The sequence below is a fragment of the Dermacentor silvarum genome, unplaced genomic scaffold, assembly GCF_013339745.2.
Source record: "Dermacentor silvarum isolate Dsil-2018 unplaced genomic scaffold, BIME_Dsil_1.4 Seq405, whole genome shotgun sequence".
NCBI classification, from domain to species: Eukaryota; Metazoa; Arthropoda; class Arachnida; order Ixodida; family Ixodidae; genus Dermacentor; species Dermacentor silvarum.
This window is the reverse complement of record NW_023606183.1, coordinates 4,650-76,738: the sequence shown is the minus strand read 5'-3', so window position 1 is coordinate 76,738 and position 72,089 is coordinate 4,650. Positions and strand designations below refer to the sequence as shown.

Sequence of the window (72,089 nt, the reverse complement as noted above, 5' to 3'; positions counted from 1 at the left end):
AGGCGGTGTCAAGGTACCAAGCCCGGAGACAGACGTCGTAGCCGCTCCGTGCATTGCCATCCTGCAGATGGAAGGCTGAACGCAGTTTGCATGGTTATGCAAGAGAAACAAAGCAAAAGTAAATGTGAGGCCGAAGAAAGGGGTGAAAAGGGAAGGATGAGGCATGCCGTTACTGCCATACAACATGGGGCAGACCCCGCCTTTGTCGACATAAACAGTGCATGCAGATGGCGAGGAAAAGAACATGCAAGAAGAACATGAAAATGGTGACAATAGAAAGACAAACGAGATGAAAGAAGGTAGTATAAAATTAATGGGGAGCAATTCAATGAGCATCCGGGAGAGGGGAAAGTTGTGATGCGGGTGGTACAGACGGAACGATTGCGTGCGCCAGCGGCAAAAGTAGGGCCCGAGCGCGTCGAGAGACTAAGAGCCAATGGGAACGTGGTCGGAGTCACGGCTGCAACTCCGCAGACCGTTCGCAGCTGGGCCGCAATGTGCGCAGTGCGCGGGCATGAAGTAAGGTAATGGATTCCCTGCCTCTCTGTGGAACGTTTCTGGATCGGCGGGTGGCGTCTGATGCCTGCTTGCTCTCTATTCGGAAGGCTTTCAATGGCGGCGCGCCTGTGGCGGTCCATATGGTGACTTTTTATGTGCGAAGTTAAGCGCATGTGGATCAAATTCACTCTCGCAAAAACACTTATTAAAAAATTCACCAACCCTTCCACTGTCGAGAAAATGGGAGTAAGCGAAGCTTGTCGTGTGTGTATCTGACCTTCGTCAGATAACGTAATGTTCACGACGTGTCACGGTAATAAAACATAAACGTTTATTAAATGTATAAATCGAGGGAAGGAAACGTACAAAGCAACGAAAGGAAAAGTTGCGCGAAAGGGAAACAAAAGTAGAAGGAAAGGGAGCGAAAAGTTCTAGGAAGGCGAATAGAAAGTAGTAGGTCAAGTACACACAGGACAACCTTCGCGTACCCCCATTTTCTCGACAGGGAAAGGGCTGGTGATTTTCTCTCTCTCTGTCTTTCTTTCTCTCTCTTTCTCTCTCTTTATTTCTTCTGCTCTTTCACTCCTTTTCTTTTTTGTCCCTGGTATGTGCCATTGAGCTTGGACCCATTCTGAACTATCACCAGGATCGGCCCACTTTTCAGCGTGACGCCACCACCACCGCCGCCGCCGCCGCCGAAACTTGTGAGCCTATAAAGCTTCGCTTAAAAGTGCTCGAAAGCGTTATATGGCCTTTTTAACATATATGTTTAACATTTCTGACTCAAGAATGTTACAGCAAGTTATTTGCCCTTCATTTTTTTTTTCAGTTTTTGCATGTGTTATATGAGCTTCTCCCGGTGTACTCGGTGAAATAAACGAGGCACCTTGTTTATGTTTGGTGAACGTAAGGACCAGATAATGAATGGGTGATGCACCGGCAAAGTTCAAGGTGAGCAAATTAATTTTCACATTTCGCAATACATTACGTTTGCAAGGGCTCCGGAGTGTTATGTATGCTCCTTACGAGCGGTGCAGAATTTAGCTTGCTTCCTGCCAGTACTACAAATGCCACGGAGATCAAGCTTAGCCAAAATCAGTGGAACGCTGCGGCAAATGTATGTTAATATCAAATACACGTGGATGAACTGCAGCCTTTAAAAAAAAGTCTTAATGACGTATTCAAAGTGTCACACAGCCGTTTTCAGCCAATGTCTTGACGTATCGTTACACCAATTTTATATTTTATGGATAGGGTGATCAAGTTAAGTGCTTTGTGTGGCGAAACTTAAGCGCTCCTGGCCTAATTAGAAGCGCTGCAACTAACTATGAACTCTCGTTTCCCTGTGTTTCATGTGTTACGCGAGGTTCCTAGTAGGTTTCCCAGTGTCATCAATAAAGTCAGCAAGGTATCTTGTTTATATTTCTTGAAAATTAGGAGTACACTATGGGTGATGTTTAGGTGAAGTTAAAAGTATGCGGACTAATATAGGCTTGTGTAAATTACGTATGCACGCGACCCGAGCGTTGTAGGTCTGTTTTACGAACAATGCAGATTATATCCCGCTGCGCTGGAAGAACTGTGAACGCAATCGAGATCAAATTTAGGCGATACTGAGGAGGGAAGGGGGAACTTTACAGCCAATGTTCTGGCGAAGTAAAATGTGCATGGATAAATTACTGCCTTTGTAAAGATTCCTGGATAGCCTTATATGCGGCCAAGGATTCGAATCGACCAGTCATTGGTTGTATGAGGGCAACATTTAAGTATGCCATTTATTACAGACAACTGATATTCTTATTGTAACTGCTCAAGCAACAACACGCCGATGACAAAAAAAAAAAAAAAAAACTTCGCTTGAAATTGGGTTGTGATTCTGCAAGGCGCGCAGGCCTGCTGCATTTTTAATTCAAGATTGACCTTCTTATGCAATGATGATACTTTCTATCCCCGTTTGCAATACTGTGTGCCCGGCACTCCATTGCTTTTCCAGAGAGACGCATAATTAGTCTTGTGGCATTAAATTTTAAACCCTTGTTAGCTTATTTGGAGGCTTATGCAACAAATGTACATTCATAAAAAGGAAAGTGCACAATCACACTCGCGATAATGAAGGGCAAGATCACCGGATATAACAGTTTTGTTAATATTGCAGATGTGCTCGGCCAATCTATCATTCAGACATTTGCCACACTGTCCTGCGAGTCCCTTTCCACGTGACAATGGCGAGCGAGTGGACATTCTGTTACTCTTGAAGTTGAAAGTCAGGGCTGCATGCACGTGTGTGCCTCACTCCGTCCCATTGTCGTTCGCTGCAAGTTATTCATCATGATAACGGCAAAGAACACTTCAACAGTTTCCTCGCTGCCACGTTGGTCACACGCAGCGCTATCTTCCTTTTTGAAGCGGAAGCCAAATGATTTTGTAAAAGCGACGTCAAGCCACAGCCAGCAAAGTACTGTTGTCTCGAGTCGGGATAGTCCAGGCGGAGGGCGAAGTCGAAGACAGGAGTCAAGTTGGGGCAGACGTTGTGCGGAAAATTAGTGTGCTCCAGAAGATTGTGTGGCATCATTCACTGTTTGCCGTGGTCCGCCGATACAGCGCACACAGATAGTCCTATTGCGACCGTACCGGCTTATCTTGATGAACTACAACTTTCGGAGCAGACAGTCCTGGAAAGCCGGCCTATACAATCGTCGCACCCCAAGTCAATGAAGACACAAATTTTGCGCTCGAGTGGGCGATTAGAGAAATATAGCTCTCACAGACTTTCGCGCTTTCCCGATTTTTTTTTCTATCACACCACCTTGCTTGACCTCTCAGCAATTCTTTCCGTCTTTAATTTCCCGTTACCCTTCCACAATGAAGGGTAGCAAACCAGAAGCTATTCCGGTTAACATATCTGCCTTTCTGATCCAATTCCTCTGCCTCTGTCTCTAGTCATCATGAACCAGCTAACCCGACACTCTACTCTTGTGAACACCATTTAGATGGTTCGAATTTTGTACTTTGCCTGCAGATCTGTTAATAAGGATAAGTGCGGCGGGAAACCTTCTTTTAAAAAAGAAAAAAAATAATAAATGAAGACAGAGATGTTGGCTACGTTAGTATATTTCGCCGCACATTTTCAGGATGGGTACCTCAGAAGTGGTGCTTGTCTAAGGCTTCGTACTACATGTAAATGGAGTTTAGCTGGGCGTTCATTATCTCTTGTTCAACAACTTCAACAACCTAAAACATTAAAGAACGAGCTAAAAAGAGTCGCAAATCAGGAGGTTACATATTGCTGTTGGCACTGTTCGCCAATTCGTAATCACAATGTTGAAACTAATCACCCGCGCCGTTAGTGTGATGATAATAATGTTCCCGTAATCGCAGTGCTCGTATGCGCTAAGGCATAACAATAGGTTAAAGAATATAGTCCTTAAAGAAGAAAAAGAATACAACGAAAACGAATAAAGAAAGGCAACTCTGTATGAAGAATTTATGATTTTCTTATTTATGCAAGGCTGTCCGCTCTATTACACATTCCACAATTGGATCTATGACCGTTTTTTTATGTATTTTCATACTTCGTTTTCATCTCGTAATACTACCCGATTCTAGGTCACCCCCCTCCCCCTCCTTTGTGGTCTTGTGCCATTTTTGAAGGAAATTATCCGCATCACCACCAAGTCCAGGGCGAGTATTCACTAAAAACTAGCTTACGCAGGAATGTTTCTTTATTGACTGGCTTTCGGGCGCCCGCGATTCGGTACAGCGATTGATGGGACAACCAGACCATCGCTGTGCAAATGACCAATCGCTGGAAGCAGTTTCTAAGATAGATATTATGAGCATGGGCTCAACACGGAAGACACGAGCTCGCTCTACCTTATTCTTCATTTGTGACTGCTTTAGGCATGATAAAATATGATCATAACTGATAACCTTATAGAGAAGGTAGTGAAATAGACTTTGAAACAGATTCCCGAAAGCAAATGAATTGAATTGGAGAACATTCCCGAAGTTTCTTAATAAAGGCGGCGAAGAATTTATACATACTATAGCCACATGATGGGCGATTTCAGAAAAAACATACAACACACGCACATTACCGCCAGACATAAAAATAAACTAAACAAACGTCAACAATTCTGCGATTCCTTCTACCCGGTACACTAGCTCCCAACTAAAAATGCTTAGTATCAGTAAAAATGTTACCAGTAAGAGAGAGAGAGAAAAGTCATAAGGGAAAGGCAGGTAGGTTAACCAGGCTTAGCTCAGTAGGCCACCCTGCACTGGGGAAGGGGGAAAAGGGATTGAAAGAGAAGGAACAGAGAAGTTGACACTGTGCATATTTACATATCGCTGAGTTTCGTCCCAGGCGGTCATACAGGCCAGTGCACATCAAAAAACGCAGCGGCGCCTTTGTAGCCCTACACATAGCAGATGCACGAGGCCACGGGCCCAAGATCTCCTCCGTAAAAGGCCTGTCGTCTAAGTGCCCCAAAGCAGTCCAAAGAGCAATCCTCTCTTCTTTTATCTGGGGTAGTCACATAAGGGATGTCTGGTGGTTTCTTCAACACCACATGTGCTGCAGTTGGCACTGTCCGCCATTCCAATTAGGAATGAATAGGAGTGTGTAAAAGAAACCTATTCGCAGGCGGCACAGTAATGTTTCTTATGGACGTTTAAAACCCGGTAAAAGTTGTAACCCGGTATAAGTAGTAAAAGGCGTCGGTTGCTAAACTCTGGTTTTTTCATTTCATTTTATTTCCTTAAAGACCTCGTAGTAGGGGTATTACATAAGGGGTGGGAATACAACATATACAAACAAGTGTTACAATGCTTTCAGTTCGTTATATAAAAAAGTTGTTACATCTTGAACGAATTGTGATGAACAGGTGACCGCAGCGACTTGATGAGGAAGGGCATTCCAGTCTTTAGATGCTCGGTAGAAAAACGAGGCTGAAATGTATTTGTGCGTGAGTTTGGTTGTGCTACCTGCAGGGGATGGCCAATGCGCTGTGACCGGCGTGATGGGGGGACAATGTATGGTGGACGATTAAACGTCGGATAGTAGAACCTATGGAAGAGGGAGAGGGTGGAAATGCGGCGACGAAAAGATAGAAGCGATAAGAAGAAGAAGAAGAACAACGTAAACTTTATTATCAAATCAATCAGATTTGAGTCCGGCGTATTTTTAGTGGGTCTGGGCACCCGCCGCGGACGCGGTTCCGAGACAAGGAAGATTTTTTTCAAGTATGAAATACTGACGTCGTAGGAGCACCCCCCGGAAAGTAAAGCTAGTTTCGGTTTCAAGGAACATGCGCACTCCTAGCGGTTGCCGGACATCCTAAGTAATTTTTTTTATTCCTTTTGTGAATTTATATCGGGCGAAGCGCGGGAAGTGGTCGCCAACGTGCATCCATCGAGCTTGCCTCCGCTCACCTTTGCCACTCGCTCAGCGATATCACAAGTCATATCGCGCTTGGTCGTCTGCTTTGGTTGTCGTCCGAAGTGTGAAGATGGGAAAGATAAGACAGTTAAGCTTGATCAGGCATGCAACGAGCGGAAGACGCAGGAAATCAGGTCGACCAAGCATTAGACGAAGATGGCTAAATCAGGGCATCACATGTGTGGCGCGGCTCTGTGGTGTTCGAACACCGGGAATTCCAGTTCCGCGAAGTTTTTCAGGTCTCCTAATGACCACGGATAAGCACCAGTATTTCACTCTATTTTCCGAGCAGGTATTCATTTTGTATGAGTGAACCAGTTCAGTGCAGGCCTAAGTGGACCGACATAAAAGCAGTGTCGCTCGACTCATTCGTCATGACGGCAGCCCATCTGTTGCCGGTGAAATACTTGTGATGAACGGCGTGAGTGCGTGTTTTTGGGCTTTGTTCACTCTTTGTCTACATGCATGCACAGCCAAGGTGGTGGTTAATTCAAGTCCGACACCAACTTATTCGTCGCCAGTAGTTGGCTCTTAATATCTTCATTTCTGTAATTATTTCCTTTTGGCCGGTTGTTAATTTTTGCAGGTTATATGGTCAGCACTACGGGGACCCGGGTTTGATTCGATGTCTCTTGATAAGAGAAGCAAAGAACGAACTGCAAAAACACACTCAACAGCAATAGTGATACTGCACCGGGGGCTCGGCAGCTGCACCAGAAGGTAATTGCTAGATCTTTTTGCAAAAAGAGAATACTTGGTACCAACCTGCGTGGCGAAGAGCAACGGGTTAGTTGTCTGCATTGTGGTACAGCAACCGAGCCCACAGAGCGCTGTCGACAGTCGCGGCTGCTTTATATTTGGCGGGATCACGAATGTCGGTGCCGATGGGATTTCCCACAGTGAATTCAGCATCCAGATGTCGAATGGTGGCATTGATCCCGATGAAGTTGCGCAGTCGATCCCTGCCAGAACGCGTACATGGTGAGTACGCGCCGGCTTCGTCGTTGTGGGGCAGCAGCGCACATTCCAGTGACGTGTCGATAGCAGGATCTATCCGAGAAGACAGCAGATCATGGGTGATGATAGCCACGAACACCTGCGTGGCGAAGAGCAACGGGTTGTCTGCATTGTGGTACAGCAACCGAGCCCACCTGTTGTGTTATAATATAGGCAAGACTGCTGAGGTGCCGCGCTGCATCCGTTTCTTGACAATTGTATTGGGATTCTTTCATATTCGTCATGTGCTTCACGGGCAGCTTTGTCGGCACATTCATGCCAGTGATGTTGCAGTGCCCAGGTAGCCATTGAAATACAATGTAGTGGCCTCTGACCACCACTTGATGGTAGCGTAACCGTATCTCTGCTACTAATTGTTCATATGAGCTGCGGGGCAGAGCTGATAAGAGTGACTGTAGGGCTGCCTTTGAGTCACAGAATATAGCCCATTGATTTGGTGATTTTTCGTGCAAATAAAGCACTGCGCTACGGAGGGCGGCAAGTTCAGACCTTGTTGATGTTGTGACGTGGCTGATCTTGAACTTCTTACAGAATGATGCCGACGGAATAACTACAGCACCAGTAGAGCTGGTATGAGTCGAAGGGCCATGTGTATAATGTGAATTCGATCCGAGTAGGAATCATGCAGCAGACGTATAATGTTGCCTGTAAATGTCATAAGTAAACATGGAAAACAAAATTGCCTCTGCACAAGCAAGTTTTTGAGGAAGGCATGATAAGGAGACCGAATTGCTTACGTTAGATGAATGATGAGAATTAGCAAAGAAGGAAACAACAACAACAACAACACAACAACAACAACAACAACAACAACACAACAACAACAACAACAACAACAACAACAACAACAACAACAACAACAACAACAACAACAACAACAACAACAACAACAACACAACAACAACAACAACAACAACAACAACAACTCTATATTCATCAGACAGGCACAGAAAAGAAGGGTAGGACTTTAGTCAATGACAGCAAATAGATATCTTTATTTGCTTTACAAAAACTTCGAAGTTCCATAATATTGTCGTGTTCCCAAGCACAATCCTGTAATTCCGCTATGCATATTGTGAAATATGACTGCGGACTTCTGCCTCTATATTTCTATACATTCACCATAATAAATGAATTTATTAAGTTGAATAACCGAAGCTCTGAGTATGCCTTAAGAATGCGAGTCCCCACCTCTATTTCTTTCACTCCCCCACCCCCCTCCCCACGTGTAGCGTAGCAAACTGGACTAAGTCTGGTTAACCTCCCTGCCTTTCCTTCCTCCCTTCTCTCTCTCTCTCTGAAATCTAGTTACTCCCTTACGGAAACCTGTACACAGGAGAAGAAGCAAGTCTTAAAATAAATGGCGACGATAGCCGTCTAGTTTTTCGCAATCTGTGTTCGTTCAACGCTCACCGTAATTCAAGGGGACAATTGTCTCGCAGTTCTGCCCTTATCAGAATGCCGCCGCGCCTGCCTCACGACATAGCGCTCAGCGGCATAAAGTCCGCATAACTTGTGACTGCACGGCCGCGCACCCACGAAGGTTGTAACCGGAGGTTACACGGATAATTTCTTCCTTGCAATTTATTCTGTAGTATACTGGGCGATTGGGGCACTCATATTTTTCTTCTTTAATGTCCTTACATCGACTGCTACGGGTTCGTGGAAGGCGTACGGAAGGGGATGCGATGGCAACATCATGAGTCAGAGAGCGAAAAAAAAAAAAAGAAAGAAAAAAAGAAAGAGAGAAAGAGAAGAAACTGCCATCTTGCTCTCGTTTTGCATACAAGCTTTGCACCCACGAGTGCTGTGCGACCGCTGCTGTTAGAGAGGTGGCGGAAAACGACGCATTCCGCGTTGTGTACTTGCACTTGGCCAAGTCGAGGAGGAGGCCGGGGTGTTCTTCGCTCCCCTTCCTCTGGCTCGCACTGGTCTTCGCCGAGACACTCGAACGGCCTCGCCGTCGGACTCAGCTGGCTTTTCGGCTCCTCGGTGACCTTGACGGGAGCTCTCCCATGTTCCAATTTGTTGGACAACGCCTCCCTCGGCCGCGTACGCCCTCAGCGCCCTTTTATTGTTGCCTGCGGCTTTTTGCAGCGAGGTTTCCTTTTACAACCTTCTCGCGGGCCTTTTTTAACGAATTCTCCGCGTTTTCTTTTTCTCTATTGCTGTTTTGTTTTCGGCCTTGGTGGATCGCTCAGCACGAGCTTTTCACCGGCCTTCCTTGCCATTTTCAGCTTGCGTTTCTTTGCTTAGTTTGTTCGCACTCTCCTGTTCCCGTGTAGAACTGCGCGTTGCTTTCGGCATTTTGGGCTTCGGCAGGCAACAGAAATTTGTCAAGACCTTTTCTTGCATTGCCACCCCACCTTCCACCCCCGCAGCTTCTACCACGCGCTGGTTCCTCCTCACCCTGAACAATCACGCACAGAAAAGTCTTGCCGCCACCGTTGAATGCGGTTCGCGCGTCGAAAAGCCCGCCTTTTTGGCCGAGAGACCAGGCCGGCCCTCGAGGCGAAGTGTTCTGCGGTGTTCTTGAGTGGTGGCAGTTGCCTTCTTTCTTTCTTTCTTTTTTTTTTCAGCTGGCTTCCACCGATTCTCGCAGCCTCCCCTTAGCCTTAATTTTTTTTTGCTAAGCACCTAAGCAGGGCTCGTGATCGTTTTAAGGTCCATTTTTGGTTGGACTATCAGCGTTGCTTAGGACTCACGGCTCCGTTTAAATGCGAGAGATGCATTTGTGAAGTTTCTATGACAATAGTTATCAACCTCGGGCGTGATTTTCTTGTAGATCCAGTGGTTTAGGTGGCAGAAAACAGCAGTATCATTATGTAATATCTTATAAGACACCTTGTACATTCGATTTAACGTACATTGGATTCATGTTTCTTTTCAAAACGAAGTCGAAAGCAATTACGTAAAATATTATTATTATTATTTGATTTGTAAACATATACACAGGAAAGAGAAAACGTAAATAATAATCCCGGACATGATGTTAGATACGCAGCAGAACTGCATGAAAGTTCTTTAATCATGTTTTTTGCAGTCGGCGTTCGAGAAATTTGCTCTAGACCTTGCAATTGTGTCGTCACAAGTGACGAAAAGCCCCCGTAAAGTTCGAAAATAATACCGCGAGATGGCATGAAAGCCCAGGATGGAGCGTCAACGTACCGTACTCGGCAAACTATGTTTAGGTAAGTAGGTCTTTAATAACAATATTCCTTAATTGGGCAAGTTGGCTCATCTTGCTGACAGCGTTCATAACAGCGCAAAGAACAAGAAGGAAAAGGACACATCCGACACAATGGGCGCTAAATAATAAGAAGTAATAACAAACAAGAGGCGTCGGTTAAAAACTTGCCCGCCTACATATGGAGAATTCTTCAGCAGACAACCGTGGTACGTACATAAAAAATTGTTGCTTCGACATTCCTAGCATGTCATTAGGTAATAGGAGCCTACTTAGAAAGCGATTTTACTCCTGAGCTGACTTTGCGATTTGAAGGAGGGTAAAGCTTCAACACCAGGGGATGTCTTTGTCCACGCATATTCCGCTAGGCTTTACTGCCTGCACGTATTTGAGGATGCGTGAGGCTAAAGCTTCTGACGGCTGATTGGGGCTGCATTGAATTTTGGGATGGTAGCTGAAAGCTGCTGCAACGCAGAACAAGCTAGTCGGTGTGACGCGACGCAGAAAATACGCCGGAAATTTGTTCCATGTAGTTTTCGATTTACTAGTCGTGGAAGTCGGATATTAAGGACAACCTATAGCGAGAACGCAATATTGGGCATGGAGGGCGTTAGGAAATGGCAGATAATCGCCGAGACGCTGCTTATTGTTACCGTTATTATGACTAACGTTATTAACTAACGCTAGAGCGCATATTGTAACTGAAATTGAAGCCTGTGAATGCAGAAATCGTGTCTATATTAAGTACAAATTTGGAGATTATTGCAACAGTTAAGCAATATTTCTGCCCCGAACCTCGGAAATACATTGGTGGTACACGATGTTTTGTCCGCAAAAGGTAAGGAAGGTTTGCGCGATGGTCCGGGAATCGGAAAAGCATCATACTGCTTTGGAAATGTCGAAGTAGGCGGATACTGATTTGGGAGTTGTTTAGCCCATGAAAACGCCAATAACTCACTGCGCACGTCAATGGGGCAAAGAGGAAGACGCACACGTGTACATACAACATTGCATACTGTTTCCATTCGCTGCCAGTCATTGATCATGAAACAACTAGCCCGACAGTCTATTCCGGCGAAATCGTTATGTTCGTGCCTATATACTCAGCATATTGCATTCGCATGACGCGCGTTCTTAGGTTTTCGTAACAATTAGTATACTACTGTTATCATATAGATTTTGTAGTGACAATTAAGCAAATGTATTGCTCAGTGATCTTGTGCGTGACGTGAAATCTGTGTCGCTGTGAGATCATGGTGCACTTGTTTTTGAATCATTAATAGCAAGTGAATAAAGTCAAATATTGCTAGCAACAACTCGCTAATTGATTACTCGGAACTGACTCAGGCTCTCCTCTTGCGGACGTTTCGTTGATGTGTTGCTATCCAGAAGCGACACCAAATCACCTTTTTATTTATTGTAATATACATTTGCTGTACATAAATATTAAGGAGGAAACGATGTGAAAAAGAACAACTTTCTGCACAAACACGCCCTGTGTAGAAATAGTTGGGTCACTGTCAGCACTCTAAACAATTTGGCTGGTTGGTAAATTTACAGTTTTTTTTTTTTTCGTGCCTGACACCTGTAATTTACTTCGCGCTGACACTCGTATTGACAACTATACGTAGACATATAGCTGCTGTTTTCTTCTAAAAAGCCCAGCTTCTCTTTTCACATACTTGAGATGTACAGCCTTTGTCAAATATTCACGGGATACTTTGGCTGTGACCGCGAGGCCTTGGTATGCCATTACTTCCTGCGCCTTTGGTTATGAAAGTGCCCGGGTTCTCACCATCCAGAGGTCTGGTATGTCAAGAGAGCCATGGAAACCGCACCACAGAGCCGAACGGCATTTATACGGAGTAGCCCGCATTCTTTTGACAAAGGCTGTACATGGTAGAATAAAACAGGAGTACTGAGGACAAGACAAGAAGAATTAAGACTACGGGAATAGGAACACGCACTGCCTTTTCCAATCTTCTTGCATATTTGGTGTTAATTATTCATTATGGACTTTACTAAATTGCACATTGTTAAACTAAGCTCCTGGTTACTTTTCGTAAGAAATCAATGTCAAATCAAATTGTAAAGTTTAACGCCCAGCGTTAACACATTGGATCCGGCGGACGCCGTAGTGGGCGGCAACAGATAAACTATACCGTCCCCTGGGGTGCTTTGACGTGCACCTAAATCAAAGTACATACGAGCATTTCTGCATTTCGCCCCCATCCGAATGCAGCCGCGATTCTCATCGACGCCCCTGAGGTAAAGCATAAATGTCTGCATACTATTTTTTGCGCAAACATAATCACTCATGATCATCATCGTTTATGTCCTCTTTGCCGAACGAAGGCCTCTCCCGGTATTCTTCAACCACCGCTTGACTTGTGTCGACCGACTCCATCCTATTCCGTGCAAAAAGCTATATAATTCACGTTGACGATTAACCGCCGTTGTTCCAAATTATTCCGGAGCCCTCCACTACGGCGTGCCTCATAATCAGAACTGGTTACGACGCTCGCCTAGGGACTGCGGGTACGCGGGTTCGAATCCCGCCTCGGCAGGAAAGTTTATCTTTTGTATTTTTTGATAGTTTCTTGATACGAACTCAAACCCCAAATTACGGCTGGCTTAAACAACTTCGCTGTTAAAAAAAGAAAGCAAGGTCTGTGCAGGTTTCATTATTACGAGTATGTATAAAAAGTTATACGTGTACAGACGTAAGTGGCTGACTGCCTAAAAAGGCTACTGTGTTGAGCACGAGGTCTCGGGTTTGCTTTCTGACCTAGATGGCCACAATTCAATGGGGTAAAGTGTAAAAAAAAAAGAAATGCAAAAGAGACTCTAACGATTTTGTGCGCTGCGCGTTAACGGACAACCAGTGGCCGGAAGTGATCCGAAACCGTTGACTACAGCGGTAATCACAACTCGGCTGCTGCGCTAAGTTTGGCACAACTCAACAATAAATCAGGAAGCCGGCTCATTTTTTTTCTTTTTTAAGTGTAGAACATACTTCACGTTGATATATTTGAATGTCTTTGGTTTTCTGGCTACAACGCATTTTAAGATATTTCTTTCACTTATATTAAGATATTGTAGTAGCGGTGCGCAACAAAGACGGATTATTGCGACCGCGAATGAGCATATCGAGGGACAGTATATATGAATAATAGAACTGTAGGCAGCATATTTGACATCTTTGTCGGATGGATGTTCTGTGGACGTCAATAACGGAATGAAAAACAGGGTGTTGTCTGAGGGCAATATTTAAGCGCACATCAAACGAATTGCAGACTTCTTACAGACCGCTAAAAATGTTTTGGAATTTTCTGCTGAACACATAGTCGCTGATTTGATTCCCTACAGAGCCAGCCGCATACCGATGGGTGCAAATTGCCAAACCGCTCGTGTACGAAAATTCCGGTGCACATTCTGGGCAGGGGACTCCTGTGCATTTCAGTTTCAGATCACCAGGAATAAAGAACTACATGTGGTCGAGATTAATCAGAGACCACACACTACGATGCTGCTCTTACAAAGAACTGTTATTTTGACACGTCAAACGTCATCAATTATTACAAAAAAAAACACCGCTTATGGCTGCGCAAGTAAACACACGTGTTAACAGGTCACCCGTGCTGTGTTTCACTTTTTATCTCCTCGATCATTGGCCGCTTTCCGCAGGTTCTGAGAATCCAGCTTGAAGGCGGTTACGCAAGACAAATTGCTCGCGACTGAACGATGCGAGGAAAAGCCGCATCAGTCGCGTAACAATTGATCTCAAAGTGTGCCCAACTCAGAAGTCGCTCCGAGACGCCACGTGCACGGAGACATGTCCGTCGAGCGGAACGAAAGAAGCGCCCACTCCTGGAGACACGCTCTGTCTCCGTCCAGCCGGCTGGACCTTCGGGGATAGCCGCAGCTTGGACGCCCGCCGCGGGCCCTCACAAAACCTCAAACCCTAACAAGGGCCTGTGTGCAGTACAAGGCGACTACGTGGGAACGGGAGCATAGCATCGTGACGCAGACCAAGGGAAGCAGAGGCGCAGAAAAACCGTAAAAGAGGAGGAGGCAGCGAAAAAAGAAGAAGAAATTGTGGAACATTTTTGAAAGATGCCACAGATCGCGAACAAGGCTTGCACAAACGTCAATGAGAAAGGGCGGAGCCAAGGAGGGTTTTGCAGCGAAGGACCACACGAGCGGCGTCTCCCTGTGCGACTCCTGCGAGGCGCTGCTCCCGCCGAACTAGACCGTCGCCGTCGCGCTGGTCGGGAGACGCTGGGGACAGGGTGAAAAAAGATAAAACTGCGTGGCAGCTTTCTTTCTTTTCTTTTTTTTTTGTCCCCTCAAGGTCCCGTCTAAAAGAAACCAATTAGTGTGGTTTCGGGACTGAAGGAACGTAGGGCGGAAGAAACGACTTTCTCGTACCGTTTGCACCCTGAGCTGTGGTGCGGGGGGGAGGGGGGGGGGGGAAGGGTACCGAGAGGTGGGGCTGGAGGTGCACTCAGAGGGGTGCCGCTTTCCAAAGAGAGGAGACGACAATTATTGGGCAATTCGGAAGCGGCCCCCCGGGGCCACTTGAGACCCCCGGTGCGTGTTGTTGACGATTGTTCCGTCGATGGGTGCCGACGACGCCGGTGACGGCTTTCTTTTTCGGCGCCGCCGAAGCGGGTCGGCTCTCTCGTCCCCTTTCTCCTCGCTGGCACAGGCTCGATTGGGGAGCTCGTCGGGTAACGCGGCTCGCTGACATTTCTTTCTTCTTTTTATTCATTTTCTTTGCTGGTTTTTAGTGTACAGCACTGGTTGTGGCTACTGTTTAGTTTCTTTACTGAACAATATTCTGGCTGGTGCTGATCGCTCACCGCTGGCATCGGAAGAAATATTAGATTTTGTGAACTTCCGACGCGGTATTCGGCTTCAGAGTTCGCCTCTTTACCTTCTTATTCAGTGTTCTGTGTCATTGCAATGTTTCAGATATGTTAAGCTATTATTCGTATTGACTTATGCTCCAGCTCAGTGCGACTGTCTCGTGGCAGTCGTTCTACGCTGCCGGACTGTCCAATATTTAAATTAACTTCGGTGAGCGAGACACAGAAGGACAGATGTCGATTTAAGTTGTAGATGGCAGCCCTGATACAGGCACGACTTGCTAGTTTAAAAGGGAGGTGATTGAAATGATAAAAGAGGTCCTAAAAATGTAAGAAAAAAAAGAAAAAAATAATAATTTTAGGCTCTTTCAAGGTGCCCGTAGTGGATTTCACATTAGTCGTTTCCATTTTTATTGAGAGAAAATTAGTGAATGAAATATAGATTTTAGGAGGTATAGACACAGAGCCTTCGGTCACTCTTTGCGCCCATAATTCAGAGTTATTTTGCTCATTCGATAACAAACTGGCTGAACGCGTACGTCAGGTTCTTTAACAGCGATTTCGTTCATTGCTTTAGATGTAGGGGAAAAAATAGAAAGGTGCCGGCAATTTCAAAATGCAAGAAAACTCAGGAAAAAATGAAGAAAAAGAAACCGAGAAGAACATGTCTAGAAGTGCTGCATACGCAAAGACAAGTCACAAGTACGAAAATTTTGCAATTGAATACAACAAGAACAATAACAAGATAGTAAAGAAAACTAAACAAGGAGCCATGTTTGCAAGTTCATAGTGCTTTTTTGATACTTGCTTCTTTCCTTTTCTTTTTGATCGTTGCTTGAGTTACGCATGCGGGATTTTGGTATGGTCAGATCTTACACAGTTGTGCTTGTAAAAAAAAAAAAAAAAAAAAAAAAGACTCGCCCATAGTGGCATGGCGCTATGAGACCACAGCACCTAGAACGCTCCTGATTCCGGAGGAGACACCATGCTCCACGTCCCACTGTATAGTGGAGTTGAGACGGGGCGAATGAACTGCGCTAATTGAGCGGGGAATATGGGATAATGGAAAACGCATTAAGCAGCGGTACGGTGCGTTGAGCGAAAACGGGAGTCGAAGACGAGGCGACGAAGCGGGGACCCAACCAGTTACTGCTGTGGCGTTAAAGGGTGAATGGGAGGAAAGTAAGAGAGTCGGTGATGTTCAAAAAACCGAAAAAAAAAGTGGGGGAGAAGAAAAGTTCTAGGGGCTGGGAAGGTTGACAGCGAGGGGATATTTAAAAAAAAAAGTAAAGAGATAGAGAGACAGGAAGAGAGGCGGGTGGGAAATAAGTGAGAAACTGGAAAGCAAAGACGGGAAAAGTGGAGAAAACTGCGACAGACTGACAGCGCAGCGGCCGCTGTCACACTTGAATGTTGGATCTCTTAATCAAAGAAGTCGGCAGGAGCAGTAGCAGAGTCTATTTACGCGGGGGACGGGGGTGGCCACTGAGTTCCACTGAAAGGACGGAAGGGACAGCAGCGTAGCGTTTCTCGTCTCAAAGCAAGTAGTTCATATATTGGCGGGAGTGTTTTCTTTACGAAAGGCTTGCAGCTTTCCTGGACTTCTCCCGCTCGCAGTATGCGGCGTATGTGAGAAGAACATGGTTCGAGTAAGAACTTGACCGACATTGAAGGTGTATCCTGCGAAAAGTAGCAGTTTCTTAAAACATACAAACAAGTGTTCTCACGAAATTTTAAATACTTGTAGAATAAAATAGGACTAAGTCAATATGATCTGCAAGACATTTCGAGCCTCTTTACTGTGAATTCTTTTTAACTGCTAGAAAAGTGGACATTCCCCAGAGAACATGACACACACGAGCGTCACTACCAATTTTTAATGGAGAGGAGGCGTCAGAGGAACGAATTCTTTTTGCGCATGTGCAATACATCGACCGTATTAACATCGTGTCATGTTTTTCTTTGCTACTTGCTATGTTCATAAGGCGTCCGCGTAAAAAAAAAAAAAAAGACTATATTTGTAAGATGCAAGGAGACTGACGTGTTGGCTAACACAGGCACACGCTTTCTTTATTATGTAGAGTGCTTGTAAGAGCTCTCGAACGGGTGTTTGCTGTTGGCGCGGTTAAAAAGAATGTAAAGTAAATCGTACCAACTTGCCCAGCAACAAGTCCATTTGTCAATGTCGTTTACGTTGACTTGACAAAACTAACGCATTTTTTTTTTGTTAGAGTAAGAAGGCTCTGGCGGTTAGGTCAATTAAAGAGAGACGATGCTCGAGCACTCGACTACGCTTGTACCATGATATGTCGTCGAGGGCAAGCTGGTGACGTCATTCTGAATGCCGCGAAGCATGTGGACCAACAACGCATCGATTGCGAGGCAGCAAAGTGGCGCTCACTTTTCATCCCCGAAGTTTTATCCTGGCGTTTTTTTCTTATTCTTCTTTTTTTTTTAACTTCGAAAGCTTAAAGTTGGTTTGCTGGGTACGCCGCTCTTCTCGTTAAGCCGCTGTCGCCATCACGGTGTCGTGTCGATCTCGTCATCAATCAATCAATGAATCTGTTTTTATCAGTTTTTATAAACAGACAGAGGAGTGGCGGATTTTGATGCTATGCTATTCTATGCTTTCCTGAATCTAAACACCCGTTGGTGCTTTCCACGTCTCGCTTCTCCTCGTCTCATATAGCTCTGCTCGTTCCTTTCTAAACAAGGAATCGTTGTCAGACACCTTAATCTTTCTTTAATTTCGAGTTTAAAGTCACACCATTCATCGATAGCTGTACAACTGGTGGATCTTACGGGAGCATTGCTGGAGAAATCATCAGCTGGTGTTCCAAAAGGGTGCGGAGTGCGCTGAGAGCTTCGAGAGCGCTGTGTACTCACCGCTGCGTTCGCCTTGAACTTACGGGCAGCACGAAAGTAGCTCGCTGGCTGGTGCGGGCTCTATCTTGAAAGCGATCATCTTGCGTGACGGATGGATTCGTTTCCTGGTTGGGTAAGCATAGAATTGCTTACGCATCTAAAGAAACACGATTTAATGGCACATTTGGCGTGGTCGATGTTTCGCCTATCACCCAAAATCCTCCGCTCAAGAAAGGGACGGGAGCTCAGGTGGTCAACGGTAGCAGGTTGTGCCTTCTGCTCGGAGGCATACAAAGGAAACACGCAAAGTATACGAGATAGTGTTTCAGTATATGGCGGGGCAGGTGCAGCCGTCAGAGTTTTCTGCGCGCACGTCTATTGGTGTGAAGTATCCGTAAGTTCAGGCAACACCAAAGCGTAGCCGAGGAAGTATACTGTTTCCTCGTCTTTACGGTACGGAGCCAAATGAAAACCAGAAGCGCTATTCAGCGTCGTCTAAAAAGGCGCTCTCACCGGTGGTTGCGGTAATTTCACAGATGTTACACAGATATCTTAATTGTACCGAACAACGAGGTAATTACGTCATAGTGATGAGAATGTTAATTGTTCAAACGTTGTCGTTATTGTGTACTATATTCGCATCTGCGTCAGTCTGCTCGTTGACAGTTATGCTGTTGCGTCCTGGAATGCACTTTAGTTAATGTGCCGAGAGCGACAGGGCTCAGCAAGCAGCGCTATATTATTGCGATAACAATTATATGGACACTCAAGGCGAATTTTTGCCATCCGCGTTGCCATGACGCTTCGCGTATATTTATAGTATATGTATGCTATATATTTATGCAAGCCATATATGCAAGGTAGATGCGGTGCCATTCTGCCGCAAGGTTGCTAAAACCTGCCGTGGGTGGCATGGTGGCTTGCATTCAATTGAATTGAATTCTGGGTTTTACGGGCCAAAACTACGATATGATTATCAGGCACGCTGTAGTGGGGGACTCCGGAATAACTTTGACCACCAGGGGATGTTTAACGTACCTCCAATGCACGGGACACGGGTGTTCTCGCGTTTTGCCCCCATCGAAATGAGGCTGCCACTGCCGGGATTTGATCCCGCGACCTTGTGCTGAGCCGCTCAACACCATAGCCGCTAAGTCACCACGGCGAGTACGTAGTGGCTTTGGTAATGCACTGCTAAACGCGAGGGCGCGGCATCAAATACCGGCTGCAGCAGCCGCATTTCGATGCAAAAAGTGCGAAAATTGCAAAAAACGCTTGTGTATCGCGCATTGGGATTATGTTAAGGAACCTCAGGTGTTGAAAGTTGTTCCTGAGGCTCTTGCGGTGTGCCTCATAATATTATCGTGATTTTGACAGGTTAAACCCTAGAATTTCATTTTTTAAGGTTGCTCAAACCGGGTCTTACGTTCTTGACTGAATATTCCTCAGATGTTTAACGGGAAAGCCTTAAATCTCTATGTTTCAGGGTCGTTGTGATGTATAGAAAAAATTGCTATGGTTAACTCCGGTTGATAGCGAAAGCTTCACTGCCCTGGCTAGGCCCATTGTCGAGCTGTGGCCGAGGTGTGGTTTCGCAATGATATACAGATATGTTTGCAATGAATACAGTGTTTATTCATCGTTTTCTTTTATGCCTTTGAAGACACCGCGGTGATCAGTAAAGTAGTGAGACTTGGTTGCAACTCGCAGCCGGGCCCAACTCTACTCGGGCAACAGCGGCATTGTCTCCTTTCAGGGCTCCATAAAGGCCTAAGTATAGTCCGACAGAGTGCGAACGCGCTAACACGTTAGGTCACGTTGGCGAGAACAACAGCGGCTATAGTTCGACCGATGGTTCGACGTACTGGCGCCGCCAAGGTAAGAGGACGCGCGGCCAATGCGCTCCGACGCACCCGGCGTCTGACGCCGCTCACCCGCGTGCCGATGGACAAAACGCGCCTTAATGCTCTCCTGTGGTTTGACTTCGGAGGTAGCGTAATGAAGCTTTCGGTTCAAAAGTGAGCGAGCTCGCCTCGAACCTCGCGCTTGCCTCGCGCGTTCGTCTTCATTCACAGTTGGCTCCGATGCCGAGCATCATAAAATAAAGGGGAAGCGGAATGCAGTAATAATGCAACATAGCCGACTTTGGGGCTACAGTAAATATCAGGCGGTGCGTGGAATCTGGAAAGGAGTAATGGGGCCAGCGCTAACGTTGGCTAATGCAATTCTGTGCTACCGTTCCTGTACTGCCCCTCGCGCTCGTTGAGGGAAAGGCCAACAGCGGCGCTGGGGAGAAGGAGGGAAATGTCAGCGGTGCATGGCGCCCGTAGAACGTTCTGGAAATGACGGCAGCACGCTCGCTCGCCTTGCATACGTCGCCGCGTGAGCTCAGAACTTCATTCCACATCGCTATGGGTCCAACTAGGCTTTCGCCTTCACATTCTCTGAAAGTCCTAAGCCTCCCCCGTAATGTTTTGAGAATGACAGCATGCAAACAAATGCCATGAAACATAACATTAACAGCGCATGGATTTTATCCTAAATCCATTAAGACTATTCAATAATAAATGTGGAAATCAATATTAGCGCTCAAACTTGAAAGTGATGTAATTTTACTAGCATGGCTCTTTACGGGCTGCCTGTGCAATGTCATTGCAAGCCCTACATGGCCTGTTAAAGTATGTAAGGGTGCAAGTAATGTCGGCGCATCCGCGCAGGTCGCCGCCGCGTTGAAGCGCAACGGTTAACATTGCTATCACAGCCAATGCATGCTTCGCCTTTTTATCATAAACCAGTGGGCCAAGCGCTTTTCTTACTCAGTACCATTCATCAGCTGGAAAGGCCCCTGCGTAGTACTCACAAAATATTCACGAGAATCACGCAATAGCTCATTGAAGTATATAGAGTTTGTTACATATGTAGCGGGCAGCCTCCTGCACTGATAAACTCAAACTCAAGGTGTTTTACGTGCCAAAACCACAATATGATTATGAGGCACACCTTAGTGGGGGACTCGGGAATAATTTGAACCACCTGGGGTTCTTTAACGTGCACCTTAATCTAAGTACACGGGTGTTTTCGCATTTCGCCCCCATCGAAATGCGGCCAGTACTTTGCACTGACAAACTCAGCTACAGTGTTAGTGATCCCGAAATTCTGAGTGATGCCTATTCCAGATGCGCTGGTGAAAGCTGTCGCCCAAGGGGTCTGCATACCAGAGCCACCTGCAAGAACATGTTCCATATGCCTGTACATTTAAGCAATTAATTAATTAATTTAATTATGGGGTTTTACGTGCCAAAACCAGTTCTGATTATGAGGCACGCCGTAGTGGGGGACTCCGGAAATTTAGACCACCTGGGGTTCTTTAACGTGCACCTAAATCTAAGTACACGGGTGTTTTCGCATTTCGCCCCCATCGAAATGCGGCCGCCGTGGCCGGGATTCGATCCCGCGACCTCGTGCTCAGCAGCAATGCCGGATACCTTGAACTGGAGCGGTCCGGCAGAGGCAGTGTGTGCCATTTATTAAGGCGAAAACCTTATATGCCTCATCGAACAATGACCTTCAAACAGCCTTAAAAAAAAGACCCGTGTCGATAGCTCAAGCGGTGACTCTGAGATTGCTACAGACAAGAACTTATCCGAGTCCAAACTTTATTAACAAACTATATACAGAAAGAGAGGTACCAATCAATTGCGAGAAGTGTAATGGCGTCAATACACGGGATCATATGAGTTGGCAATGTCCTGCGGCTTTCACAGACTGCGACAAGGAAAGAGACTGGAGGCGGCGAGTGCTTCACAGTGGAGTTCTTTTAGATCAAGTACAGGCCAATCAGAAGGCCCGCGGCACGGCGGTAATTGGTTAAACCTTACTGTCCCGACGTGGGAGCCGCCTGCGTCATCCTAAGCATTGATCTTCAGGACCTGAATAAAGTTTATCATACCATACCCGTGTCGATGCTTCTGTAAGTAAAAAAATAAGTCGCGTGGTCACATAGACGTGCTCGTGCCACTGCTCGCGCGTTCGTCGTCGTCTTCTTCCCCAGCAGGCTTCGATGCCGCTCATCATGCCAGCGTTCCCACACTGCCCCTCCCTATGCGAAGCCACTGATGGCACTGGCCCACTACCAGTTGGTGCGGCGACAGGCTTTCGCATTCACGTTTTAGAGGCGTGTAACACTTGATTAATTCATTTGTTACTCCTTGGAAGGAAAAGTTGCACCATCGCTCATACCACCATCTATACAGGGGAACTTCCCTGGTGTATTGCGGTATACATATAGTGCGACGGTGGCTGCGCTGGGCGCGACATAACGACTTCATAGGCTATTAATAAATGCTGGCCTCATTTCGCACTATACTTCCTGAGCACTGTTGAATATACAGCAATTTATACCACCGAACGCTTTCATGTATGTTTCCATCTAGACTGAAAACACGTTCCTCTCATTAACGATACAATTTCAGTTATATTTGCTGAACCACCTTCTTTTTTCTTATCTTTTTTTTTTTTGATGGGATTGGAGAGGGAGGTGGGGTTATGCTGCAAGGAGCTTTTTTGCAGTGAGCGTCGGGAATTGGGAGCGCTTTGATACAGGTCATCCATCCATCGTAGGGCGCCTCGATACGCTTTCGATCCCCCGCCGGGGAGAAGGAGCGCCATGAGGCATGTTCTTTCCCGGACAGGAACGGCTTATCTCGCACGCTTATACGTATGGGACCGAAACAATAATTTTAACACGAAAGTGTTTTATGCCGGGGTCCACCAAGACTTCACTGACGTATTTCCGTCACGGAAATACGTCAGCTTACAATGTACACGAACATAATACAAAGAAAAAACCAGAAGAAAAAGTTCCACAAACATGCAAAATTTGGAAATCGAACCCACGACCTCTCGGTTCGCGACGATATATCGCCGAGCGTTTAACCCATTGCGCCACAAACGCATTTGCAGAGAGCTACACAGACGCGCCTTATATATCTAACACTCCTCCGTGTACCCGCGCTCTTGCTCGGGGCGGTGCCGCCGCCTACGAGCAGAAAAGAGAAGTACTGCATTATGACACTAACGCGCACCGACAGTGAACGCTTCGGTGGTCTCAGCACTACGACGCCTCGATGCCAGCATTCGAAGGGACGCTGGCATCAAGAAGCACTACCGACGCCACCTAGGTGGCGTTCACCGTACTCAGCACAGCGGAGCGTGGCCTCCGCAATTAGCTCTGAAAATGTTTCTGAAGTTGATCGCGGAGGCTGCAATTACGACGCGCTGTACGCGCTGATTTGACTCGGTGACGATTCAGTTACGTGCTTTGTCTTGCGCGTTGTATTAGTGTGTCAGTTACGTGCTTCGTCTTTCGCGTTGTGCTAGCGTGTGCAGCGTAGTGCAGCTTCCATATGCACGACGGTTGCTCATGGTCATCGACGTTGGTAGTCGTGATGGAGGAGACGTGCCACCAGGCGTCAGCGTGGGTGCATCAACGCCTAAGGGCGCTTTAGCCACAAAACACCAATAGACATTATATATCAATGTGCAATAAACATTACACTACTTCTGTGAAGACACGTTTCACTTTCGTGTTCTATACCGATTCCTATATAAGAGGGATCAACCACATTTTTTTTCTCGTCAGCCACATTTGATCAATTTATTGCATTTAAAATAAAAAAGTAAATGTCTAAGTGACTGAACGAATAAATTATTAATTTATGCCATCAATTATTACAAGAAACATTTTGAATGATGATTATTATTGAACTTTATTAAGAGCAGTCGAGGTTGTTTGGTCGCCTTCCTTTCAGGTGGCCTCCTCAGTCCAGGAAGTCATGTCACCTGGCCCCATACGCCTGGGTCTGTTTGCCAGCTCCGGCTGGTCAGCAGGGTTGAGGCTGGCGAGCTAGCTGGGTCTCCCACTGCTCCGGTGTAGGGGTGGGGAAAAGGGCGGTGTAGCTGTTTCGGTCACACTCCCATACCATGTGGTGTGCAGGGTGTTCGGCGTGTGACATAATTTGCAGTCGTATTCCTATAACTACAAGAAAAAGAAACAATAAACATTGAATTTACAACTGAGAAGAACGAAATAATAAATTAAACTCAAAACGAAGATATCACAATTCTGTAAACTCCATATATTTATAAATCTATAGTGCACAAAATTGATGCGATGCTTTTACATACACCACTAGTTTTGAGCAGGACTTAAAAAAAATCTCGTAAATATCGTAAAAATTGCAGCTAAGCTTTAAATTCAAATCTAAAGTTTGCCCATTTTAGATGCTTTAACCGATGCAGTTTACATAACTGCGATGGTCTGTTTTTAACGCGGTGTTACGGATTTGTAAACTTCATACTTGAATATTGTAGTCAGTCACTTTTCAGGAATTCTCTCAAAAAACTCCGGGACCCAAATAAAGTTTCGGCGTTTGTAGTCACTAGTATACAACTTTCGCTATCTTATTCAACAAAACTTAATTCAAATCGTTGAAGGGATTGTATCATAAAATATTGTCTGCGTTTTACATGTATTTGAAGAGAGAAATCTGGGTCGGTGCCAGGCAAACGCTTATTCTTAACAGTTGTCGCTGTAAAACAGCACCAGTGCATGCGGTCGCATTGCCGGTGGGCTGATCATTTAATTCCTATACACGCTAAGACTACTTCACTGGCTCTTTTTAACTTCATGAATCAGGCGTTCCAGAGCCAGTTTCTAGAAATTGCGCAAGTTTGAACCAATTACTTGGTTTGCAATAAACTTCAGTTGTGAGTCAGTGCTTGTGATGTCCGCTCTTTTGTCAACTTTGTTTTATTGTGATAGCAACTATATGGACACTCCAAAGCGGATTTCTGCCGTCGGCGTCGTCGTCGCCGTGAGGTTCCGTATGACGTCAACAGCGATGAAATCGTCGCCGCGCTCCGGACTCTGTATGTGCGAGTGAAAAAGCGCGAGGGTCGCGCGCTTTAACGGGGTGGGAACGCACGTCGGACAGCAAACGCGTGTTCCGCGCCGCGCTCCTTGAAGGGCTGCAGCGTCTCTTTCCTCCTTTACAATCCCCATATAAAGAGAGCAACCGCGACTTTTTCCGTCGCGCGAAAGGCCGTGGGGAAACGGGAGGGAGGGGAGGCGACGTTTAGCTGCGGCACCAAATGCGTATTTCTATAAAAAAATTACACCATCTTCCCGTAGGGGAACCCTGAGTAGTATGCGAAGCAGCCATGGGGTCGACTCAAGGTAGTTTTATGAGCTGTATAAACTTGGACATGCAGCAGCACCAGCAACGCGCAGAACTGTTGTCGACGTCATCGGCGTTTTGCCCGCGTTCGCACCGAACGCGCGTGGCGTTGGTGAGTGTTGCCGGTGCCTCTGGGGCGCCTACCGTCGCGTCTCTAACCTAAGCTGCTTCGCATTATCGCGCGCGGAGCCGCAGGTGTTGCCATTCGTTGCGCAATCCGGAGAGGAGAGGAGCGTCGGAGAGGAGAGGAGAAATGCCGAGAGGAGAGCATATGAGACAAGGAGAGGAGAGGAGGGGGAGGAGGATGCGCATGCGCAGTAGGGGTGTGGACGCGCGGTGGTTGGATGGATGGAGGGAGGTAGGGAGGGAGGGAGTGACATAGCCCCGAGCATAAGATGCTTCGCATCTAAAACGTTGCGAGACGAGAAGGTGGGTAAGATTTCCGACGCAGCTCGACGAGTGTCCCATTCTGATCTCGTCGAAGGCACCGGCAACAGTCACCAACGCCGTGCGCGTTCGGTGCGAACGCGGGTAAAACGCCGACGGCGTCGACAACTGTTCTGCGCGTTGCTGGTGCTGCTGCATGTCCAATTTATACAGCTGATAAAACTGCTAGCTCACTACTAATTTGCTATCGCAATTGATGCTTCGCCTTTCGGGTGAAACTGCGACAATATTTTTCGCACTGTATACAATTGAGCATGTAAATTTGAGCTATATTTGGCAACCGATCTTGACAACCAGGGCAGGGATAATGAGGCACACGTAAAAGACGCGCTTTCACGGATGTTTTAAGTGGCAGGACAAACTTTCGTACGAAAAAAGAAATTGGCCGCCATCCCGCCCTGCGAACGTTTAAATCTCCAGCGAAGCTTTATCAAACACAACACATGGTCGAGTATTGTATTCACCCTGTTCTTCTGGTGTTAATAATTTCCGTATAATTTACCCATGGCAGTCTTAGAATGAACGAAATGAGTTGCTAGACGGGTCTCCCTTTTATATATGAAAGCGTGGTGACGCGTCACTAAGTATAATACTGTATGCCTGATTGCAAAGAAAGATATGTCGTTTGCCTTCAATTGTTAACCTGACGTTTTGTGTTTACGCCACGAAATTTTCCGACCAGCGAGAGGCATACAGCTTCGATGTAAAAATTATGCGTGGCAAACACCAGAGACCAGCGGAGCTGGGGAAAGCCTAGTAAAGTAGTGGCAAACCCCACACTTAGTTTCCCGGCGCTCAGGATTTCTTCGCGATGTTCTGCGTAGTATCGCAATAAATTCAACCAGCGCCGTTGGCCAGCCTCCGGATCTTCATTTCTTCGCCTCCGCGAACTCTCGGCTTCCCTCAATCTGAACTCGGGATGTTCTCTTCTGCGACGCTTGGTTTCAGCTTCCCTAGCTCTCGCTTCAGTCTTTCGGAAGCAACTAGTGTCCAGTTGTCTGGTCGAAACCTGTCGAGCCGCCGCCAGAGGCATCGGCTGCAGTCACGGACACCAGGCGCGTTCGGCGCGAACGCGGGGAAACGCGATCGGCGTCGGCAGCAGCTCCCACTACCACATGCCTTCACTCCTCCTCTCCACTCGCATCCGCTATGCTGCGCGATGCTATTTTTATACTCTGCTTTCACTCTCTCTCAGCTCTCTCTCCCCCAGCTCGGCGAAGCTATCGCACAGCTGGTATGGGGTATGGACTTCTGTGTTTACGCCACGAAATTTTCCGACCAACGAGAGGTATACAGCTTTTCTGTAAAAATAAAAGTTGTCATGGAGCTTATGTATACGGTCGCAGGCGCTGGTTGTCCATGGGACGCTCGCGCTGTTAAGAGCACAGTAGAGGTGTGGGATGCAAACATGACTGTTGACGTTCCGGTTTGTTTTGGTGGAACGGTGGGCATGAGCGCATACAATTTCTGTCGGCTGCATAGCTTTTTGTATATGATTTATTTTTTGTTATAGTTTCTTTGGCTAGAGACATTGTCACATTGCCGACACGGCACAGAAAATGTTCAGCCACACTTCATCCCCTTCGTCGCCATGATGACGCTTCGTTCGATTGAAGAAGGCTGATAGAACGCGCCGCACGAGGAGAAGAAGCAGAAGAAGAAGAGCATCAGGTGTACACCGGCGATGTACGAACACCGAGTCTACTCCTTGGCGCCACCGGCCTCGCGAACCCGCAGCCTCCAGGGGACCGACGACCCGAGGGCCGCAGCCCAGAGGCCGTCGTCCTGCGCCGACCCGCGGTCCGGGAGCGATGAGACGTGTGCTCTGACACTGTTCAGCCCCGGCGGAGGCGTCCCTCGCAGGCCCAGCGCATGTGCCATCGGCTTGAAGGAGCTCAGCGAGGCGGACACCTTGGTGAGTGCACTGATGCGACGCTTTTTTCGTCGTAGAGAGCTTTAGCTGAACGGTTATGGTCTGCTCCCCCTCAGACAGGTACGCCCTACCAATCCGCACGGAGTCGCCTCAGAGGTTTCCCCGAGTTTCCACTGAGCGACTCTGAGTCACACTAGTTTACACTGAGCCGTCATGTCCCGTTCAGTGTAAACGCTAGTTTCCACGGAGCCTAAAGAGTTCTTCACCAGAAGAGTGGGAGATGAAGACGAAAACTTACAACCCAGAAGGCCAGATACGGGTGGCGGAATTGTCTGATAGCGTCGCGGCGAAACAGACGCCGCACTAGCCCACTCCGCTGGGAAAGAAAACTTCACTCAACCTCGATAATAAAAGTTTATTCTCTCTCTCCACTGAGCGACTGTTTCCAACGCTCGTGCCAGTAGCGGAACATGACCCTCATTCCGCTGCAGAGCCGATTGAGTGGAGCGGGACGATGTGTCCACAGAGTCGTTTTACAGCGAAGCAGACTGTGTGTCACTCGCGTATCGGAGAGATGCGTTTATCAGAAATGCGAAATGAAAGCAGGGCTATACAGTGCCTGTGCGCTTGAAGCGTGGGTGGACCGGACCGTAAGCATGCAACGCTTTGCTAAATATGCCTATTAACACTATACTAGAAGAAAATGTATACGTGGCTTTGCAGTCATCCAACCGTCTTGCAAATCGCGGGCATATGTACAGGACTCTGTCCACTCTTTACCTCCCGAGGCCAACTTCGATTTCCCTATCCAAATAAATGTAAAACAAAGAGAGGTTCGTAATAGAAAACCGCTCAAATGTTATATGAATGCAATTTGTTGCATTTAAGACAGAAATTAGCTTAATTCAGTGACACAGACTATAAAAATCATAATTCGAAAATCAATGCGGTCAAAAAAAATATTGCCGGTCCTTTCACTCCCTGAAGTGGTTAACCAGGCAACCTGAAACGTGCGGCCCCGGTGTTTATCACTGGGTTAATTCCGAGCGTGAATAAAAGTTACACACACAATCGGCTGCGACAGAGAGAATGACGTCACTGATGGCATGCTCGCAGCCCGCCGTTGTCCCTTGCATTCGATGTCTCGAGTTTTGATCAGGCCCTAATTGCAGAGGTCAACCCGCGTTTAAAAATCCGCCTCACTTAGGTCTTGTTGAAGGTAAACACGATAGAGATGGAACTTATGCTTTCTTAGCACATTTGCGACTGTTACAACGCAGCGACCCCACTGATCGGCAATCTGTGGGATGCTGGGTTCTGGCATCGACGTTACGCACGCGACAACGTCGATTTCAAAGTCTTCATCAATGATTGTCGTCCTGGTCTGTCTCGGACGATGGATTTACCCTGTTGTGCGAAAGTGCCGAAACACGTTTATGAAGGTAGGCCTGGTTGGAAAGGGGTTGGTGTGGGTGGCGAGCCACGTACAGCCGCATTGCCAGTGAAGCGTTGCCATTAATCTCCGCCATTGCAAGCACCACGTCTATTTTTTCTTCGGTAGAATACCTCGCCGCGCCAGAAGCAGCCTTATTAGCTCGAAGGGACTCCACCTGGATATTCTTGGTTATCCTTCCGTACAGAGGCGCCGCTATTCCAGAAGCACTCTAGTAGATGACAGTGAAGCTAACGCATTCACAAGATGATGTGCCGGTGCGATATCAAGTAGTAAAAAAATGTGCCGAAAAATTATCTCCTGTTATCGCGTTTAACAGTGTCATGCGTACTGCGTACGGCACATCGCGCTGTCATATCTCTATTTCGCCAGCCGAGAGGGGAAGGTCAACAATTATGAACTTTGCCTATGCCTCCGCCCCGTTGTCAGACTAAACGCCGCACGCAACAGCCGCGTCACACCAGGGAGATGCTTTGTGCCGATGCTCTCTTGCATGCGTAATCATGCGAACGACAATTAAAATTTGGAGTCTGATAACTCGAACCACCGATACGCTAGAAGAATTCTTCAACTGATACTGTGTAGAAACACGACTGCCTCTGACTTTTCAATACAAACATACCCACTTACTGGGGTCCACAAAAAGTTGTCGCAGTTTCACCTGAAAGGTGAAGCATCGATTGCGATAGCAAATTTGTAGAGAGCTATACGGAGTAATGATATTAGCTTTATGAGCTGTATAAACTTGGACATGCAGCAGCACCGGCAACGCGCAGAACTGTTGTCGACGCCGTCGGCGTTTTGCCCGCGTTCGCTCAAAATGCGTGCGGCGTTGGTGACTGTTGCCGGAGCCTCTGATATAAATAGGCACTTGGTGCCGCAGCTAAACGTCGCCTCCCTTCCCTCCCCCTTCCTTCCCTCCCCTACGGCCTCTCGCGCATCGGAAGAAGGCGCGATGCTCCACATATATGGTGATTGTAAAGGAGGAAAGAGACGCCTACTTCTGCAGCCCTTAAGCAAGCACGGCGTGGAACGCGCGTTTGTTCTCCGCCGTGCGTTCACTCCCGTGAAAGAGCGCGTCCCTCGCGCCCTTTCACTCGCACATACAGCGTTCGGCGGCGCGCGGTCACGATTTCATCTCCATTGATGTCATACGGAACCTCACGGCGACGGCGACGGCGACGCCGACGGCAGAAATCTGCTTTTGAGTGTCCATATAATTGCTATCGCAATAAAAGCCGGCAGATCCCGCGCCCTGTGGGAATCGATGTTAAGCGAAGCAGTGTGCGGGGAGCCTACCATGTTAACGAAACGACCATGAGAGCACCAAGACGTAGGCGGCTCTTTCATGACCTACATGACATGGAGGCCATGACATTCATGACCTATCATTTATGTCCGAACCCATCATGACCTATCATTTATGTCAGAACCCATTTGACTGGTTTTTGAGTCATTGTCATTTTTGCTGAGTCAGGCTCAGGACTATGACTTCTATCATCATTCTTTAGGGTTTTAACGCGAAAGCGTTAAGGGCCCCGTGTCGCAGAAAATCCGGCGTCGGCAATCGGCGTGCGATGTCGGCGGGTGGCGGGGAAAATCATCCCCAATCATGCAGGCCCTCCGAATATATTTTGGTATATGCATATGCCACGCATTCATATATGACCTGCCGTATATGCGGGTTATATTGCCACACCATTCTACCACTAATGTTGCTCATACCTTGTCTCATATTCTTGACAAAGCTGTTCCTCGAAATTTTGATAATGACAATCCACAAACAAATGTCATGAAACAAAACACCCACAGCGCATGCCTTTTATGTTAAATCTACTCAGACTGAAATATTAAAAGTGCGAAACAAACACGGGAATCAGAAAAAAATGATGTAATTTTTTCGCGCGGTTGTGCACTATCTCTGGGATCGGCCCACGCAAGAGGCTGCGTTTCTACCAGAAAGCTCGCCTATGTGCATAGCGTTCGCCGCCAGTGTTTGCCAGTAACCATTATGGTTGCTTAAGCTGCAGTCATTGGGAACCGTGAGAAGCAGCCAGATATCTTTGAATGTTATCGCGTTCCACTCTTAAAAGGGAAGCTTAAGCGTCCTCACAGTTTTCTTCACTTAGTGCCCACATCCGAACCCATTCCAGTGGTTTTTGAGTGTTAATCATTTTCGCTCAGTCATTGCCATTTTTGCTGAGTCATGCTCATGACTATGACTTCTCCCATCATCCCTTAGCATTTACTTCACTCAGTGCCCACGTCGGAACCCATTCCTGTGGTTTTTGAGTGTTATCTTTTTGCTGAGTCATTGTCATTCTCGCTGAATTATGCTCATGACTATGACTTCTACCATAATCCTTTAGTGTTTCCTTGAGTTAGTACCCATGTCCGAACCCATTCTAGTTGTATACACACTATCGAAACCACTATGAGATCACCAAGACGTAGGCGGCTGTTTCATGACCTACATGACACACATGTCATGATATTCATGTCATGACCTATCGTTTATGTTCGTCATACAATCTTGTCATACTATGCCAATTTTGGTACCTACCAAGTTAACGAACCGGCCATGAGAGCACCAAGACGTAGGCCTGTTTCATGACCTACATGACACACACGTCACGATATTCATACATGTCAAGATATTCATGCCAATTTTGGTACCTACCAAGTTAACGAAATGACCATGAGAGCACCAAGACGTAGGTGGCTAGATAGATGTTGTCAAAGTGGCAAATGTTCGCCAAGAAATGCTTCGCATTTAAAAGTTAATTATGCAATTTTAGTTAATTGGGCTGCTGACAGCGATAATTATCATCTCACTTTGTGCTCCCCTGGCCACATAAGTTATTTGCGCAGGTGGTCTTTACGTGCCTCCGAGTGCCTAATTTTAAGAAAACCATAAAGCTTCATTTTGAACACCCGGTATGTCCAGTTGAATAAACACCACGATGGCATCACGACCCAGGAGGCTAGATAGATAGATAGATAGATAGATAGATAGATAGATAGATAGATAGATAGATGGCTACAAATTCCTGAAGAACATTATGAGACTCAAAACGTATGTCATTGATGACGAATTACCACGTATCCCCCGTTACTCCGTGGTCGCCACCACAAACGGCACGTTTCCGAAGTAACCGTCCTTTTAATTCAGAACGGCTATATTGAAGAATAATATGCGCAGCAAGCGTTGGTAGCGTTTCATGCGGTATCTGTTAAACACTCATAGATGCGCGCGAGCAATCTCCTTAAGCGCAGGATAAAAATTTAGTCAAGCCCCATAGAGTTAATATAACGAACTCTAGCACTGAAATCGCCATGTTGAAATTGCCATGTTGCTACTCTGTGCAGGCGCGCAGGCTCAGGTGATGACATGCGACTCGGACTACACGCGCATTCAACGCGATCCCGAGCCTCCCTCAGAATGGTGGCGCCATCTAGTTCAGGCACCTGCAAGCGCATCCTTTCACGCGCTGCATATCTTTCATCAAAATTTTATCACATTCCATCCGATCTTTCTGAAAAATATACGGAAGAAACTTTGCACAGTCTCTAAGCGTACGTTCTGCGTGTAAATGCTTGTTGTCGCATCACATTTTGAATATTTTTAGTGTTACAAAATTAAGAGGTAGCAACATGGTAGCGCCTTTGCGGTGGCCACAATTTTCGCTCAACGTATCCTCTAGAGACAGTAAACTAACTAGAGTTATGGAGTGGCAACTCCGGAGTTGCAATGATTCCTGAATCATTACACATTTTTAAACCCATGAAATGGAATGGGAATATGAATTGATTGGAAGCCCGAAATTACGGAGTAGAGTTCGAACGGAGCGGGCCACTGATCTCTACTATGGACACCTAGTACTGGAGCGCTAAATGTAGATTATAAGCGAGAGTACAAAACTGCCGAGCACGTAAATTTGTCATTTACACTAAACCAGACTTGACCAATATATTGCATTTCTCTTACCGTTACTGTCAGTGTTCTCCTATAGGTGACCATTTCTGGTGTGGTAATTATAACTTCCACATTTCTAAAGACCCGGAAGCCTTTCTGCACTACAAGGTTGAAGTGCCTTTCAAGAGAACAAGATATAGTTGTCAAAAATTATGCGGTTTAAGAAGAACCCGCATGACCAACGATACAAGGATGCAGGACAAGACGCCGCCGCAAATGATTGCACCCTGCTTGAGTCCGCCGTAATTTGGAACGCGCGTCATGGGGTATTTTTCGCACGCTGTCGCGAGCTTCCATAACGTACGAGAACAGGTGGTCAGAGATGTCTCGGAAAAAAAAATGGTGGCCATTAATATGTGAGTAGATGCGAAGCAAAAAAATATCGCCCCGCAACACATATCAATGTGTTTAGGTTTTGTGTTATTTATCAAATTGACAGAATAACTTAACTGGACGCATGACATGCACAACAGTGAAATATTATTTTGTTGCTTGCTTTAAGTCCGTTTCACATGGTGCGATTTTGCAGCGCGATTTTCGCACCGGAAGTGCGATTTCCGTCACATGCGACGAAAATCGCAGTCGCAGGGCCGATTCTGCGATTTTCGGCTGCGACCAACCGGTTGGTCGCAGCGTCGCAACGTCGCAGCAATCGCTGCGATTTTCCGTCTAAATTGCGCCGAGAGCTATTTCGCGGTCTGTTTTGGAAAATGGCGGTGGTCGCTCAACGCAACGTTTATAGATGCATTTTTGTCTATAAATATTGGCTCAACAAGCCTCGAACAGTGCAACTAATTGAGTGGAGCCTTGGATTGCGCAATCGGTACGTAACATCAGCACCAATACGCGAACAGTGCAGATTAAAACTCGTAGGTCAGATTCGGTTCCGTGATTTCTATGGGTTTGTTGACACGCTACGTTGCTAATCTGGCCACGCTGTTTTTTAGGTTGGCTTCGGGTGCTGATAGTACGTACTTTTGCGTGATTTTCCGTTATTCACACGCGCTGCGAGTTGGTAAATACACTACGAGGAGTCCCTCACGGGAAGCATGCATGCATGGCCTTCGGATGTCGTGCTATTTTTCTGGTTCTGGAGACAACTCGCGATATACGAAAATGCCACAGTTTTATCGCGGTATGCTTTTACGGGCGGAACAATTTAAAGAATATGCAACTACGGACAAATGCTATGGTCAATAGGTCACGCTATACGCGCGACCGTTTAGTTGCAATCGGTTTGTTAGGGCTTTCATGCGTATTTTCCCCAATTAATTATCTCATTTTAAAGTTCTGTTACTTCCGCTGCTAGACGCGACTGCTTATCAAGCTTGCAAAGCGAAGGTGCAAACTATATATCGTAATGAATGTTCTACAATAGCATATTTAACGCTTTGCTGGGAATAAACAGTATGGCCAATTTGTTTTCGAAGCAATATTTAAACAGTTTTTTTCTCATTTTTCTGATGTATCATTTTCCTGCTGAAAAAAAAAACAATACACAAACGTTCAGTGTGTTGTAGACTTTGTATCCTTACTGCATCTGTATTAACCCTCTCATTAAAAGGTAATTGGACATTTCGCTTACTTCAGTGCATCGAATTACTTTTGTTTATGCTGGTTGTAACATATCGCTGTACTCTAAGAAACTACTTCGCCATAAACATCCTTGCCTTTTCTTGCTTCTCTGTCTCTACTTCCTGTAAAACACATGCAATAATGCAAAAAGCAGGCAAACACCTTGGTTTTATAAGCAGTAGATCACTCATTAAACAAAAGCAGATCAAAATTGTGCAGTGAAGTCAGCCGGTTGCATTCCTTCGTGTGAATAATAGCATCTTTTCAAGTGTGGGTGGGTCTTGCTTGTCCACAGCTCATAAAGCGTGCAGACTCATCACGAGGCGTAGGTATTGCCCATCAAGAAGGAGGCAATGTTGCTAATGAGTCTGCAATTGCATGTATTACTGCATAAACTCGTATAACCATATCCCATCATTACTCAGTCGAGCTTGCTCAGAGTCATATTCACCAAAATTATACTCGGCCAAGCTTGATCTGACTAATATTCACAAAGATTCTACTCATGTAAGCTTGCACCGAGTCATATTCACCAAATATATACTTAGCCAAGCTTGCTCTGACTTATATTCATCAAAAGTCTACTCAGGCGAGCTTGCACTGAGTCATACTTACCAAAAATCTACTTGCCGAGCATGCTTTGACTCATATTCTCCAAAATTATACTCAGGTTAGCTTGCTCTGACTTATATTCACTAAAATTATACTCAGATAAGCCTGCCCTGACTATCACATGACAATATTCACTAAAAGTTTACTCAACCGAGCTTGCTATTACTCGTATTCACCAAAATTCTACTCAGTCAGGCTCAAACGAACTCAGACTCATGGTTAGTCCGAAGTCTTAGTGAGCCGACATTTGAGTGAGTTCACCGTGCTATGTGTACATTACATTATGTGACCTGTGCGGTGAATAAGCAAACATTGCCTATGACTACGTGTTGCATCGGGGGAAATAAGGACAACTGTACACACTGCAGTTAGTTTTCTAGAGTTTAATTGACCGTTGCGTGAAAGCTTCGCCTCATGTCGATTCAAGCAAGTGCATTGGCTCTGCATCATATTTTTCCAATCCTGCTGTCCTGGCCATTACTGGGTGGCCACATTTTGTACATTTCACCACAAACTTGAATAAATGACTGTGCAACATATTAAAAAAAAGATGCTTGCATCACTGCACGTATAACAATCAGAACATGATATGAACACATTGCGCATAAGATGCACACAAATGATAAATACATAAACAGACGGAATTATCTAGCCACCACCTATCGAAAAAAAAAGAAAAAGCACAGGACTACGTATAACCATTCCCCTACCAGGTACATGGGCTATAGGAGAAACACACGTGCAACCTAGCAGTTACCTCGAGGTAGCAGCTATGGACGCTTTTGCATTCGCAGCTGGCCACTCAACCACTCAGGTGTGTTCAGTGTGTACTTATACTTAGGCACAGTTTTTATTGTCTATATCTCAAAATTTAATGTGGCTCCTCAAAATTTTGAGAATGTTTGGATTCTGAGGCTTGCAACGGTAAATATTTTTATTCCATTCTCGTTCAAGGTGAAAGCTCATACAAAAGCTTATAGATATTTTTAGTGCCCCTCACTTTCTCTCAGAACATAAGTAGTCTGTTATTGAGATTCTAGCAGCTTTTCAACAGCAAGAAAGAGAATCAGCTTCCCCTGTTTCCAGCATTGAGTTAACGCAGGCAACTCAGGGAGGCATAAAGTTTTGCTAATACAATCGGTTCGGGAATACCAGATTAGACTGTACCTTGACGCTTTCCTTGCACTTTCTTATTTTGGTCAAATAACCTAGTTTGAAATGGCTCCAGTTAGCATATTCTAACATTGGTCTAATATAGGTTAAGTACATGACTAGCTTAACAGACTAGGATGCTGGCTTTCATTTCCAGGAATGGAACCATATTGCCTGCTCCAGTTGCATATGTTTTTGGTTATCTGGGGTTTTCAGCCTCACTTTTAAGATAATGTGCTCAAGCAAGTAGAAGCACAGGTATGCTATCAGCGGATAGTTTCGGTAGCTTCTTACTTTAAACTTGTCGCTATGAACACAAAATTTTAGTGCTCGATTTTGTTATTAAACAAACAAACGTACTCCTAACAAGGTATTTTAATGTTAGCCGTGGGCCTACGCGGCTGCGCTACGTACTGCAGCATATTAACTTAAGCTTCTTGATACAGATTCACTGCACACTAACAGCGCAAGAAACAGGACGAGAAAATAGACGACACACATGTCTGTCAGAATGATACGATACTACGTACACAAGTGACTGCAGCTCCTAAAAAATGTGGTGTCAGCTTTTACGCCTTTCGAAAAATTCAGAGATCACTTGTATGAATAATTACAGCACACGCGCCGAGACGGACGAACCAGGCTGGCGCTAAGATTAAAGTTCACAACAAATTCCATTGCACGTTCAGTAATTACACACAGATTATTTGCGGCTTCCTTCAGGGGCAGACGTGAGATTTTAACCCGTTAAATCTTGTTTTCTCACGACGAGTTGTTCATTGTCAAAATATCGAATTTGCAGAAACGTTCGCAGAAACGTTCGGCGGTAGCACGAGGACTAAACACATCAGTATAGATTCTGCAGTACCGTTTGCTTTTTGAACTGCTTCTTAAAATTAAGTCATCGTTAAGCAGTTAATATTAAGTGGCGGTAATTTTAAGTAAAGCTAATTGAGGCTTTAAGCTGTTTGCCACACACACACACACGAAAAAGCATGGACTTATATGTATTCTTATTCCAGTGCTACACGCTAGAGCACTGCACGGGCCGATTTATGCAGCCCGGGCCCGGCCCGGGCCCGTTTTTACATTGGGCGGCCCGCCCGAGCCCGATCAAAACTTTTATGGCGAGACCCGGGCCCCGCCCGGGCCCGCAAATAATCTACGTTACCCGCCCGCCTCGGCCCGCCACCCCTTTACCTTAGGCCTGAGCCCGGCCTGAGCCCGACTCCAAACCGACCCGAACCCGGCCCGAGACCGAAAAATACATGTTTTTCAGAGTTGAGACGCCCGAGAATAACTCGCTGCACGTTACATGCGCACCACCAGAAAGCCCGAGCCCGCGTCAAAAAACCCGAGCCCGGCCCAGGCCCGGGTCAAAAAGCACACGCCGTGCCCGAGCCCGGCCCGAGCCCGTGAAAAAACTGCTCTACCCGGCCCGGCCCGGCCCACGGGCCGGGCCGGGCGCCCGAGCCCGTGCAGTGCTCTACTACACGCTCTACTCAGTTCAACAATTTAGCGCTGCTTGTTGCTTGGGAAACCATTTTGACTGATCTGCTTGGCGAAACTGACACTGCTGCTCGGCGCATCGTTTTGGGCGAAGTATGGCTTCACATGGCTGCAGACCACATGGCTGCGGCCGGCAAGAAGCCGAAGCTTTATTCTTAAAGGTATACGACACCTAGAAAATATCAGCATCAGCAGAATAGTCCGGCCGGCGTCGACGGTGAGCTGCGGCTTGTAATGCTCTCTGCACAGCAGTTGCTGAGCCCGATGATGCCTGGTTGTAGCCGCGCACGTAGCTCTACGATTCGCTTCTTCAGCAGCGGTTTGTACCTTGCGAGGAGATGCCATAACGTGTACCGAAGAGGTACCCAGAATACGTGGCGCACATCTAACATCGGGATAGCGTTGATTGCGCGCCTCGTCTGAATCGCATCTTGTCGCACGCGGCGGTTGCAGGCACGTTAACTAGATGGCGCCACCATACTGGCGGAGGCTCGGGTCATCTGTGCCTGCGCGCCTGCCTATAGGGCGCGTCTAAAGGGAATTTTCTTCCACCTGATAGCAAGCGCTTGCGTGGCTCAGTGGTAAAGTATCCGACTCCCACGCAGCAGGCTTGGGCTCGATCCCGGCGGAGAGCGGGTACTTTTTTCGCATTTCCGGCGATAGCGGTTACGGGGCGGCGGCTGCATCATCGAGACGAGAACCGGCTATTGGAATGAGCCCATAATAGCTTACGCTGTAAAAAGAGACTGCACTTTAGGCGTGACAGCAGAAAGTAGCCAAAACATTATTCACGAAGTACGCCTGGCGTGCTCCATACACCGAGCATGCACGAAGCGAACGAGCGCGCGCGGCAGCCGAGCGAGCGGAGCGAGCGGCGTCCTGGCCGTGACGTCACATGGGAGAGGGCACCACTCCAACTTCTCGCCACTAATAGCGTCTGAAATAGCGGCTCACCATGATGTGACAATTTAGCGGCATGTTGGGCGTAGCGGTGAACTGAAGAAAGTCCGCATAAACACGGCGAAGCGCAATTTCACTTCTGAAGCCGTCAATCATTATGAACCATTTTTGTTATGGTTTTGAAGAAGCCTAGAAAATCAGAGAGCGAAAGAACATGTGCTTTGCTTCTTCACTTTTTCCCAAGTGTGAAAAGTGGAAGGGCATCGGAAGAGGGTACCGAGAGACAGGCTGTCACCACAAACTGCAATTTTCGACATATATTTTGATCGCAAGAACTCAACATACTCACATATCCGTGACTTCTAATCTGTGAAGTCAAGATGTGTGAAGTCAAGCAAGAGAACAATATTTATGCAATAAAGTGCTATGTATTTATTTGTCTAGGCTTATTACACGTGCAAGTGTCTTGAATACTCATCTTGTAAATTTATTTGGAAAGTATAAGGTCCGTTAAGTATGGTTACTGCGTTGGCCAGGCATGCAGTCTACCCTCACTTAGCAGGCACGTGTTCTACCATATGAATGTTAGTGCAATCCTTCTTTTCAGGGATCATAGTTGTTTTCACAGCTCAAAGGCAGATATATTGCTACCGATACCAAAATTCGCAGAAGGCCTCTCTTTAAAGATATTAGAAGCTTACAGGCAACAATTCAAAAAAAAAATGAGACCGATAAGCTAATAAAATAGCATAACTAAGTCCGCACACCTTCACGGGTATAACGCTTTGGCTATATACTCGGTGCGTACATGATTGAAGGTTGTCGACCCCCTCCATGCTCAGAAGAACCGATTGTGGTAATTCTGCATACACATGGTGTCCTATCTAATTTCGGCCAAGCTTCAAAATGTATAGTTGCACTTTAGGAATACGCGAATGTTGCTCACGACTCCGCAGAGCAAAGCACTTTCTTTGCAATCTGATTAGTTCCAAATATTCACTACTTTATTAATTTCAGAAATATTAAAATGAAAACAACAACAACAAAAAAAAAAACACACACTTCAAGATAAAGTTGAAGAGATTTCTAGGATTTCTGGTAGAAAAAAATGACGTGACTGCGTTCGCGCACCACGATCGCAGTGCTGTCAAACGTGCCATGCATGAACGAGAAAGCGACCAATGAACAAGAAACGTCCCACCGAAAAAATGACAGGGCCTGTTCGCCCGCTATTTACGTAAGAGACACGCACGCACGCATGCATACAGACAACCGAAACTAGCCACCGATACGCTGATTGGTGATTCATGTGGCCACCACGTTTACGTATGTGATTACAGCAACCTTAACTCTCAGAACTCTCACGGCCAACCTGTGTATACCTGGAGTTTCATTTCGCTGAAGAGGAAGCCCATCGCAGGAAGTTATCCCTCGAAAAGCTTGCGTCGTCAAAAGGCCGGTTACTTCTGTCTGTGCAGTACCCTGGTGTTTAGCCACTTAAATCGTGCAGGCAGTAATCTCGTAACTCATCAGCTGCAAAAAGCGTGACGCGTATAAGCTGTCCTTTATCCTCGCAGCGCGCCGACGGCGTGGGTCCCAGCGGCGGCGGCGGCGGCGGCGGCCATGGCGTCACCGGAGTCGAGATGGACACGGCGATTGCCGAGGAAGGCTTCTCGTCCATGTCTCCGACCAGGCTGGCCCCATTGGCGCTGCTAATGCAGAGTGCCAAGAGCCGGCTGTACACCGCCGTGGCGTGCGTCGTGCTCTACCACGCGTTCCTGCTGTTCGCCATCGCCCGCCACTGGGCCGAGGGTCCCGACATGTGCCATCCCGTGTGGCTGCTGGCCCTGGCCACGCTCCTGGTGCTCCTGTTCGCGGCCGGCCGGCTGCTGCTGAAGCGCTACGCGACCACCATCATGGCCTCGGCGGACGCGTTGCGCTACCGCGAGAGGTACAGACACAGCCCCGCGGTACCAGGACAAGTGATGACGTCGCACTAAAGTAAATGCTGGGCTTTTACGTGCCAAAGCCACACGATCTCGTTATGAGACACGTCGTGGTAGGGGACTCCGGATTAAGTTTTGGCCACCCGGGGTTCTTTGACATGCACCTAAATTTAATGCGTAGGATGGATAACCGGTGGACCACTAGAGTCACAGAATGGGTACAAAGAGAAGGGAAGCGCAGTCGAGGATGGTAGAGAACTAGGTGGGGGGATGAAGGTGGGAAATTTGCAGGCGCAAGTCGGAATCAGCTAGCGCAAGACAAGGGTAATTGGAGGTCGCAGGGAGAGGCATTCGTCCTGCAGCGGACATCAATATAGGCTGATGATGATGGTGATGAAATTTAAGTAAACGATAATTTTTTGCTTTTCGCCTCCTTCAAAATGCTGCCACCACAGCCGGGTCTAATCCGCGACCTCGAGATTAGCAGCGCAAGGACATAGCCACTATAAGCTACCGCGGCGGGTAGACGTTATACATTGAAACGGGGCAGTCGGTAGAGCTGGAGTGACTATTGCACTAAAAGAAGATTGCACGTATGGCGATTTCGTACTAACCTTTCGAGCGGGCAGTATATAGTACTGCATGACAGTTTTATTTGACACAAGAGTGAAGAAAAAAAATTCTTAAGCATTTTGAAGTTCCCGTACATGAAGTATCGCGGGACGTTACGCGTTACCTCTCAGTGAATCTATGTTTTATGCGTTTTCCTCTCGCATTCCAACTCAGTGAACATATTAGCCTTGTTACACGCATCTTGCGGCATTTGCCTTAAAGGGATACGGACACAAAGTCTGAAAATTTTACGAAAATGCTGAAAATGAATACTCAGTGTGTGATTACTCCGAAAAGTAGTCACTTAGCTGATTTTTGAGCCGGTGGCTTTATTTTTGGCGTTTTTGTGAGCGCGCGCCCCACCGCCCGACCCGCGGGAGTTGGAAGGCGTGACGTCCTGACACCCTCGTCGGATAACCAGCTGGCCGGCCGCGGTCATTCGAAGCGTGCCGACGCCGCTATCGCGAATATGGATTCGAGCTCTGGTGCCTCTACCAGCGATGAGTACACGTCTCCAACTTGGCAAGAAATATTACCGCTTACGGTTACGAGCCTGAGCCTTCCGCGTCAAGCGACTAAGAAGAGCAGGCCGCCGTGGAAGTGGCGGTCAGGTTTTCGCGAACCGTAACGCGAATATTTCGCTCTGGACCAGACACTTGTGCAAGAATTATTGGATATTTCCTCTGTAAACTTGCTTTTTCAAGAGCACACGCAGGCGAGGCAGCTGCGGGTTACTTCAGGACTGCGTGGGTGACTTAATAGTAGTTGATGCCGTCGGCGTCAGCAACTGTTGTGAGGTATCAGTACCTCCGAGACTCTCACGTCCACTTCGCCAGCCGCCCGACAGATGGCAGCACCTGTCTGGCATTCACCCCATGTTTTTCCTGCTTTTAGCCTGTGGGGAAGCAGAGCTGTGTGTGTGTTTGCCCCACTGTCATGTAGGACTGATCTCGTGAGTCGCGCTCAGTGCTCGTTAGCATTGTATTGTTTTACTATGCTTTGCCAACATTTTTAAAGACATTACTGCCTTCATACCCAGCCTCGGGGATCTCGCCCAGCCTCGCCCTCACACTGCTCAAGAAGGCTGCAAGTGAACGAAAACAGTACCGACATCTTTTCGCTTCTTCTTTTCAAACGCGCCTCTGAATCATTTCTGCCTTGCGTTTTCGTGAGAAGACCGATGGCACAGCGTCAGGCTTTAGGCGTTGGCTTTTGAGCGGCATGCCGAGTCTTTTCAGCACAGCCGGGCTGGTCACACAATCATCGTCGACGAAGTGGTCCGTGCAAATAAGTCATTTTTAGAGGTCTCCAGGCTGGGCGTGATGGACTGACAGGCAGGTATCTAAAGTTTACGCACCTTCTCGTCTCTGGGAAACGTGTGCGACGGCGTGTCACGACAACGATGCTGTTATAACAGCAATGTATGGGCATTTCCTTCCGCCGCGACGAATGCGTCAATACATAAAGATGACCGCGGGAAGGCGCATGTAAGACGCACCACCTGCGTGAGCACCGACGGGGATAATGTTTCTGACGGACTACGTGCGAAGATTGCCGAAAGGGGTTAAACAAACGCTGCACGTCACCGACGCTTCCGGAAATTCTGCGATGGCCTGTGGCCGACCTTGGCCGCGCGCGCGCGCGCGGGTGGGTGTTATGACGTCAAATTTCAGCTTCTGCCGGCGGCCGCTTGGAGGCAAGGTGCAACCGAAAATCGCAAAAAAAGATGTTTCTCGTTCTTTTTTTCTAACCAGCTTGTTGTATTCGTCATTTTCAACAGTTCAACTTTTATTGCGACGCAAAAAACCACCCGGCAACTTTTGTGTCCATATCCCTTTAATGCAGTTACTATTCTTAGCCTACTTCGCCCATGTTGGCTTGCTGCTGCGACTGTCTGCTATCTAGCCCCAGAAACGTGGCTCTAGCTTGCGGGAAAAAAAGAGAAAACATGCCGGACTGATAAAAGGAACAACCCATGCTCTTATAGCTGACAATGAAAATTAAAGTTTTACGTCAGAAAATGAAGCCTTTGCAACCGCGCTGTAGTTTATTTGAAGTCAATGCCGAATTCCAATTTTACAGTGCAAGTGGGACAAAGATGGCTGTGGTTAGGAGGCCGCATTTAGTGTAGCTTTCTCGGTGGCGTTCGCACGTATAGCAGCTGCGGTCCGTGGTGGCACCTCAGTATATTAAAGCGGTGAGCACTCCTCGCATATCTGTCCCCTTACAGATTCTAAATAAAAATGTCCTTAGCCATATGATGTGTATCACTACATCGCTTGAGTGCTAATCGCGTTATTGTCTACAGCCATTGTGAGGGGGGGGGGGGGGCTCTGCCGGATTTTTTTTATCCCGCAGCCGCCTACCAGCGCGTACGAAGCACCAACGCAGTGTTATAGTAACGTTGTAATCTAGTAATCCTACTAGAACACTGCGAAGCAGTGTTCTAGTAGGATTACTAGAAGTAGTGTTCCTAGTGTTCCTTCGCAGTGTTCCTAGTAGTAGGAACACTGCAAAGCAGTGTTCTAGTAATGTCGGAGCTGTACGCAGCTCCGACTCTCTCTCCCCACCATGCGACGGTGACTTAGTGCAAAGGCCCACCACTAAGTGCTCAAGTACGACAAAACACCTTATGCGAGATTGTGCAAGTGAAATCTTGCAGGCAGCAGCACTCTCAACATACAGTCAGCGTTTGCGGTATCGATCTATACGTAACTCTTCTTTGGCTCTATATAGAGTTTCCTAGCTAACCATAACTATAAGATGTAAAAAAAAAAGCTGTCACAATACACAATTATGAGAGCTACGGTGTTTAGCCATCTGTACTCTTGCACAACCAAGATAACCGCGTGGTAAATGTGTGTTCCTTCTGTATGCTTTAAGTCGTAAATTAATGGTTTAGACGACGCAACCACTAATGCGTGCAAAACCAACCATATGCAACCATACGCAAGCAAAGACCGCATAGCGCTTCTCTCAAAACGGAATGTGTCGTTATTGCCACAAGTCGAACGTATTTGAAAACTATTTTTCTATAATGTGGAACTATATACATAATGGTAACTATTATAGCTTGTGGCTATTATAAAGTAAATATTCATTTGAGAATTAAGTGCTGTCCCGTCTTTCGATCTGTGTTCCCCCTTTTTTGGGGGGTGTTTTTATGCACCAGCTGTAGCGCTTTCCAAGTCCTTCGATGATGAGTATCGAGCAACCATACCTACTGACCATCTCATCTTGAAACGCAGTGATAGCCGATCGAGTGGCTAATGGCCCGGCGCTGTTAAGCTCCAAATTGCAGGTCCGAGCCCAGCAGCCGTCAGATTCCGATAGAGGGGAAATGCAAAAAAAAAAAAAAAAGACCGCTCGTGTACCGTGCACTGGGTGGACAGCTGGTCAGAATTAATCCAGAGTTCCCCACTACGGTGTGCCTCATAATCAGATCATGATTCTGGCACGTAAAACCACAGCTTCTTTTTTTTTTGAAATCCCATTTTGCTGCTTTGTCCTCCTGATACCCGCACACAACTACATGATTCAATTGCTCTTCAAGGTGGTTTCTGTTGTCTACTGTTACGTCACGAACTTGAAAAATAATTTTTAAATTTAAGTACCACGGTTAGTTGCCAAAACCTGTGTCTCCATGTACGTGGACATATATCCTCATTTCCTCATGTTTGCCATGGTAAAAACTGCATTTCATTGCTTAAACGCAGAGATGAAGATGGAACTATGTGTAGTACATTGCCATGTTGCTGGCACGTCCGGTATTTTCACGCAATCTTAGTGATTTGGAAACACACCTCAAGGTGGCTTTCGACCGTCTGGGACGGCACAGAGGTCTATATCAATTCCTCGAAAGCGGATGACAAGAATATGAGTCTTTACTTCTTTACAGTTATGCATGCGCCCTACTTGATACCCAGAATGAATATTTTGCGCAATCATTTCCGAGTGAAGTTATAAAAAATGTGGAAGGCAATGTGCAACGTATTGTACACGGTGTCTTAGGAGGTTATACCTATAAAAGCTCGGTGTCGATCGAGCACTAGCATTGCTTGACCCTCGTGCTTACGGTCGCGTGCGCAGGATGCCCAAGGTGTGGCTGTCCATCCTGGTGGTCGGCGTCAGCCTACTGGTGTACGACGCCCGCGACCACCTGTCCCGGCTGACCTCCCTGGGTGGCATCCTGGTGCTGCTCGCCATCAACTACGCACTCTCCAGCAGCCGGAAAACCGTGCGTGTTACTGCTCACTGCGCACCACAGCGTGTGTGTGTCGAGCTACGAACGCGCTGCGCGTTCTATACGCAAACTAACGCATGTGTAGAAAAAAAAAACACAGTTTAGCAGAGATGTGGAGGCATAACGTTTTACTGCAACAATAGTAGAGAGGTTTTGCTTGTCCGGTAATCGGGTAAACGCAGGCAGACCGGGCGTTGGGGCGGAGGCATAAACGTAAGCGGCCTGTGTGGTGCTGCCACCTGGTGGGACAGAGATCAAACAGACAAAACCAGCTAATATATTGCAGTAACCAATTGCCTTCCACTTTGCTGCTGGTGTAAATTTTCGGCAGTGACGTAATCGTGTTGCTGCCGAACATTTCCACCAGTAGCGAAGTAGAATGCAATTGGTTATCTGCGTTTACCTGATTACCGGACAAGCTAAACCTTACTATATGCGGAATGAATAGCCGATGAAAACGTTAAGTTTATGACAACAGTGACTAATGGCCGAACTGAAGTTACAGCCAGTGCTTAAAACGCGTAATTCTGATAGAAATCCTAAATGTATATAATACTATATAGTTTCGAGAGACACACCGCTAAAATAAACTGCGATATATATTACGTGCATGGTGATAATAGCGCTTATAGTCAAAGCAACGTAAATACATTTTACAATATACTAATAATTAAATAGAAGAAATCTATCGCTTTTTAAAGATTTCTCACGCGTTCGACACATGCGCATCGGAATTTCGGTAACTAATGGCCTCCAGCTGCGGTTACAAAAGCTAAATATAGCCAGCTGGAATCGGCGCCTTCCTTATGTGTGTATTTTCTTGTCATTCTCGTCTAAACTAGCGCTACTTATGTTTTCGCCACTGCATCGCTAATTTGAGTCTTTGGGTTAATGCGGAACTTAACACCACAGGAAGGTGCCTTAAATGGGTTATAAGGAAGGAATAATTATCCCATGGGTTGCGTACCAGGTATTGGACATATCCGAAATGCACTGAAACAGCGATCCTTGATTTTTTCCGTGGTTGTATATGGCCCTTGTGGGAGAACGTATTGTAAGGTTACTGCAAACTAACCGCGGATGGCAAAATCACATGACAAATGAATTTACTTACCATTCATTGTTCACAGTACAAAATGGAAAGAGCCTGAACAAAAAGTAGAAAATAATTCTCTTTGAGAGGATTCGAGCCAGCCGAACAAAGAAATGCAGGCGTAGAACGATTTACATATGTTCGATACATATGAGACAATATTTCACACTCAGCATCATTCGGATGCGAGCCCCCTTAAAGGGGTTGAGACATCAAATTTCTGGCTTGCGCGTTGTTTGTTTCAAACGTTTTTTATTGCTCCAGAAAGCATGATACACGCTGGAAGGTTCATATATTCTTGGTAAATAATTTAATATCGCATTATTTATGTACACCATTTTCGGTTTCGGTTTCTCGGCGCCGAGTTGGACAGTGACGTCACTGGCTAGGAAGCTTGGTCACGTGGGCCCACAAGGCTGTGACGCACGCACTGCTGCATCGTCTGCTATCGCAGACACGTTTTGTACCAGCGCAGGCAAACAAACCCACGCCGACAGTTGCCATCGCTAGCTGCGGCAGCTCCGATTCCGACAGCGTCTGCGTACGATGCAGCTTATACTGCACTCTGCAGCTTGCCCCGTGCTGTGGGTCACCGCTCATTGTACGTCACTCTAATGTGGTATGACGTCACTAAAACGTGTTACACTTCCAACACAGTGACGTCGATGTTAATCGCACTAGCGATGGGTCTCGATCGCGAGAACGAGCATTTAGGCACTCTTTGGAAGCGAATTAAAATATATTTTAAACGTTTGCTTTGTCCAACACTTCATGGTGAGTGTCCTTTCATACAGAGGAAGCCTACAGCAGGCCTTTTATACCTTCAAAGTTTGGTGTCTCAACCCCTTTAACAATGCAAAGCAAGGGGGAAAAAGGTTCACTTATGCTCCTTACTTATAACACCACAATTTTAACGCGAGAGCGTTAAGGGCCCCGTGTCGCAGAAAATCCGGCGTTGGTGTCGGCGTACGCGCGCCGGCGTCGGCGGCAGAGAAAATCATCCCGAACCACTCCGACCAGGCAGGCCCTCCGCGTGGCGCAATGGCGCTGGTGAACTAATTGAATTTCACAAAGTAAAATACGTCAGAAAAATAGCAAAGTACGACTTAACTACAACTTACAGGCATGATAGCGTCGGATAGTAATTTGAATATACGAGAAAACATAATTCTCTTACGAGGAAACACAAACGCAAACCCCTTTTTACAGTGGCGCGTTCGGGTAGGTTACTTGCAGAAACACCATCCAGATGGCACTCACCTCCTTGGCAGCGTAAAATTGCAGCGGCGCGCAGAGGCGAAGGTGGAGAAAAAAGAAAACTGCAGTTGCCGGGAAGCATGACAAGTATTTAGGGATCTTTGAATGTTATCGCGTTCCACTCATAAAGGCGAAACTTAAGCGTCCTCCAAGTTTTTTTTTATTGCGATAGCAATTATATGGACACTCAAAAGCAGATTTCTGCCGTCGGCGTCGCCGTCGTCGTCGCCGTCGTCGTCGCCGTCGCCGTCGCCGTGTGGTTCCGTATGACGTCCATAGAGATGAAATCGTCGCCGCGCGCCGAACGCTGTATGTGCGAGTGAAAGGGCGCGAGGGGCGCGCGCTTTCATGGGGAGTGAACGCACGGCGGAGAACAAACGCGCGTTCTGCGCCGTGCTCCCTTAAGGGCTGCAGAAGTAGGCGTCTCTTTCCTCCTTTACAATCACCATATACGTAGAGCAAACGCGCCTTCTTCCGACGCGCGAGAGACCGTGAGGGAGGTGACGTTTAGCTGCGGCACCAAGTGCCTATTTATATCAGAGGCTCCGGCAACAGTCACCAACGCCGCACGCATTTTGAGCGAACGCGGGCAAAACGCCGACGGCGTCGACAACAGTTCTGCGTGTTGCCGGTGCTGCTGCATGTCCAAGTTTATACAGCTGATAAAGCTAATATCATTACTCCGTATAGCTATCTACAAATTTGCTATCGCAATTGATGCTTCGCCTTTCAGGTGAAACTGCGACAACTTTTTCATGTTAATACACTTTCATACACTTATGCGGCAACAGTACGTTTCTGTCTGTCTGGCGTCCGGCAATCCTCTACGCTCGCGTCTGGCCACGCTGCGTCCGGCAAAACCATCTATCGTGCCGACGAGTCTGCACGTCCGTGCAGGTCCCGTGGCTGGTGCTGGCGCGCGCTCTGGTGCTCCAGTACGTGGCGGCGGCGCTGATGCTGCGCTGGTCGGCGGGCCGGACCCTGGTCGTGTGCGTGTCGCAGCACATCAGGCGTTTCTTAAAGCACGCGTCCGGAGGGAGCCAATTTTTCTTCGGGTACCTGGCCGCCGGTGCGAACCTGTCCGTGCCCGGAGGTGGCATTCTGCTGCCCGATAACGGACGGAACGACACCTCCACGCTCCTGCCCATACTGGCGTTCAGCGTAAGACATGCATTCGACTTTTCTCGAAGAGCAGATCCTCCGCTGAAAACGCAACTATACCGCGCCTGGTAGGTTCGATCATAAACAGACCTTCGCAGAGCGAATACGTATACCGTGAAACCTATAAAGCGAAGCACTCACGAACACTCACCACACCGAGCAGATGCAGTAACTATTGAAAGGTTTAAGGATTAAGTATTTGACTAATTTCTCGCGCGATGACAGCAAGCGACGCGACAGAGATCATGGTCGCTGAAATCTGTCACTTGCCCGTGAAACCAAGAATACAAGGGCTTCGACGCCTGCTTTTGGTGGTAAACGTTGCCGTTACGGCGAGTTCGCACTTTCGGCTGGAGTTTTTCTCGTGAGTGCGGTAACTATACTAGCGACAGTCGAGCCCCTTCTTTGCGCCCATTGCTCAAACAGCGCGATTTCTGTGATCGAGCTGCCGTATACATGTCCGCCAAAACGCCGTGCCTTGCACAGCTAACCGCGCGCAGTCTTCTCATGTCAGCGCTTACAGGGACACCGAATCGAAAACTTTTCGCCAGATTTCAACCGTGCATACAACCGACGGAAAGAACAACACTTTGAGAACTATTTCGTCTAGGGTTTAAACACCCAGCTGTGCCGACCGAGGAGAAGACGTAGGCTATATAGAGAGAAAGCGGTACTCATCCAACAGGGCTAAGCATTCGAAGTACTTCCGTGCTACGAGCGACGAATTCCGGAATTTGAGGACCGAGCTACGATGGCCTATCCGAGTGATCAAGCGACTAGGACGAGCAATCAGGTCGCGCGATGGTCCGTTTCGTCGCAATCGTGGGCAAATCCCTCAATTGGGGTTTCGTACACGACGTGTTGTTGTCTAATATAATTGGGACGTGTTCTTTTGTGTATAAAAAAAAACCAAAGAAAAAAAACACACATGATGGGACAAGTTCAGTGGGACATACTGATATTTCGCTCGGAGAAAGAGAGCACACGTGTGGAAGAGGGTGCGTAGAAAAACTGTGGCTCCAAACCACGCTGTGAAGGTGGTTGGACAGCGAAGCTGTAAACGACACCCACAGCGATAACACATTGTGACGTCACTTGAATTCACACACGTGTCTCTACAAAGAGTGAAACCAGATACAAGTGAAATGTACTTAACCACATCCTTTATTACCTCACAACATTATATTCACACAGTTCTTCGGGCATCTTTACTTTCCGTGGTCTCCCCATGGTAGCCTGGAATGGACTGAATGAGTTGCTAGACCGTGGTGACGTCACTACGTGATTTCTATGCTGTTGAGTACTTTTCCACTCCGAGTAGGTTAGGCAAACGCTATCTTTACCGGCAAACACACGCGGGAGAAGGAACGCCGTAAACGACACCCACAACGATTACCCATTGTGACGTCACTTGAATTCACGCACGTGGCTCTAAAAAGAGTGCAACCAGGGACACTGGTTTCACGAGGGTTTTAAGTGACGTCAACCCCTTTCGAAGCAGCTGCAAACCTAATCTTTACCGGAACGCGTAGGAGGGTGTTCCCATTGTTTACACGCGCCTTATCATCCGTCATGTAGTTTTGACGCTTGTTTTGTGGTTTTTCTTTTGGAAACGAGTGCTGAGCTGTATGCTGTATGCCTGATTTCAAAGGAGATATGCTGTTTGTATTCCAAGTTTCAGCCTGGCGTTATTGATTATGCCAACGACACGAAAATTTCCTTGGCTGGTAGAGGTATACGGCTTCGCTGTAAAACAACAGATTTATGCTGCAGCCTCTCATGGCTAATGACAGATAGGTGAATAAATTTTCGCATATGTGTGATGATATTTATGGTTGTGTGTTGAAGATTTACGTGGCCCTGAAAGAAAGTTTATGGAAGTGCGGAGCCACAAAGCGGTCCCAGCTATGTAGCGCCCTGACCGTCTGCTATATCGTCAGCCATCCTCGGGTGGCGTCAGTGCAAAGAGGATGGCGAGTGGCGAGGAGGGTGGTTTCCTCTTGCGGAGCGACTACCCGGGGTTTTGCGCTGAATGCAGAATTAGCGGCTGTTCGTTGTAAAAGCGCATTCAACACAGGATCTGAGGTCACGTCAATGCATCGAAGCTGTTCGAGGTATATCGATTGTCGCGGATGTTGTTAGCTCGTTGTTTACTTGTTGTTCACTCGTTAGACACGCGATACTCATTGGTGTCCGACTTAATTCGAACAATTAAGACGCATACCTATTAACTTTAAAAAAATAAGCGATGTAAGGAGTAAACATCTAATGCTTTGGAAGCAAGACTCATTAGACTAGTTAACAAGGAGCGTCTGATGAGCTAGGATGGCATCATGCACACCGTATAGCGCAAAAGGCCCATAGCGCCGTGTTCCCGTCTGTATGCCTCTTATGCTGCAGTGTACAGCTGCAGCGGAAAAAGGTTAGCACAAGAGGCCGATGACCGATATTTGACGAAGGCTGGTCTACCAGCCGAACGTTAGCAAAATATAATGTGCAAATCCAACGTACTTCGTACTCTCTATCCTTCATTATATATATTATCAGCCTATATTTATGTCCACGCTGTCTTGCGCTAGCTGATTCCAACTTGCACCTGCCAATTTCCTAACTTCATCACCTCACCTAGTTTTCTGCCGTCCTCGACTGCGCTTCCCCTCTCTTGCTATCAATGCTGTAACTCTAATGGTCCACCGGTTATCCATCCTACGCATTACATGGCCGGCCCAGCTCCATTTCTTGCGCTTAATGTCAACTAGAATATCGACTGTTCCCATTTGTTCTCTGATCCACACCACTCTCTTCCTGTCGTTTAACGTTAGGTCTAACATTTTTCGTTCCATCGCTCTTTGTGCGATCCTTAACTTGTTTTTGAGCTTCTTTGTTAACCTGCAAGTTTCTGCCCCATATGTTAGCACCGGTAGAATGCAATGATTGCACACTTATCTTTTCAATGACAGTGGTAAGCTCCCAGTCAGGATTTGGCAATGCCTGCCGTATGCACTCCATACCAATTTTATTATTCTGTAAATTTCTTTCTCGTGATAAGGGTCCCCTGTGAGTAATTGACCTAGATAAACGTTCTCCTTTATAGACGTTTTCACAAGGGCGCTTCCGACGGTCTGGCGTGGAGAGTATGTGTCAGTGTTGCCTGTTCGGTCTGGACTGTGAGCTTGCCTTGCGCTTGCATTGCAGAGTGGTAGCTTTCCTTCGATGTTTCCGTTTATTTTTGTCACGAATGACTTACGCTCGAAAATAATGGCATATATACTCATCAAAAGGCTACAGGCCAGCACTGTGCAGTTTATGGGTGCACAAACAACAAGCGGAAATTAACAATTTTGGGGAATAAGTGTATCAACAACACAGCACTCCGCGAGACCACTGCCGCTATCTGGTATGTTCACGCTTCGCCGGTTTCCTGCATCACCTGAGGACTTGGCATTTCAGTCTAATGTGAACCAATGCACACATCAGTAAAATAACGCATATTGGTAAACTCTTTTCGGCACATTTCCCAATAGGTTGCGAGAATTGTCAGCTGTTCGATGCAATATTTTCTCGCATGAAGTGGCAGAGGCTACATTTGTTATTCTTTCAAACACGACTTCATACCAGTGCCTAATACGGGGGTCACATGGCGCTCTTTTGATCGTGATCGAGCCCGATATGGGTCGAATTTCTTGGTCGCGATTGGCTTCTTTGCTCAATCTGCGGAAGGGAGCCAATCGCGGTCGAACATTCTGATCCAGATCGGTCTCGATCGCTATCAAAATGACCGTGTGACACCGGTATAACACAAATTGAAGCACTCTGCGAGAGAACTAGTCGGTAAATACACTTCGCAACGATCTGGAAAAATCGTGTCCTATGGAAGATGTATGCAGACCCTGTGTCCACCAAAACATTGTCTCTGCGTTCACACGCACCCTGCGCGGCCCTGCCCATAAAGATAATTAATTTCAACAGTGGGATGCTGCATCGAGCTCACCCATCTTTGAGCGTTGTCTATGTGCTTGGGTAGCAAGAGAATGCAAAAACGAACGTGTCAACCTCATCAGCGCGGCCTAGCTCCAGTGCTAGAGTTCGGGAACCGTAATGCGCTAACTGTGTGTGGCGTAGAAACGCGCTAAAGGACCCCGCGCAAGTAAGAACGTAAAAAACGGTATTCGCATGGGTACGCGCGGACAATAGCATCATACTTTCAAGAATAACAGTAAGGAAAAAAATAAATTATTCGCACAGTCGATCAAGTGAAATACTTACGTGCGTGCAGTGACCGCTTCGCTGACCACTAAGCGCTTTTCACTCACGGTCAGTAGTGGTTTACAGTCATATGCACATGTATTTATTCGACAATTGTTAAGACTCGACATTACTTTATTATGAACATAGCACAGTGAGACGGTGTAAGTGAAACAACAGAAGGAGCAAAGATGGCCCTAACGCTGCAATATATTATTGGGTTATTTCGCTTCAGAGATAGCGCACACGAACAATTCTTGCCGTACGCGATATCTTCAATACAAACTTCGCGCACGATCTACGTTAAGGTTCACCGTGAGCGAAGCTTGTTCCAAATTCAGAACTTCGAAAGAAAAGCCATTGAAGGTAAACAAACGTAAAAAAATAGGTAAACAAACATATCTTTATAACAAGTCCTGTTATAATCCCTATTGGGATTGACAGTAAGTATAAATAAATAAATACTAAAAATAAAAATCTAGCACCTGGGCTGTATCAGTTGCGCTGGCATCTGTGATCACTGTCGCGCGTCGTTTCGCTGCAGGTACCGCGCTGCTCGATCGCCACGCTTATACTTTGACATTTGGTTATAAGCACCCTGCACCGCACCAGATCCAATAAATTTTGCATGATTGAGCTGTTCAGTTGCGTCGCAAGCGTATGGAGTAACCACCGCATATCTACCGACCACTGACACGCGTCGTCGGGCCGGCGGCGCCTGGTTCTAAGCATTGCCCGACAGCTACGTACGCGCCTGCTTTCGCTAAACGAGGCAACCCTCAACCGCGAAACGTAATGGGGATCAGATTCAATCGACGATACGGTCATGCGTGCCCAGCAATAACAATGAAATATATCGCTGATTAGCACGCCAGGTCTCGATGAAGCAGACGCGGCTGCCGCCGCTACCGACGACGAAACACCACATCCACTGGCTGGGCTTGCTGTTGCCATGGCACACTACACTGAGCGCTCACGCGAGCACGTGAACCATGTAACAAGTCAAGCGGCACAAGACAAGCGAAGCGGAAGAAAACAATCGAAATAATGCGCGGCGAAGATCACACAACCGAAGTGCGGCCGGTCTGTTCACATGGCCTGCTCTCGCAAGGCGCGCAGTCCAAAATGGCGGCATAACCTGTTCTGACGCTAGACGTCGCCCGTGTCGGCAAATGGCGCTGCTCAAACGTCGGTTTGTGAAAAGGTCTATAGACTCTAGAGGCTGACTGGCGATCCTGAATTCTTGTTCCCTTGCCTGGCTATTGAACATTATGTTTGTCTTCTGCATATTAATCTTCAACCCAACTCTTACACCTTCTCGGTTAAGGTCCTCAATCATTTGCTGTAATTCGTCCCCATTGTTGCTGAATAGGACAATATCATCTGCAAACCGAAGGTTGCTAAGATATTCGCTGTTGATCATCACTCCCAAGCTTTCTCAGTCTAAAAGCTTGAATACTTTTTCTAAGCATGCAGTGAATAGCACTGGAGAGATGGTCTCTCCTTGCCTGACCGCTTTCTGGATAGGTATCTTTCTACTTTTCTTGTGGAGAACCAAGGTTGCTGTGCAATACTTGTAGATATTTGCCAAGATATTCACGTATGGATCCTGTACTCCTTGATTACGGAATGCCTCTATGACTGCTGGTATCTTTACTGAATGAAATGATTTTTCATAATATATGAAAGCCATATAGAGAGGTTGATTGTACTCCGCAGATATCTCTATTACCTAATTTATGACATGGATATGATCGATCGTAGAATATCCCTTCCTGAAGCCAGCCTGTTGTCTTGGTTGGCTGAAGTCAAGTGTTGCCATGATTCTATTGGAAACTATCTTGGTGAATATTTTATACAATACTGAAAGTAAACTAATGGGTCTATAAATCTTCAATTTTTTAACGTCTTCCTTCTTATTGATGAGTAGAATGTGGGCGTTCTTCCAGGTTTCTGGTACACTTCAAGTCGTAAGGCATTGCGTATAAAGGGCCGCAAGCTTTTCAAGCATGATATGTCCTCCATCTTTGATTAAATCGACTGTTATTCCATCTTCTCCAGCAGCTTTTCCCCTGGTAGTGTTTTTCAAAGCCCTTCTAACTTCATCGCTAGTTATAGAACGAGATTCTGTATCCGGTTCATGACTATTTCGAATGAAAGTAGCTTGGCTGTCTTGAGCACTGTACAGGTCAGTATAGAATTCTTCCGCTGCTTTTACTATGTCATCGAAATTGCTGATGATATTACCATGCTTATCTTTCAGTGCATACATATTGCCTTGTCCTATGCCAAGCTTTCTTCTTACTGATTTAATGCTGCGTCCATATTTTACGGCTTCCTCAATCTTTCCCACGTTATAATTTCGAATATCCCGTACTTTTCTCTTGATCAGTTTTGATAGTTCAGCGAATTCTATTTGATCTCTCGAGTTTGACACTTTCATGTTTTGCCCTTTCTTTATTAGGTCCTTTGTTACGTGGGAGAGCTTACTTACTGGTTGCCTTGGTGCCTTACCTCCCTCTTAAAGTGCTGCTTCTGAGATCAGCCTATAGTTACGGTTTCATTCATTACCTCTATGTTTTCTGCACCTTCCTGTTCTAAAGCTGCATATTTGTTTGCGAGCACCAGCCTGATTTGGTCTGCTTTTACCCTTACTGCGTCCAGGTTGGCCTGTTTTCTCTTGACTAATGTCACACTTTCTCTCTTCAAATGGAGATAAATCGTAGATCTCACTAAGGTATGTAATATAGGCTGATGATATATATATATATATATATATATATATATATATATATATATAGCAGCCTATATTTATGTCCACTGCAGGACAAAGGCCTCTCCCTGCGATCTCCAATTACCCACCCCTCTCTTGCGCTATCTGATTCCAACTTGCGCCTGAAAATTTCCGACCTTCATCCCCCCACCTAGTTTTCTGCCGTCCTAGACTGTGCTTCTCTTCTCTTGGTATCCATTCTGTAACTCTAACGGTGCACCGGTTATCTATCCCACGCATTACATGGCCTGCCCAGCTCCATGTTGTCCTCTTAATGTCAACTAAAATATCGGCTATCCCCGTTTGCTCTCTGATCCACATCGCTCTATTCCTGTCTCTTAGCCTTAGGCCTAACATTTTTCATTCCATCGCTCTTTATTCGGTCCTTAAGTTCTCTAGCTTCTTTGTTAAGCTCCAAGTTTCGGCCTCACATGTTAGCGCCGGTAGAATGCAGCGAGTGTACACTTTTCCTTTTCAACGATATTGTTAAGCTCCCAGTCACGATTTGATATATATATATATATATATATATATATATATACTACACGTGGTCTTTCAATAATTTGTCGTGGATTGGCCCCAACGTTAAAATTTTGCTGTGTCTCGGTTTTTGTTTTGTGTAGTAGAGTTCAGTTTGTTCAGCAGCCAGCGTGAAAGTGTGCCTCTGTGAACGGCTCGCAGGCGATGCCGGTGATCTTCTACGTGGGCTTCTGCGTGAACGTGCTCTACTACTGGGGCATCATGCAAGCCATCGTCTCTCGGCTGGGCGGATTCCTGAACCAAGTGGTTGGCTCCACTGCCTGCGAGTCCATATGCGCGGCTGGGAACCTGATACTCGGACCGGTAATTAGGACTTCAAATTTAACTCATCTATAAATGGGCCATCGTTAGCATTGCCACTGATACAGAGGCTGGGCGAAGGAAAGGATGGGTCACTGGTGAGTCAGCTTTGAAGAGACACTAAGTAACGCTAAATCAGTCTAGACTAATAAAGTATAATCACAAAACTCTCATGCTAATATATAGGCTGACTATTATCAGAAAAAAAATATGCTAAGACCTCAATTTGTTGAATTTTCCCCTGAAACAGTGTCGGTACGTTAGCATGACGTCATTAATTTAGAACTGTGCATTCGTATTTGGGTCGTTGTCGCTGGGTAAACTTTGCTAAGTTGAGTCTTTTGCTCTAAAGTACAATGTAGTCCTTGTTTGCCCATAAAAATTAGCTATAGGTCTTAGTAGAAGCCGTCAATTAAGAGATCCACGGCATCACGATGGGCTGGTTCGGAAACTTCAAGGCGGCGTTGCCATCAGTTTTCCGTTCTTGCGTATTTTCTCACTTAGCACGCTTCTTCTCACGGTGAGAGTGAATTTGCCGATATTGCAGGAGGGTACATTACTATAGGAGCTCAAATAATTTTTCGCTTTAGTGCTCTTTTAATAACTGTCGACAGATCCCACGCCCTGTGGGAATCGATGTTATGCGAAGCAGTGTGCGGGGAGCCTACCAAGTTAACGAAACGACCATGAGAGCACCAAGCCTTAGGTGGCAGTTTCATGATCTACATGACACACAGTCATTATATTCATGTCATGACCTATCATTTATGTTCGGCATACTCTTGTCCTATTATGCCCATTTTGGTACATACCAAGTTAACGAAACGACCAAGAGCTGTTTCATGACCTACATGAACGCATATCATGACATTCATGTCATGTCCTACCAATTATGTTCATCGTACACTCTTGTCATACTATGCTAATTTTGGTACATACCAAGTTAACGAAACGACCATGAGAGCACCAAGACGTAGGCGGCTGTTTCATGATCTGCATGACACAGATGTCATGATATTCATGTGATCACCTATCATTTATGTTTTTCATACACTCTTGTCATACTATGCCAATTTTGGTACATACCAAGTTAACGAAACGACCATGAGAGCACCAAGGCGTTGGCGGCTAGATAGATAGCTACTGTCAAAGTGGCAAATGTTCGCCAATAAATGCTTCGCATTTAGTAGAACTTGCATTAATAATATTAAGTGGTGGAGCGCTAACCGCTCTAGGCAAGTCAGCTACCGCAGCCAAGATCCGGTCAGTGCCCTAGACCGCTACCCAAAAATAACGTCACCACATACAGCTCGTAACTGTGTTAAGGGGTCTCTAAACGAAAGTATTAAGTCGAGCTAGGTTGAAAATTAAGCTTCTGTAATAACCAATTCGTCACTCTTGCGGGAACAGCTTTTCTAACCGAGAACAGGCTAGAATTGAAAATCATAGTGGCGCCACCTGTCGGAGAGTATGGTACCTCTCTTGTGTGACACGTGGTGTGACGTCAGGGCACTGGGCAGCTGGCACCGCCCGCTAGCGCCGGAGACGAAGCCGAGGCCGGAGGCGGTCGGTTCGAGGAACGCCACCAACGCCAGTTCAGAGAGGAATGATTGATTCGTAGTTAGCGGCAGAGGTGGTGACGAGGAGATTACGTGAGGGCTCAATTTTGACTCGGGTGATCGAAATTAAGGAGCGGCAGCAGGCCATTCCGCAACAATGTTATATATCAGCCCCCAGAAAATGATGATAGGTTTCCAGGCATATAAGGTATCCATCCAATTGACTCAAATTATTATTTTCCTTTACTTACCCTTAAATACAAAAACTTCCTCAGCGATCAATGCATTGACTCATTTGCTAAGAGTTCACAATAGAAAACATTGCATATACACGAGGACGCCATGTCTAATAGGCAAGTGCTTGCAGTATTTACATGTGCATGCCACCACAAGGTATGACTAGAGCCGGTACTGTAGTGTGTCGGTACTGTGGTTGTAGTAACCAAAGTTAAAAGAGATCAGTATTCAACAACCTTGAGGTTTGTATTAAGCTAAGCGTCCTCCGAACTTTCTCGTCAGTGGTCTAGCGATCATGACGACGTTCGCTGCTACTCGCTGGAATGCTGCCATCTTTTTGCTGGTAACATCTCGTGAAGGGCCACGTCAGTACCATGCCGTTTTGCTCTGTCACAAGACGCGACGCATTTGCCAGAAAATTTCTAGTGCGTAGCGCTGAATTATATTTAATCAACAACTGAACTGCTGCAGACATTGCAGCACTTCTGGAACTTTTATTAGAGCTGATCCTGCGATTTTCAAAGCGCGCGTCTATCTTTTCTTTCTGTTTTAATAAACTTGCTTTTCTGTCTACATCCATTAAGTCTTCAGCAGCAGGGAACTGCCGGCCACCCACAGTGGCAATAGTGGATGTAATACTTCGTCTGTGGCTAGTTCCCAAAGCAAGAAGATGGAGTATACCAGTGCACCGACTAACGGTGGCTTGCACAGCCACAACCTCTACTTCTATTAAGTTTACAGCCGACGTCCACTACACTGTATTTTTTTTGAGAACAAGAACACAAGGAGTTGGGCAGGCTGTATCATGGACGCAGCTACAGCTGAGGGTGTGTGGGCGCTATAGTGTACAGAAATGACGTCACCAAGAGGGAAGAAGGGGGAGAGGGAGCAAGAAAAAAAAGAGTGGCATCTTTTTTGTTTTCTTCTGTTTTTGGTTTCTCACTTTTTCGTAGATTGTAAACATTCTTTTGGCTTCTCCCGTCATCTTACAGAAAAAAATTGATCTACATAATGCACTTCTTTCGAGTAGCAATTGCTCCCTTCATGACTGAAGCTTTCTGGGAATGCAAAGGAGTAAAATCCTGCGATGCGCTTTAACAGACCACACAAGCACAGATAATCACGCTATATATAAAGCGTACGAGAAGCGACCAGACACCTGGTGCTGCCCTACATATCCAAGTATTAACTCCGTCTCCAACATAGGGTCATGCTCTGAGTCGCATTACTGGCCCGAGAGACAGCTGTATCGATTCAGAAATGAATACTAATTGGCTCGCGCACGTGTGATCTGTCTGCCTCGACGCAGACAGATTCCTAGGCGGTGAAGCTGCACACAAAATGTTAATTGAGGATAGTAACGAAACTGACAAAATTCATTTTGATTACAGAATTCATGACATTGTTTAACTTTGCTCTATATGGACAAATTCTCTTAAAATCATAAAGAAAAGCTGCTTCTTTCAGCATAAACAAAAAAAAAATATATCAAAGTATCTGAAGTTCTGGTGCTAATAAATTTTCTGCAATAACAATAGAACAACTGTTTTACCATCTGTGTTCTCAGAGTTATTTTTGGAAGCGATATTTTTCTTTGTACCAGAGGAAGCAGGACCAGTGAATGCTCTACGGCGGGCCGGATCTCTCGTACGCCTGCGCTTCGGGTGCTGCACCTTTGACACGAGCAGTGCCCTGTGCAGGAGAGACAGATTTGATTTTCGATTTTCTTTAGTGCACAGCTTTCCATCACAACTAGGTTCTTCTGCCACGTGAGCCTTGCATGCAGGGTTGCATACGAATGTTCACTTTCAAGTATACATTAGTTGTGAATGCCGCCATGTGTCATTTTAACACGAAAGTGTTTCATGCCGGGGTCCACCAAGACTTCACTGACGTATTTCCGTCACGGAAATACGTCAGCTTACAATGTACACGAACATAATACAAAGAAAGAAACCAGAAGAAAAAGTTCCACAAACATGGAAAATTTGGAAATCGAACCCACGACCTCTCGGTCCGCGACGATAGATCGCTGAGCGTTTAACCCATTGCGCCACAAACGCATTTGCAGAGAGCTACACAGACGCGCCTTATATATCTAACACTCCTCCGTGTACCCGCGCTCTTGCTCGGGGCGGTGCCGCCGCCTACGAGCAGAAAAGAGAAGTACTGCATTATGACACTAACGCGCACCGACAGTGAACGCTTCGGTGGTCTCAGCACTACGACGCCTCGATGCCAGCATTCGAAGGGACGCTGGCATCAAGAAGCACTACCAACGCCACCTAGGTGGCGTTCACCGTACTCAGCACAGCGGAGCGTGGCCTCCGCAATTAGCTCTGAAAATGTTTCTGAAGTTGATCGCGGAGGCTGCAATTACGACGCGCTGTACGCGCTGATTTGACTCGGTGACGATTCAGTTACGTGCTTTGTCTTGCGCGTTGTATTAGTGTGTCAGTTACGTGCTTCGTCCTTCGCGTTGTGCTAGCGTGTGCAGCGTAGTGCAGCTTCCATATGCACGACGGTTGCTCATGGTCATCGACGTTGGTAGTCGTGATGGAGGAGACGTGCCACCAGGCGTCAGCGTGGGTGCATCAACGCCTAAGGGCGCTTTAGCCACAAAACACCAATAGACATTATATATCAATGTGCAATAAACATTACACTACTTCTGTGAAGACACGTTTCACTTTCGTGTTCTATACCGATTCCTATATAAGAGGGATCAACCACATTTTTTTCTTCTTGTCCTGCATCTTCAGTGCGGTGTTCAAGTAGACGGAAAGTTTGTTTTATGCACCATACATGCAGTGAGGAGTGAGTGAAAAAAAGCTGCTTTTAGGCAGAAGCTCTCATTCCCTGTAACTTGAGTAACTTGAACAGAGATCAGCGTTAGGTCACGGGCCTGTCCAACGATACCTCCCGTGGGAAAATGACACGCAATTCGCTTAAATTGACAAATTTGCAGGATCTAATCGCATTGAAAACAGGAACTAGAAATAAAATTTACACAGAATATCGTATACATATTGTAGTAGTAGAAGTGAAAGATGAATTGTTTGCAACCAGCCCGAATGTTGGCCCGGCTACTTGGGCCCCGACCGACATACAAATTGCGTTGAAAATTTTCGGCGTGTCTAAAATAATGAGTGCAATTTCTGAACTTTCAAATACGACCGCTCTAAAGGAAGAATGTCGATGATCATTGACATTAACTGTCTCAGAGCAACACAAGCGGTATGAGAGACACCGTAACACATGTCTCAGGATCAGTCTTTACCACTTTGAGTTCTTAGATGGATCAGTCTTGACCACTTAGATTTCTTAGATCACTTAGAGTTCTCTCAATTACACTAAAAAAAAAAGCATGATAGACGAGAGTTTTTGCACTCCACCTTCATGCAGCAGCTGCACCGACCGGGAAACGAACAATCAAGATGGTGTTCAGGCGCAGAACGCCATAGCCACTGATTCAACGCGGAGCGTATAAGACGGGGGCGGATAGCCCACATCGTATTGACGAATGTCGGCAGTTACACGCACTACGAATGGCTGCGTCTCGTCTGCCCTAAAATATGGTTTTGATGTCTATACAGTACATTCTTAGGCACATTGATCACGCCCACGCGTACCGCCGTATGCATTGCAACAACGCAGGAGCAGTCGACGCTGATGCTGCACCCGTACCTCCCGCACGTCACCAAAGCCGAGCTCCACTGCTTCCTGACGTCGGGCTTCGCCAGCATGTCGTCCGTCATGCTGGGATCGTACATCGCGCTCGGAGTACGTTCGTATGCGAACATTTTCTAACTGCAGCCACTTCCATATAAAGGGTGTCCCAACTATCATACACCAAGATTTACAAATTTGCAAATGCCACGTAGCTGGACAGAACCAAGGTAATGACATTAGCCGTCGCTTGGAGATACTGAGATTATCTTTTGCATTTCGCTTAATGACATAATTTGTCTTAATTAATTAATGAACTTCTCAATTATTATGATTAGATGAAAAACGTCAATGAGAAAATTCTAGAGCAACATGAAAAACATGAAAAAATACATTTTTCTCTCAATACGTGCTACATAAAAGTGTTTTTCCGAGCGTGAAAGAAGCCCTCGAACGTGCAAATTTAAATTGCCGCGCGACTTGGCCGCTCCAAGTCCAGCAATCTGGGACATCGACTACTGCGGTGAAGCCGACCCTGGGGCGATGCCATCGGCGTAACTCTATGGGCAGCATTTTTTAAAAATTGTTTGCTGAGCAATGGCTGGTTTTTCGCGATTTGCACTTTAGGCACTCAATGCCGACATCGTTCTCAAGCTATATGTCGAGTGTAGTTTAATTTCAACGGCTGGATTTTTTTCCTGGGGCACTTTTGTAGACCCATTTAAAATGCATGGGGTGATTTTTAAAACGTCATTTGCAGCACAGTAAAAACTAATCCGCTAATTGCACTCTAGTGGCACATACTGCAAGTCTCTCTGTATATGTAGGTCCAGTTTGGGTTTATTCCGCTGGCTGGATTTTTTTCCTGGGGCGCTTTTGTTTGGCTACTATGCGGCAAAGCATCTTTACAGGGGCAAAAGATTCGTCCGCCGTTGAATTGATGGCAAAGAGCTTGTGGACCATGCTAAAAATGGACACGAATGTGCAGCTGTGATGCATATTTGCGCCCTGGCGTATAAGGAAAGATGATGGTGTCAGATTCTGCAAGAAGGAGCGGGCCAAATGGCTTTATGGAGTGCCATCGAAGCGCGAAGCCTGGTTGCGCGCCCCCCTTTTTCTCAAGTTTCGGTGCATGGTAAAGTGTTTAATTTGGTATTTAGAAAGATAAGGTATTTAGAAATATTTACTGTTACGCAAATTTTTGACACAAAAGGACATCGCCAATAGAGCACTTGTTACTTGTGTTTACTTGACAGTGCAATGTGCCAACAATGCGAAGGCTTGAATATTATCAGTGTAAAAAAAATTGAAAGGGAAAACTTATGATCTATAGAACGCGTGACGGAACGAAATAAAGAGGAAAAGAGAGTCCCCGTGTCACAGCGAAAATCAGCAGCTTCGTCTCGTTTAATGAACGATGCCATTTTAGTTTTAAATGCAGAAGCATTTCTATGCCTACCAAATGAGAAATTTGGCCGTCCGTCACGTAAGACGAATTCAATGGCTCATAACCACGTAAGACAGAGGCTACAAGCGCTCAGCGAAGTGAAGCGAACAGCGCATATAATTCATTGAGGTCACCCATACAATACACAGAACAGCACATATTCCAGTAATGAACAAGTTCAAAACAAGCATCCGAACCATGAATAAAACATTGCATGCCCCCCTCAGCAATTGTAGTGGTAGTTTTGCAACAGCTTAGGTGGACATCCAGGTTGATAAGGACCGATAATAGTTGATAAGGGTCGGATCGTGTTCGATAAGGTTGATAACGATCGATAAAGGTTAATAAGGGTTTATGCTAGCCGAATCAAATTTCATAACACTGATAATGACAACGGGCTGCGTGGCTATTAACAAGCGGCACAATTAATGCTTGTGCATACTTAGGCAACTTCCAGAGGAGTGTCTGCGTGATTTCTTTTTTCAGTTCGGAAGTATAACTAAAATTATGCGTGCCTGTTAAGTGTACGCAAATCTCGCATGTTATAAGGTAAGGTTGTGAAGGTTTGAGAAAGTGGAGCCGCAACCGCTGAACTACACCGGGTCAATTGTTGTAGGGCCTGCTGTGAGCCACACGATTGCTTAGCTGCGCAAATAGGTAATCGCTTGACAATACTTCTCGGAGCCCCGCCTTGTCGGGAATATTTCCTCTCGTAAGATGATTCTTACAATGTCCTCGTAGCGCAACAAAACACTGGTCTGACAGTCCTTCGGACATGAGTAACCTGATTCCGGGCTTTTAAATGCTGTCGCACCAAATCGCTTGGAAATACGAAGAAAACATACAATGCGTTTGTTTCTCCACAAAGTCAGTCCTACTGTGGGGAAACAAGCTTCTAGTTTATGGCAGCGGTATTTCCCGTACGCAACTTTTTTTTTTGTGAAAGCAATTATATGTACACTCCAGGCGCATTTACGCCGACGTCATCCGCGTCGCCTTCGCTGTCGCCGCGATGTTCCGTGTGAAGTCCGAGTGCGATAATATCGCGGCCGGATGCCGTATGTTGCCAATGCGAGTGGAAGCGTGCCAGATTCATCTGAGAAGCCTGGTGGCTCAATCTCGAAGGTTATGGAAAACGGCTCTGTGTATTGTGTGTATTACACGGACAAACAGGTGCACGCCGGGTAACGTTTAACATCAACTCACCACTCTCGCATTGCAATAAATGCTGAAGAAATTAAACATTCACTGTTAAGATCACCGCGTACTATCGTCAGTCAAAGCAAACAGCAGAGAAAGCTTCGCTTACTCTGCTTCCCACACTGACTCGGATCCACATAATGTTATTGCGATTGCAAATATATGGACACTCATGTATATTTCCGCCGTCGTCGTCGACGTGATGTTTCGTACAATGTCCAAGTGCGATAACATCGTGGCCGCGTGCCGTATGGTGTGGGTAAAGTGAAAGCGTGAGAGCGTGAGGAGAGAATGGTTGCTCAGTCTCGCGTGCGCAAGGGAGGAAGGCGGGGAAAAAGCGCTCCGTCTTTCATCGCGCACAAGGCCGCAAGGAAAGTGGGGGACGTTTTACTCCCGTGGCGGCTACGTATGACGCGGCTGATCGCGGCCGCGCGGCCCCGATCTAGAGAGCGATCTGCGCTGGGTACAAAGTCTAAACGGGCCGATGGCTGGGACCCTATAACGTAAAGCTATTCCAATCTGTTTTCCTTCCAATCTCCTGATGTCCAATTTACGTAACCGCCAACGCAAGCATCGGGCGGTGACTCGCAGCTTTGTTTGAGAAGGCTATTGAAACGCTCTCCTATTTTATAGGAGGTCACTGTTGTTTGTTTTCAAAAGGAATAGCATTGCCTAACTTGGCATATGATTCTTACCTGATTGGCTGACCAAGGGCGATGAGCACGCAGAACTGTAGGCGGTAAGGTGGGGCCGGGCAACACCCTCCTCAACAACCTGTTGAGGAGGGTGTTGCCGGCGTCTGCATTTGCCCTGCTTCTTCTTACTTAGCTTTCGGTGTCTGCTAGAAAATCACGTCGGCGTGCAACGAAAACGTAACAATGCAGCTAAAACGAATCTTCAGTGAAGAAAATTTGACATAGCGATGTCGTTTACGTGCTGAAAGGACTCGACAACCATATAATGTCGCGCAAAATTTTTAATACAGGCAAATTAATCCATTCTTCACGGCAGCTCCGACTAGCCAGTGCCAGAGCGATCGGCGGGTACCCACCTTCTATTCATGTCGAAACGGGGCAGTGTCCGGCTATTAAAAAGAAAATGAAGTTTTGATCGGCGTAATAATGCATCTTTGATGCGTACGCGCCACTTTGACGCAGTGATTTTTCACGGTTTTTGGATGTCAGGTGACAGACAGGTGAAGTGGACGCAGCCCGAAAACTTTTGACCAATTGCGGATGGCTTATGGTAAAAAGGCATAGAATCGAAAAATAATATTTTTCTGTTGTTCGGTCTCACATGCATAATTAGTGTGCACACGTCATATAAGAGAGAGTAGCTCTCGCGGTTTTTTAACAGCGGAGCTGTTTAAGCCGAGCGTAGTCCGTAACCTGCGAACAGAAATTGTGGGCCTATCCTGGCGGTAGTGCAGAAAGGGTACAAGCCCAATGACAAATACCTCTGTGAACTGGCGAAGCTGGGTAAGTCTAGCTAAGCATGGTTGGGACTACTTAAGCTTAGTCTATCATCGATAGACAATTGATAGTCAACCAGCAGCTAATTGATAATCGATAAATGATCAATAAATTCTGGAACATACTGGGGATGACTTGGTAGTGCTTAGGCTAGTCCAAAAGCCATGCCAAGCTAGGTGCCCATCAGCTCCGCTTTCTCTGTAGCATTGCGCCTCCCGTGCAAGCTACGCTAATATTTTTCCTTTACGTTGCGTGAAATACAAGTGAAGTTGGGCAATCATGGAGGCCTGATTGCAAAAATAGAATAGAAGCAGTTTGGAATAACTTTTCGTTAATGCGCCCCTGATCCCTTCGTGTGCGGTGTATTCTCGGCGCAATTAGTTAGCGTTGAAGCTAGAAGTAGCACGATGGACAATTCGCTCGCTGTTGCTGCCGCTCTCCCCCACGCCATCGTTTTGACAGCGAGTGTCCGTGCTTATCGAGAGAGATGTGTTCGTGTGTGATTGTGCACGCTTGACAACGTGCAGGTTAATTTAGTTAGTAAGCGAATGTTTACATCAGTTTATGCAGCTGATAAAACGACTAACCTTTGTTTGCACAGCTGTCTAATAAATTTCTGTCGCAATCAGTGATTCACCTGTCGGGCGAAATTGACCTTATTGTTAATATTATTGTAGTTAATATTATTATTACTTATTACGCTCAAGCCAGGCACAATACAGATATAAGTTTCGAATACAGGTGCAGTTCTGTCTCATTGCGACTGAGTGCCGATAATTTTTTTCGAGTAAATGGGGCACAGCGTGTCGTTTACAAAAAGCAGCTTGGTGTCTGCCACTGCGGATACGGTGGCATAGACATGTTGTAAATCCGGTTTTCTATTGGATGGCGCAGATCAGCACGCAGAAAGAGAATTTCAGGTGGTGGGTCGATTCCTTGTTGGAAAAATGGATATATTCTCTCGCGCAAGCCGTAGCTTTAAAATTGAATCCAAAGTACAAGTGCCCAAAAATGGTGGTATTAGGTAGTGTGCGCTCTCTCCCGTCTCTTATTGTTTTCTTCCTGTTTGTTTTGGCCAGCGTCTCAATACATTAACATAACGTCACTGTCTCGTTCGACGGAAACACCTAAACATTTTTGCAGTAGGTAGAGTCATCTGCGTTCGGTGTTCTTGGAAGTAGTCCCCTTCCGAGGTGATCAAAAAGAACAGTGCTACTTCATCTTTCTTTTCCTTTTAATAAACGTGCGACAATTAATGGTAGTGCGCGAAGGCGAGTATTGCAAGCTTTTGCGCTGTAGTCGTTTATTGTTGAAAGTTGCACACGTGGCTCCACTCTCGTGCGGCCGAGACATGGACTGTCAGGGTATGGTCATTTATCGGACAATGCCAGGGCTACTACCTTGTTTTCTCGCCAAAAAACCGTCCCACCCCCCTAGTCGGTCAAATAACAGTTACAACCTTACCACAGACAAGACAAACTGGCTTTGTGCTTTTGAAAGCGGATAGTGAAAGTCTATCAACTCTCCGTCTTTGGATCTTAGCACTTGCTTTCTTTCTAGCCCATGCTGCGCTAGAAAAAGTCGGCAGAAAGAATTTTTTCTGGTTACAATAAGCATTCTCAATATGAAGATGTTAAAATTTTCGACAGTATTCGTCTTTTCCCGCAATGCGACGTGTGGCGGCGTTGTGTAGAGCTTCGGGAAAAAACGGTCAAATACGATATTCAGCAGCTGATTGATGCACGCTCGTTAAATGCTAAAAAACGTTTTGATTGGCATGACATTATTTACACACCCTTACGTTGTCATTTTCTTGGCGCATGAAAAATTTGTGCTCTCCAAATCAATGTTTAATGGTGTAACTGCTGCGTTGATTTGATTCTTTTATTTAATCTACTAAGCTTGAAAATGCCGCTAGTCGGACATAATAGAGCACAGAGAAAAGGCACAACGGCACGCGGCATTGTCTTATCCTTACAATAAATTCGCTAACGAGACAGATCATGAATCCAACTACAAAATGATGTCTCGCACCAAAGGATTGAGGGATAACCACTAGGACACACTAAGTTCGACAATCTTATTGTTAACAGGTGATTCAAGGGTGACGCAAGGCGACAACTGTTGCATATGACGGCGTGCATACGACTATAGACCATCAATAGAATAACATGACTTCAGTGAACCAAGAACCAATTTGCAGGCCATGCGGTAAAACTTTATTATAGGAACACATTTTCAGCATTGTTCGTACAACTCAACGCTTGAAGCCTGTGTATATTTGCGGCGGTACGTATATGTTTTATTGCTGCTTGGGCCACTTTTGTTATTAGCCTGCGTAACACCGTGACTAAATTTCGCCTCATCGCACGCCTTCTTGAAAACAGAACCAGTACGATTCAGTCACTTGAACAGCCTTTCATTTATTTATCACACAGACCCATATTCAATCGAGGAGGATTATAGCGGGGAGGATGTATACACGCATTAAAGCTTTTTTCAAGGTAACATTCTAAGAAGTGATACCAAAACCAAACAAGATATAAAACAGAGAAACAAAGCGCCAGGGGCCGAATTCACAAAGCTTTTCGATCGTAAGTGCTGCACCACGATTGGCTGACACCTGCTTCTGCGAACAGTTTTAGCGGGAGAACGTTTTTGTGAATCCGAATACAGCAGTTACAATGAGCCTAAAAGAAACATATATTCAAATTAAAGGCGTGTAAAATTGTTATACGTTACCAGGAATTTGGGATATCGCCGAACAGCGCCTCTAGCGGCCGCCTCTGAAAACATACGCGTTTTCTATGGGAGAGCGACGTTTTTTCCAAATAACTGATCATAGAAGCCATCTTTTAAAATATTCCCGTGGAAATAGGCTCTAGGCGCTTAGCCCGAAATATCATGCAAGTGGTACCATTACTTACGGCATAACACCCGTTCCAAATTGCGGGCGAAGTTGCAAGTATAGGAGCCTATTAAAAATCCAAACTTTTGGAGGCTTTTTTGGCCAGTAAAAAGCAATTTGCGATGAACCTATCGCATCGATTGACGTATTCCTGGGGATTTATCAACTTCAATGAATCAGCTTTCAGCTAGTTGCAGCAGCAGCTCTTTAAATGGCAAAGAAGTCGTTCCAAAATCGCAGTTTTCATAACAAGGCCGCGGAATTTATTGTGGTACATACATAAACCTAGTTTTCGCCAACAGCAGCGCTTCGAAATGGTAGCCGAGCGTGTTGAGCGACCACAGGTCAAGATCACTGATACCACCATCGTGAGTTTGCAGGTTTGAAGCTAGCTGCGCCGCACTTCTTATCACTTTGTCGCTGCTTAGTTTGGCGACTTTCCGCCAGATGGCATATTCCGACATGCAGGTCATTTGGTTACGGTTCTTGTTTGGGTTCTTTCTACTGTACCAACGTCTTCTTAAAAAATAGCTGGCTGGTTTCGAGAACATGCGAACGTGCTTCCAAACATCTTTTGCACTTTAGGTATATTTAATTTGGAGAATAAACCCAGGTAACGTGTTTTGTCAGTTAATTTCTTTCTTAAGGTGAATATTTATGAAGACATTACTAAGAAATATTTTGCCTTTTCAGCTATGTCTTGGGAAAGGCGTGTTTGTGCGACTCCTGTGCGGCTTGAAACGTACCACAAAAATAAATAGCGTCCAGTCTGTGCAATTGAAAGACACAGAAGTAGAAAAGTTGGCTGCAGCCCCAGACGTAGTATTTTTACACAGGAATACAGTTGAAGCTATTTGACTGAGTATATTTGCATTATATCAAAGAAGAATTTTTGCGTATACCTGATCTTCGGTGCAAATGAAGGCTGTCCGAATTATTGCACAAGCTTGTTTGCTTAGTACAAATCAGTACCTCGAAACATAAACATTCTACCCTCAATATGCAGCGCACGTGTCTTATCATTCGAACCATTTCCATATACCTTCACAAAATTCCAGAAATACTAAAGGTTTTCATATGCTTTTACCGTTTTACCACAACTAACGCAGTTGAGTATTGGAAATTATGCGAAAAGACTCTGGAACGTGTTAATGTAGCCTGTCGTTTAAAAATAGAGAACGACTCCAATCACAGACCACACCCTTTTTGAGTTATGCCCACAAAGTTGTGCAAGAAGACACTGTTTTCGGCTACAATTACTGAAGTTGCCATATAGCATTCTGCTGTTCTGTTCTTGACTTACTCTATTGCTGAATCAGGTCACAGCACCGTGATATAATTACTGGTGCAATTCTTTAATAATTCTGTGAGAATATTCTCCTACCCTAAATTTACCCTGTTTGAACAATTAAAGAAACATGAGAAAGGACCGTGAGGGTTTGCAGAAATGTTGCTTTATTAGAATCGTTTATGACCCATATCGGTACGGTCGTTTTGTCATGATCACGCCAGCGTGCACTGAGCATAATTTACCATTTTGTCTACTGCCTATAAATAAAATACAAAAGTGTCGTTCCTTGTGTGTGAGTAGCACAATGGCAGCTGAACCTTTCATAAGGTCCCACTAAGCCAAACCTTCCCTTTTCTGCCATGGTGCCACAGGACATGTCAATTTCACACTTGATTTTCGCCCTTTCAGCTTCCTAGAAAGCATAGGGAGGTACACAAGACGAACAGGCGAAGTTTTGAAGTTGTCGTGAGATTTGAGTAAAATGTCATAGGCAATCTTATTATCCTTTACTTGTTTACAAATTTATTAGACCTCATTGGCGATAATAATGACGTACTACATAGTAGTTCAGTTCTTATACTTAATACATCATGTCTGAGATGGCTGCCGTGAAAATTAACCAGGTGTAAGCATTGCATGACGTTGGCTGGAAGGCCATTCATTAAAAGATGTGTGCAGAATAAAGAAAATACAGGTGTTCAATGGCACAGTCACCGTCAAAAGTTTACGCGGCCAAGATTCTGCGAATAAGTTCATTTTCAACGCAGCTACGCCCGCAGCCAGTAAAAGTATGCAAAACTTTTGTTTACCCTAGACCAGTATACGCTGTAAATCCGAATACCACGATGCGTGCCTCAGGCGTAGAAATATAATATTTTTTCAGCTTCAGGCGTGCGAAAGCTTTGGACGCTGTCTATACGTTCTGAAGGCCAGGCTGCTTTTTAGCTTATACGTAATGACAAGCGCCGAGCTCTTGATCTTGGAATATTAGAACGTAGAATTGTAGAACTTGTGCAAGGTCAGGTGACTTCACGACGCAAACCCAGCGATAGAAGCTCAGCATGCTTTTTGTTTATTAACACTGAAGATAAATGAATAGTCAGAGTAAAGTAATGTTACTGTCCGTTTGTGTACAGACTCGAGTGCAATCCATACGTTCTATATCACTGAAGGTTCCATGCTAATTCCATACGGGGCATTCATATTCGAATTTTGGCCTGCCTTACCCCTACCGCATCTTTAGCAATGAGAAGAGGTAGGCAATTGCTTCTTGGGATGTAGCCGAGGCTATGGTAGATGTGATTAGTAATGCGGTATATATGTGAGTAGGCTGACTGGGATTATTACATGAAGTACGACAACGTACCTAGGTTAAGTCACGGTGGAAATTACAGAGCCCTTTATTGTATATATGGTGAAGTCTTGTGAGAGTGTCTCTGATAAAAAGTTATAAGTTTAATAATATGACGACTGAATAGCCTTCTGTTAAGCTGTTGGTAAAAATACTGCGTACGAAATTCTAT

At 46.1% G+C, this 72,089-nt stretch overlaps 1 protein-coding gene across 1 annotated transcript; it reads left to right on the top strand.

Moving 5' to 3' along the window:
* Positions 1-27,247: 27,247 nt before the first annotated feature.
* On the top strand, positions 27,248-62,362 carry LOC119435056 (sodium/nucleoside cotransporter 2; the record flags this gene model as incomplete). Its single annotated transcript, XM_037702026.1, has 6 exons — positions 27,248-27,478; positions 40,191-40,564; positions 45,261-45,408; positions 48,662-48,925; positions 56,625-56,786; positions 62,237-62,362. Coding segments are annotated over exons 1-6 (1,305 nt in total), but the record flags the coding sequence as incomplete, so codon positions are not given.
* Positions 62,363-72,089: the final 9,727 nt, after the last annotated feature.